The following is a 71,984-nucleotide window of genomic DNA, read 5'->3' as shown; positions in this document are numbered from 1 at the left end:
AACCGCTCATTTATTTAACTTGATTACAACCGGTGTCTTTAACCAACTTTACTTAATCATTTTCGGAAAGCCACATAGAAACTGGCAGGACATGTACTCACATGTAGAAAGGAATGAGAAAGCAATGGCCGGTCTAACCTCTTGGATTTTAATCAGTTTGCTTATTTTTGGAAGTAGTGCTGTTTCTGGAATGTGAAAGTTGTATAAAAAATGGTCTTGAATAAGGCTGAAGTACATTGTGAGGTTTCTTCATTTCCACTAGCAGCTAATGTCATCAATCACAGCTCACACTATGGAATAAAGGTTAGCTTTTAAGCCATAATTAGAAGTACAGTAACTTGGAAGTGGACGGAAGACATTGGCAGGGTCACGATAACTCACTAAACACACACTAAGATCAGTGGCCCTGCTCTCTCTAAAGCTGTGCTTTGTTGGTCATATTTCCACAGGAAAAAAAAAAAACAGAAGAAGAACACTTTAAAAGTCAGCAGAGGCAGAGAGAGAGAATGAGGAAAAGCCCTGAAGGCAAATGGCAGGGAACATCGGTGCCGTTAGACGGAGCTACTTAAGCTGTCATGCAAGAGTACATGAACGCACCAGTGAACGCACACAGTCAGCATCACTGAGCACACATACAGAGACATCGATGGTTGTGATGATGAGGTCGAAACCCACGCTATGTCTCATGTTGACATTCGCTAAATTACACTTAAAATATTATTACAGTAGTATCATAGAAGTGTGATGACTTTTGTTAATGCTCAACTTTGTAGTTGTTCACATCAAATAAGTGTGAAATGTTCACTAACATTATAAGGGATATTTGGGCAACAGAAGTGCTGCAATTAATTGTTAAACAGTAAAAAATAAAATAAAAACACACACATATACATATATATAAATAAAGCGCATTTGAGCTTAGAGCTGTAACAATTAATTGATTAGTTGATTGACAGATAATTAATCAGCAACTATTTTGATTCAATTGATTCATTGTTATTGATAATGAATTGTCTTTTTTTTGATTAAGTCTTTTTTTCTAGCAGAATTGCCAAAAAATCAGTGGTTCCAACTTCTCAATTGTGTGTATTTATTCTGTTTTTATGTCATGTAAACTGAATATTTGTGGGTTTTGGACTGTTGGTCAAACAAAACAGGATAGCCTATTTGTAGATGTAACTTTAGGATTTTGGAACCTGTGATGGACATTTTTCACTATTTTCTGACACTATTTTTGAGCAAAGGATTTAGCGATGAATCGAGAAAATAATCACAGACTAATCAATAATTAAAATACATTTTTAGTAGTATGTCTTGTTGGACTTATTGTAAACCATCTTTGTGGAACCTGTTATATTGATGAAATGGTTGGGAACCTTCATTTATATATTCTGTTTTTCTTTTAATCATCAGCTTTACTTTTATTTTTTTATTTTTCCTGTTTTATAGCTATTTCTTCATAGGATTGATTATTTGAGTGCCTACATACATTTTCTTCATTTATCACGGTACAGGTTGGACAAATGTTTTGTTTTTACAGCTGTTTTTTTTTTCTTTTCTTAATTTCTTGTAACAATAAGGAAGAAAACACCAGGAGCTTATGATTCACTCCAGTATCACGTGACTGTTGGAAAAGCAACTGACCTCAAATACGTGCAATCTGCTGTGTAGTTAGAAGTCAACTGACAAGTCAAACCAAGTGGTGTAAACTCTCCAGAGATATTTGGTTTGTCAGAGCTGATTAGACCCAGGGAGGCATGAGCAGACACTCTGGGATAACACGTGGTGGCGTTGAGTTGAGTTGAGCCATTGGCCTCAGCCTGTTTACTGGGCGATGTGTTAGGACAGGGAGAATGAAGCGGAGAACTCATACGGATGGAGATGATGATGGTTGATTTCTCTCACACAAGTCTCTCTCTTTCTCTTCTCTCATCGTATTTAATGACACTTTCTATTTGATTTCTCAACCAAATCTTATTATCTGGTAATTGTGTTTGCTTGTGCAGGCATGCATGAATCTCTCCAGTTTAAGTGTTTGTGTCCACTTGCACATTTGTTTTAATGAGTGTATGTTAGAGACACACGTTTGCATGTTTACATACAGCAAAAAAGACAGAGTATGTGTATTTCTCTGTGTGTGCGTGTGTGTGTGTGTGTGTGTGTGTGTGTGTGTGTTGCAGAAAAACACTACGAAGCTTTTTGTCACAGTTCATCACACTGCAAGATCACACAACACGATGTGACAGTGCACAGTGCAGCTCAGCAAGTGGCGCTGGGATTTTAATTGATGTTAAAACCACCAAGTACTCAGAGCGCTGATGGGTACTGTGTATTGAGGAGAGAAATGGTATCAGTACTACAGGATCATTCTCAAACAAAGCAAGCTAAAAAAAAAAATTTCATATAAAAATTTAACAAACCTGAAAATGCCATATTGTCCTCTGAAGTGTCACAATATGTTCATTATACTGAAAGAGAGAGGAGAGAGAGGATCTATCTCAGTGCGACGCTGACAGGGGAAATGTAATTATTTTGGGATAATTTCATTTTCATTAGTTGTGAAGATTTTAATGTCTTTCCAAGTCATTTGATCAGGATATTACACCAGATACAAGTGACATGCTTATGATAAGGACGCCACTAAGGAATTCTCAGATTTTAGTGAATAATGTATTCATTATTCAGATACAACAGCTGAGGTAGCAACATCTATCAAGCTAAGAATTACTTTGGACTGTTTAGAGCACAAATCGGCCAACTGTGTTGACAATATAATGAAAGAAGTCTACTGTATGTTCATCAGGAATGGGCAAATTACCCAATCGCCACCACAACTGTTTCAATTGTAGAAAATATTTTTCTTCTGCATATGGATGTAGATCTGCATCAAATTACATGTGGAACTAACCAATAATGGGAGAAATGTACCAGATTTTCGGTCATGTATGTGTATTTAATAACAAAATCACAAAAATATTGAAATGTTAAGAAATCTTTTAGAAATCCTTGAGGTCTGCACCAACTTTTTTCACTTCCAGTAATTAGCCCATGTCCTAACTTTCTACCAAAATTAATTGAAATGAGTTTTTGAGATAGCCTCCTCATAAAACAATAGGATTGAAAACATATCCTCCTTCATGAAGGTTATATGTAGGCTAAGCATGTTTTGATCTTTGGGCCTCAACTACATTTGGATTGGACTTTAGCAAAAACGAACAATATTATTCTGAAGGTTGCAGTAATTATACACTGGTAAAATGTTTATGTTGAAATATACATGTATATTGAGGATTTAGGCCACATATTGATGCACTTAACTGCTATGCATTCAGCTCATTCAGTTCAAGTAAATGTTATCCCAAAGGCAAGCGGCAACATTAAACTTGTGTCCCTACACTTCACCCTTTTCAGTCTTGTTCCCTTTATCCTCCAAACTAGTTAAACCCAAATCCTCTGCATATGACCCTCCATAATCTTGTATTAGGCCAAAGTGATCCTCTGTTAGCTCAGTGCATTGAGCTTATTACATGATGATGAATCTCTCACACTGAGTTAAGTCATTTGGATAGGAAATACAGAGGTGCACTGGGGGAAATTAGCATAGCTTTAGCTTAGCCTACCATAGCTTAGCCTGGCGGGGCCATTGAAAAAGGCACCTTTAGGCTGACAACAAAGCTAATATTAGCTTAGCATTAGCGTTAGCAAACAGGGGGCTTAATCAGGCTGCTGGGCTGTCAGAACGTATAACCACATGCTTCCAAGGGTCCCTTTGGAGTTATAATCCTGGGTCTCGGCAGGCGATGACCTCATGGGCTGGACTGGTGCCTGTGGGAGGATTGGGCAAACTGTGTGTGTCTAGCAGGCCACTCACTGAGATTTGTGAGTGTGTGTGTGTGTGTTCTTTATAGGTGATTGTTTTATTAAGGCATACGACACAGAGAGACTCTACTGACACTGGCGAGTTGAACTTTGCAAACATGCACCAGAATAGAATTCCAGCTGTTTTGTTTGGGCATTTTTGTGCTGTATCTCATGGAGGTGCAGTGTGTGTAGGCCCCAGGATATGAGAGCAATGATATTTCAATTGTCTCCATGCCACATTGCATTAACAGTGTGTGTTGTTTTTCCTCATGGCTACAAGATAATTGAAAAGGTTAACCTGTCAGTTTTATCTTATGTTATTTGTCTTTCCATAGACTAAAATAAGGGTTAAGGACATCTGTGACTGGCAAGATGGCACGCTCACTCGCATCTATGACCAAAAGGCCATCTTGTACACTCAGAAATTATGACAGTGCTGCTATAAAGTCAGACTAGAATGTTATCATGAGCAGGGTTATGGCAGCTTGTTCTAAAAATAATTGCATGCATGCATTTATAATTGCACTTGAACTGTATCAGCGAGGAAATATAAATCTTTTCCCTTGACCCATCATTATCACAGGTTCCTAGAACCAAGCTGAGAGGCCTCTTGCCTTGGCAGACCACCCCTTCACCAGAGTCTAGATCCGAGAGAGGGGGGGCTCTGGGGTTAAAATAACTCCACATCTTCACACAGAAAGCTTTGGAAATTGGAAGTCAGTTGACTGAGTTAAATGCACACACACGTGTGCACACACAAATACACACACGCACAGACGGTGAGCCCAGGGACTCTGGAGGCAGATTGCTTTGCTGTCAGTGTAGGGGACTGTCAATAGATCCAGCCAGCCATGGGCATCATCAGCCAGAGACCCAGGACTCACTGGCTCCACTGAGCTCCTGAGCAGAGGCAACCTATCAGCGTGATGCAGAAGACCTCGGGGTCTGCAGCTAAGACTCTTTATGAAACACACTGTTCTGAGCTCCACTGATGGCCTCCGGGCTGGTATGCAAGGACAGTGAAGCCAGGAGTCATGAAGACAAGAGAAAGGCCTGTGGATTTGGAAGTTTAACATAGAGAGTCGATAGGTTAATACATCATAGCCATTTTTAGTTTGATCTCAAAATGACCTGCAGACATCCATAAAAGTTAAATGTAGTACATTTACTGATGATTCAACAAATATTTAAACAGCAACTGGCATCAGGCAGAATAGAGAGGATCCTACCAGGCAACTTTAAATCTTAATAACCAGTTAGGTTTATTGTTAGAATAGAAAGCCTCGCACAAGAATAAAGTAGAAAACCTAACCTATCCAGGGTTTTAGAGTCCTGTAATGATAGTAATTGTGTAAAACATATTGCAGTTTTGAAATTAAATATTCATTAAGGCTGGAAAGAAACAATGTTGAAATATATACAGTATATAAAAAAATGATCATTTGCTGTGAAGGCAGAACATGCGTATTAAACCATTAACCAAAATGTAAGTAAATTATACTAAATAAGAAAAGTTATGAATAGCTTTTTTTTTTTTTTTACTATATTTCATTTTCTATGAAGCAGTAAAATGGGTTATAACTGTGTTACATGGTAAGATAGATTTTTCTCATTTCATTGCATTCTTTGCAGTGTGATATTTATTTTCACTGTATTACATTATAAAATTTAGCTAAAAAGTTAGTTTTGGCAGCCTCACAAAATGTCTCTTTATGTAACTTTATGTTAAATTGATAGACTACCATTTCTGTGCCCTAAAAGCTTTATAGATGCAATGACTCTGGACACAGGCACCCAGGCTTACGGACTGTGCCACGTTGGCTTCCAATATGTTATCGTGATATGTGTGTGTGTGTGTGTGTGTGTGTGTGTGTGTGTGTGTGTGTGTGTGTGTGTGTGTGTGTGTGTCGGTGTGTGTGTGTGTGTGTCGGTGTGTGTGTGTGTGTGTCGGTGTGTGTGCGCTCTTGCCCTGTGGATGTGTGTCCATCCTCTCTCCATGAGAACCAACCCTCTGGCCTTCCAGCTGAGTTCACAGATCCAAAGTCGAGTTAATCTGGTTTTACCTTTAGCCCCAAAAACAACATGGGAGTAATCCAGGAACAGTTGTAATCAACCATGAAACCACCGATGACTGCATACTAGCCGGGGTCAGGGAGCACAACAGGAAGAGACCTCGGGAAAACACTGGGACATTGAACTAATGGTCAAAAATAATGTGGATGTGGTGTGGATATATTTGCTTTGTCATGTTGATACACAATGTGGATCTCCACTGCAGATTTCTATTCTATCTCAGAGTTGGTGACAATTTTGATCTGTCTTTTGCTGGATTTTTGTGGTCTGTTTCTCTTTAAACCATTTAATCAGAACCATAAATTTGTTAAAATTGCTGAATGAATACATCATCTGATACTGTATGCAGTGTTATGTTCTACAACTGAAAACGACCCCGCTATTCTGTGCTTTTCTACTCTGTTCTCTACGCTTTCCTGTGTCATTTTTACAAATTACAAGTGAGCTGGCGGTTTTCGGCAACAGGTCTAGGAATCTCTCTGGTCGATTTTATCTGTGTGAAGTGAAACAGTTTGGACCACTGTCAGTGAATCTCTGACTCAACAAACTCTGTACAATTATATAAGGAGGCTCGGGACACTGAGAGACAGATAGAGAGAAGAGGGCAGGAGAGAGAGGGGAGAGGGTACAAACAGATGAATAAATGAGTTAAGTGGAGAGAAGGGAATTTGTGCTTTCATCGTCCCCCCCCACCACCACCCCCCTCCTGTTGGACAGTCGAGTGTATGCTGTAAGTGCTCTCCCCTTTCTCCTTTCGCTTCACTGCGTCTCCGCTCATCTCCCGATAGAAATTGCTCCATGGCATTAAATATGTAAAATTAGCATTTTAAGTAGAACACATTTCTGTGTCGCGCCCCGCTCTCCCCCTCTGCCTGCCGCCCAGCCCTGAGCGCATAAGCCACACAAACTCATGCATGCATATGATATGCATTTGGTCATCTCCATGGTAACATTGGTGGGGGAGGGAAGGGGGCTCGAAGATAGAAAGATGAAAAGGTGTAGTCATTGAAAGTAGATCAGATTGTATTTATTTTTTATTTAGTGAGTTTATTCAGGGAGTAAGTCACACCAGCATGCTGTTAATGTGAAGAGCTGAGGGCCAAGACATGCACACACACGTGCACACACACACACACACACACACACACGGGAACACACACTTTTCTGATCTCCATTGCTGGCCAACAGATTCACGTGTACCTGGACTCCACTGGCTGTTCTCTACGTAAACATTTTATCATTATCTTGGAGAGAAAAGTATCCGGTGAGAGATATTTTGAGACAGCCAATGAAGTTATGTTGGTGTTTTTTTTTTATCCATTTTGCAGCATTGTGGTCTATTCAGTTCAGATGCACACATAGTGACAGCAATACAAGTGGTCACACATACACACTCTTACACACTCACAGGATGATCCATTAACTTTTGCCCTCACAAGTCAGAGTCAAAAGGGCTATAAAGTGAAAAGGCAAACAGCATCTGTGGAGACGACTGGCCTTTGGTACCCTGACACCCTGAGTCCACCTCTAATACCACAACACCTAGTCCAACATGCAGACACACAAAGATATTGACGTTGTTCCTACTATATGTGCATTTAGAAACAGAGAAAAGCTACAAATTCTCACAGTTGGGAAACTGGAACCAGAGAATATTTGACATTTTTGCTTGATAAACGATTAATTCCTTTTAAATCAGTTGGTGATTAATATCTGTCAATGTACTAATCAATTAATTAACAACAAATTTCAACAGCACTGGTTTGATATAAAAAGAAAATAATGTATGCGATTTTGTTCATAGAATACAGTGTAAACAATAAATGTCAGTATAAACATTTCATTTATACTCGACCGTGGTGGCTAGAATAATAATTTGATGAAGAAGGATGATTTGGCACATTACCTTCCACACTGAAATTAGTATCCATAAAAAAATTATGCTGTGAAATGTGCTGTGAGAATATGTTTACCTCCATGCATGCATCACACCATGCATTCACAGGATTTTATGAGTCTGCTGAGCTGAGCGTGATGTAGCAAAATGGCAATGAGAGAGAGAACCTCAAAGAGAGAACAAAGCAGCATGTAATTTCAGACTTTAACTTGGAATAGTTAGTTTTCTATATGGAAAATACAATTACATTTAGTTTAAAGACTTTCAACAACTTCCATGCTCAATCTGAAAGCTATCTAATTTCTGGCAGCACAATAAAACAAAACCCTCCAGAGGGAATACAGGGAGTAGAGCAGCATAACTGATGTTCAGTGTTCTCGCATGAATAGCAGTAAGAAGGTAGTCCCTCTTTCAGCGTGTCTTACATCCTTTCCTTATTGTAGCACAAACACGTGCATTATTTACCACTTTAGCATTGTTACATTATATTGTCAGTTCGACGAGAGAACAAGTGTGACCTCCTGGTCCATTATGATAGTTTTCCTTCACACCAAATGTTTTAGTTTTAGGTGTGTTGTTATCCTCTTATGACAACCTGTGACCTGTAACAGTAATGCATAGTGTCATGATGCAGGCCTGTGCCCCCTAGAGAGCAACAACCACGGATGACTAGATGCGGTGGCCCTTGGCAAGTTGGTTGACCCTTTGGCTGAGTGGTTAGCGCAGTCATCCATGATCTGGGAGACCAGGGTTCTAGACCTGGTGTGGCAACCCTCCTTCACTACATTTGGTGTCAGAAGTGGGATGGTAGACTGTGAGGCCATTGGAAGCGCGTGCACCCAGAGGTGTGAGGGAGCAGGTAGGCTGAAGCGCAGGGACAGGCTTCTCGAAGGAGGGGGCAATGTCATGGTGCAGGCCTGTGCCCTCTAGAGAGCAATGGATGACTAGATGTGCTGTCCCTTGGTGGCTGATCGGTTAGTGCAGTTGTCCATGGTCTGGCGGACCAGGGTTCGAGACCCAGTGTGGGAACCCTCCTTCGCTACACATTGCTTTAATGGATTAATGTATTATTCACATATTTCCTGTACACAATTTGTGACGTGTATTCATCAGTGGTGTGTGACCTTTGTTTGTTGTTCTTTAAATAACAGATGTCCATATATCAAATTTGATAGAATTATAACAATAACACAATAGATGTCATGCTGACAGACAGAGAGACAGATGGGCAAAAACATACAGCACATACACATACAGCAGAGTTAAACATGTGCAAAGATAACAAGGTCTGAACAACTTGTTCAAAATTTCCAGTAAAACTTTGTAATTATTAATGTTTCATTAGTGTAAAAACTCAGCCAGCCAGCCAGTGTCACATGTGGAACATTTATTTGGATGCAGTATTTATGTGTCCGATACTGCACTCATCACGCCTCATATGTGGCTTTACTAATGCCTGAGCAGGCACAGCCTAGGATGTTTAAGGATCCCGGTTCATGATGCAAGGCATCATATATTTATTCAAATCATGGATCAAATTTTTACTAGGCCATGAGCCAATGGACAGCACATTCCATGCCAGGATTTTATACATTTTTTAAAGTTTTAATTGTTTTGACAGAGTTTGGGGGCTGTGAAGCTGTGATTGAGTTTGAAAGACCAACATCACTGAAGCTACTGAATTTCTTCTATATAGCATATAAAATAGAAAGCCTCTTAAAGTAAGTTATTAGTTTAAAGAGTCTTTGTTCCTGTTCTTTCTTTCTTTCTTTCTTTCTTTCTTTCTTTCTTTCTTTCTTTCTTTCTTTCTTTCTTTCTTTCTTTCTTTCTTTCTTTCTTTCTTTCTTAAGTTGTCCAAAAACATTTCAGGGAATTCAATGTTAATGTCTGAACAAGTCCTCTTATCTAACCATTCCAAAAATGACTCATGAATGTTTTCTGATCTACCATCCTTATGGTTATGTTTAGGCAAGTAAAACTAGTTTTATCTGAAAAAAGCTGTGGTCATGGTTAGAGTTAGTTTGACATTTTGGGCAACCTCACGTTGACAAAAAGCCTCAAGGAAGGTAGAAAGTGCTCCCTGCCCCTGACGCAGGCCAGCACATAACTTTGTGAGCTGTAGAGGTGCTGGTGTAAGTGTTGGTTTTGTTACCTCTGGACAGGGCCTGGAAAGCTGTTCTCCCCTGTCTCCAGTCTTTATGCAAAGCTAAGCTTACCAGCTGCTAACTATAGCCTTAAGGTTAACTTTCAGCAAGAAGGGAATAAGGTTATTTTCAAAAATGTCAAACTATTCCTTTAAAAGAAGCCAATGCTGATGGAGCACCGGTCTCTGGTGTCCAATTGAGATGCTTTGTGTTGCCATCCATCAACCCGACCTCCTATTCCAAGACTTTTACCTTTTATGGTGGTATAACACCAATCACACTACTTCTAAATATGCTAGTAAATGGGAACATACATTGAGTTGTTGTGTCGTGTTTCAAGCAAATGACCATGCAGTCATTTTATGGAGAGGATGTGTGACTACATTTATGTCCACTTTTTCACTTGAGATGAAGTTTTCAACAAATTAGAAAATTTAATAGAATATTTTTTTATGGTAAGGATAGGCAGCTGCAGTTTGATGGCACAGAGCTCATCAGAATCACACAGTGGCCGACTCCATGTCTATAGCAGGTTGTAGGTCAACCACTGCGGTCACCTGAGTCACAGTGTTGTTAATTTCATAGTTTCTGCTCACTTGATATCTGGGGTGGCTTCATTGTGAAAGCGTTTTGCATTTTTGCAACAGCTGATATCCAGTTCAGTTTGTTTGCTGGATGACAAACCAACACATCTACAGAAAAAACCCAGCAAAAGAGGGTCATAAAGCACAGAGAGCTCACTTCTATGATCATTTTAGGCCCATTGCAGTGTGTGTTGGATTGCATTATTTGGAAATTATTTCTAACATTCTGTCTTCTTCATGTGTTTAAGTGTGGCAAAGCTTCAGCCAAACTATCATTGAAATAAACAGAGGAGACAACTTCCTGCTGCTTAGTGTGTAAAAGCCTGAAAGGAAAAAGCAATACAAGAGTGAGTGGTTGGTGTGAAGTAATTTTATGTGCATGCTCCTTTGTGTGCAGCAGCACAGACAGAAACCCATGTGTTTCTATTTTATCCTCTGTGTGTGTGTGTGTGTGTGTGTGTGTGTGTGTGTTTGTGTGATGGCCTCCAGCTTGGTTCTCCGTCTCTCCCGGTCTGTATGGGAACCAGCCGTGGAGGACGAGATCATTACAGTCTGATTCATTAGAGTGATCATTTAACTTCAGATCTGCCCTCTGTCTAGCTCAACGCCCATTCCCAAGACCTCGGTTGTCTCACTCTCACACACACATCGACACAGACACACACACACACACATACACACAACAATCCTCCCAATTCCAGCTCATACTTTACGACTCCAGTGATTCTGTGTGTTTGTGTTCCCTTTTCTGCATTTCCTCTTTTTAATGCTGTTCCCGTTCCTCTCGAAATCCTACAGTATCGAAAGAAGCCAACTCTCATTCCAGCAGCAAAAAAACCCCTCAAAATAAACTTTGGCAGGCCTTTCCGTCCTGAGCACCCACATAATCAATCATAACCGGGGCGTACAAATTCATCAGCTTGGATCCATTTTGCTGTAGTTAGAGATCAAAAGGTTGCGAGTTGACTATAGGAAGTCCAGGTACTAACCCAGACTAATTTATCTAACATGGGAGAGATTTAGCCCCCTGAGGAGATGGGGACATGGTTTTTCTCCATCACGTCGAATATCCTCGATGGGGCTCGAGGGCACTTAGTCCTGCCGCAGCATATCCTGTATGCCGTTTAACATTCCATTGATCAGATTAATTGCAGTTGATTGTGTCCTGTTTGAGGAAGCCTGTAAAAGTACAGATTTAACTGAAACAATTAATAGGAGATAACACGCTTTTTGGGCCTTTGGTTATGATCTTTAGTTATGAGGTGATTCAAAGCATGCAGTAGGAGTTATCGCTGTTCTGTAGAGTTGTGGAAGTTTAATTAGGACTATTTTACAGATTGCTGACAGATTAATGTGTAATGTCTTCATTTTGGTTTCTTTGGGAAACATGGCTGTTGCCATCTATTCACTCTCTTGTCATGTGAGAATTCAACTCTTTGACTGGGAATTAATGTCAAAACTTTGCTTTTATTGGTGCCAAACCTTGGCCAAGAAACCACAGTCTCACCCTCTTTCTCGATATATTTTTCCCGCTAGTTCACCAAATTCCTTTTAGCCTTTTATTGAGTTTGTCAGTTTGTGGGTCTCTCAACTTTCTCTCTCTTTCTCTCTCTCACACACACACACTGTTTCTCTGCAATTATGAATAATTGTGACCGTTGAAATTTGTGTGAGCCTGGAATCCCCTGGTTCTCCTCACTGCTTGAGGGGGCAGTCACCTCTGCTGCATTGGTTTCAAGTGTGTGTATGTTCACACACACACACACACACACACACACATAAACACACATACACATACTTCACACATTCAATGAAAGGGCAACATTCAGGAAGTGGCAGCGCTTTGAAGACAGCAATTCATGTTTCCGAGCGTGGAGCACTTATTGGAGGTCAGACTGAGGGTCTATTAGGCCTCTCATATTCATTACGGAGGGCGAGAGGCGAGAGATCCAGGGAACAACAGTACCCCCTAGTTACCATGACCCTGGACCCAGGATGTTTTTCTGTTGGTTTTTGGTTGTTAACTCCTCGGGCCTTGAAAGAGGATTCGGTGATTACAGGCTACAGTTTTGGGTTATGTTGGGTAAGTTCCTCTGTGCTCACGGAGAGGCCAAATAGGGATTGGGAGGAGCGATTACTCAAAAATATTCATCACTGCGGTGTGTTTTCAAATTGTGATCCCTGTATGAAACCAATAATAGATGGAGGTTTGGTGTATTAGAAACTAAAAGAGAGCCAGAGGCAACAGCCGAGAACATTTGAAAGACGGTGAAAAACACGGTGATGACTATTATCCAGACATCGAGGGAAAGGCAATTTCAATTCATTGCCTGAGGATTAATGCCAGGGAGTATTTCCTCAGTGTGCTTTGTGTGATTGTGAATGTCTTTCGGGCTGCTCAAATGTACCATTACTATGCAGTAAAATCTTTTACAGATATATTTTACTCCTTTGTCTCTGTTACATGCTTGGGGAACATGCCAAAACACGCAACGCTCCATCTCACAGTCATAGAAACTTAGGAATACATACAGCAGATCTCTCTCACACACACACACACACACACACACACACACACACACACACATACACACACACACACACACACACACACTTCTCCCGAGCCCCTTCGGGGACGATATTCTACACCACGGGCCAAAGTACATATCCTTATTGATGCAGTATTGCACTCCAAACCCTTGTCATGCACACTACCTGGAGTGTGTGCGTGTGTGTGTTAAGCAGACACGTCAGTTTAGACTAAGGTGATCGGCCCGCTCCGACCCAGCTCCGGCCCCGCGGGGGTATCCCAGTGTCCCGCTGTCCCAGTGTGGGAAAGCAGAGTGTTGGATGGGGTATCCCGTAGCGCCTGCCTGGCTCCTGGGCAGCAGACAGCTAAATCAGTCACAGATTGGATTATGAACACTGAGTTATGAATACATCTTTCTTAGATTGCACACACAGGAAAACACAACCAGTTGTGAACGTGCCAAGGCTATTTATTATGACTCCTATTACAACATAGACATAACATGCACACCAGCAGCTAGATTTAGATCCAATGAGCACTCATTTGTTTAGATGGTTTACCTGTATTTGTCGATTTTATTTGTCCTTTCTCTGGACTGTTTTTGTCTTTTTCCTCCATTCTTTGGTAATTATCCAGTTTCTCTTTCTGTCTCCCTCTCTATCCATCTTTCTCCCTCCCCCTCTTTTTTTTTCTATCTTTCTTCTCTTTCTTTTCCTCCTTTTTTTCCCTCAGCCCTCAGGTCATAGACTCAGTTTCAAAGTGTTGATCCTCATCTGAAATCTATTGCAATCAGCGCAGCGCTGGACATGAAATACAGGCCTCGGAGATCCGATACGTGTGTGTGTGCATGCCTGTTTGTGTTCAGATGGCTTTTTGTTACAGTTTCAGTCCAAAATAATCAATGAGACACCTGGTACAGCGGTTGTGAAACATGTAAGATGATGCAATTTTCATATTTGTGCCCTCTCTGTGTTTGTGTTTATTGAAGATGCTACACTGTCCTTTCATGTGTCATTTGCTACAAGAAAAGCTACCCTATTATAGGAAGTAACATGCAACCAACACAGTAACAAACAGTAGCCACCATTCTATGACTTTATTTTGGAAGATTTAATTTTTTTCACCCAAATCTTATAATTACATTTTGACAGATAAGTGTAGGAGGTAGCCCAGGAGAAACACACACTTGTCTAGAGAGTAAAAACTCATCCATGTACACTTAGTTCCCAGTTTATTAAATACACCTATAGCTAGAACCACTGCAGTCCAATAAAAACGCTGCAGTAAACCCTACCCTTTTTGATATACATGGGGAAAACTAAATATTGTAAACACCTCTCAGTATAAAGCAATCTATTAAACAGCACCACAAACTACAGCCGACCAAAAGACGATAAAGTTGAATCAACACCTCAAAGCAAAAAACTTAAATGGAACATTATAATCTTCATGAAGGTAGGATTTATTGCTGGGCTGTTTTATTAGACAGCATTAGTTTTAGCTACATAATAAACAAACAATGGAGTGCATATCTGCACAAGCTTAGACAATCTATTGTAATTATTTGACAGTTTGAGAGCTAGGCATGTAATCTTTGATGTAAATAACTTGCAAGTTTTCACATTTAAAATTTATTAAAGTTATTCGCTAGTGCGTTTTTCAAGTTCGATCTATACATAGACCTGCTTAAAACGGTGCGTGCAACCGGCCTTCTTAAAGACTTTCACACCGATGATGAACATTGGGACATAATTAAGGATTTCCTCTCTGCACACTGAATACCAAACATTAGGCTGCTTTTGGGGGGAGAATTTGATGCTCGGTGGATTATGGGACTTCCTGCTATATGTAATTGCTTTGAAACAGGGAGACAATCAGTTGATGTCCTATGAACTGAACAATAAAAATGTTTATATGAACTTATTCTAGAAATGGTCTTTTTTTATCTTCTCTCTGCCCTCCCTTTTTCAGTTATATGGTTTCTTATGTTTGTAATGTTTTTTTGTGTTAAACTGAGGAAGATAAGGATAAAAACTCTGAATAGCAAAAAAGAAATGCAATTTAGTCGTCTGGTGGATTGTACCACCACAGACAAATAGTGGTAAAAAAAAATCAAAAACTTAACCAGAACTTTTTTTAAAATATTGTTGGAATGTCACTCAAAAACCAAAACTGCAGAGGTCTTAGAGTTGAAATAACAGAGCCATTGTTGGGTGGATTATTTCTCAGCGGGGCTATTTTGACTGTCATCAACCTCTGTAAGTAGTTGTTCTCTCATTATTTAGATTAGAGTAATTTATATATATTGTGTGTATGTGTCTGGGTGTGCGTGTATGTGGCTTTTGCAGATAGGTATGGCTTTATTTGTGTGTGGGGCTCTGATCCCCCATGCAGGGTTTTGAGTATCCGTCCTGATCACCAAGAGCTGATAAGATGAGTGTAGTTGTTGTCTTTCATCACCCTGGATGAAACATTCCTTTCTAATAGTTTGGATCAGCCTCGTGGGCTGTTAACACAGGTCAGACGCAGATACACTGGCCTCAAAAGCCCAAATAATATTGTTTTTGTGTGTGGAGCCAATCTGCACAAACTAAAAAGAAACCCCCAAAAAAAGGATTGCTTAAAGAGTTTATGTGCAATAGTATTTATTTTCTGTAATTCCAGATTTGCAACAATATTCCCGTTTGCTGAAATTTGTGGGTGCAAAATAGCACTTTTATTGTCCAACATGTTTTTTTATTTTGTTCTATTAATCATTGCTCCCCTTCAAAAAAATAATGTAATAAAAACCACAAAGTTGAACCAAAGACAAGACGGTTTAATTTGCCAACAGCTTCTCTGATAGTTTAGCTATCTCGTGTTTCAAAAAGGCACAAGCGGAACTTCTTTTGTAGTCTTTGTCCGTGGCCCCTTCGGCCCGTGTGCCGGCCAAGTTAAGAAAAGACCAAACCAGTTCTCTGCATTGTTAACAACATTTAATCAAAGCTCAATCAAAATAGCTACCTTTCTTCCCGTGCCTGGCCGGAGGTAAAGTATGTCTGTTGGAGGGAGTCTTGTCTCTGTCTGCTGACAGACGACCAAAGAGAGGGCTCTGTATGTTCTTATCTTCATCTAACCCTCCTGTCAAACCAACCTGCACATGAAAGAGAGACAAGAACACACCCCCTAAACTAAACCGTGCAGTGCTTCATAGTCTCCAGGAACTAAATAATCCCAAAGAAGAGGACAACCACCCTTTTAATTTGACTTTTCAGATGTTTTACTGCAGTTATGGAAGAGGATACTTTGCTTTTTTAGTTCAGAAGATCTACATAGAGAGGCTACAGTTTTTGACAAGTGGTTTTAGATTTTTCCTTTTTATTTCCAGCTAATTCACTTGAGCATAAACAATAAATGCACTGGTTTCAGCGCAGATAGTGTTACCCATATGGGAATGGTCAGACTTACAGCTCGAGTTCCCAGCCCATATGCTGACCACTCCAAGTATCAATCACTGCATCTAAATGACTTAAAAGAACCATATTGATTACCAATACGGCATCATAAATCAAGACTCAGACGCACTCTTTCTCTCACTGTTACTCGTGTACACACTGCCCCACGCACACATGGACCTTGTGAAATCATAACAATAAATCTGGTGAGACAGAGAGATACAGATGAAGTCACTCTCAGCCCGTCTGTAACCTGATAGACGATTAGAGAAGAAGACAATTAAAGTGGAAGTGTGTGGCGAGAAAAAAAGCCGAAAGACAGAAAGAAAGATGCTGAAATAATCTTTACTTCAGTATGTTGTAATTAAAACAAAAACATTTCCCGCAAACAATCTAACATTTACTGTATGTTTTCATTTTCATTCTGCGTACAAAGTGATGGGTTTGTCTCTTCCCTGCACTCCCACTCTGTAATGGGACACAAGCTCCTCTGCTGCTTGGCCAGAGGGCATACATGGAAACTCTGCAGCAATAAGAGCATTTCAGACGGGAAATGTGTTTTATTCACTTATTTATTTATCCCCACAACACCCTTGCAATATTGATTGAATACAGCAGCATTTTTTTAAAAGCATTTTAGAGATCCAAGGAGGAGGAAACACCTCTTTGATTGCTTCAGGTGAAATCCAGATATTATTTAGGATGCCGTTACGTTTAGTTTCCTTCTCCTTTTTCCCTCTCGTGGCGTGTGTACTATTTCTGTTGGTTTACCTCTTTGCGTGTGTTTTTAGCTTCAATTTCTTTCTTTTCTCTCTTTCTTTCGCCCTCTGGTTTGCTGTGTAAGTACAGCAAGCATACTTCTGAAACAACAAACACGACAAGCTCCGTGCAATAAAAGTATCCCATCTAATATTTATCAACATAACTCTACCTAGACTCTGTGAATTGAGTTGTGTTCAGCCATTCAATTTAGTGTGAAGATGGAGACAGGGGAGAGTGCTGTGTTCAGATGATATTTTTAGGGTGGTCAAACTTGTTCACTGTGAACACTGCAAAATAGAAAAAAAGCACCCAAAGATTTGTTTGGTCTTTGTTTCATGTCAATGTATGAAACAAGTGAAGAGAGATATATATTAAAAAAGAACAAGGCAGGGGTCATTCTATATATTTTTTTTTTACTGTCAACACATTCCAAAAAAATACTAAAAGCAGCGATATGTTAGTCAGTCTCTTAATACTTGCTACTTACCCAGCTTCTCTGTGTCAGTCAGCCCCGAGCCCATAGGTTTCCACTGAAGATGTAAATCTTTGAAAACTGGTCACATATATATTGTTTAGTTTCTTTTAAAAAAAGGGCTCAGTAATTACCTAAACAGCTGGGCACTGTTTTATTTTTTGTTTTTTTGGGGGGGTTTTTTGTTGTTTTTTTTTTTTAGCAAACTTTGTTTGTTGGGGACTATTTTCACCTGTGGATTGATACACATTTGGTATAATAGCAAGACGCTGTAGATTGACCCCAAATAACAAATAATATAGTGTCCCTGATCATTGTAATGATGGGTCACCCAGTGCAACAGTGTGGCTCATTGATGAGTTTTAGCTATGCTTACCATGTGGTTTTATGGATGGCAATGACGTCTGTTGGATGTTTGGTCCACCCACAGACTATTTGATGGATTGCGATCAAATTTTGACCCGGCAGATTTATATCCCCCTCAGGGATAATTGTAATAGCTCTGGCTATCCCTAAACATTTCATCCATCTCCATTATGAGGTCAAATTTATCATTTGTCCAATTCTTACATTTATAACCAAATATCTGTAAAACTAAATACATGCCTGTCAGCCTCATCTGTACTCTCTGTTTAGTGTTAATTAGCAAATTTTAGCATGCTAGCATGCTAAACTCAAATGGTAAACACAGTAAACATACATCTAAACCCAGCCCGTCCTCTCAAGAAAAACAACAGTATAGGTCGTAAATTCAGTAGCCAAAAATTACCTATAGTTACATTTGAGTGACAGATGCCATCTAGCGGCCACAATAATTATGACCCAGAGAAGTCTTTGTCAATATAAGGTGATAAATTTCCATATTCGGAGGTGGAGGGTTGCGTGGATGCTAGATAGATAGATGGCAAGAAGTGGACTTAGCTGCAGGAGACCACTGTTAGCTTCTCGCTTCCAACCACGAATGTCACTTTTCAAGCCGTCGGAACTGACGAAAACTGTAACTATGATTGTCTTGCTGTTTACTGTTGCCATGATGACGAAGGTTGCCTAACTTAAAGGAAGTAGTAACTTTTAACCCACACCACGTTCCACGTTCAATTTAACCCAAACCATGATCTTTCTCTAACCCTAATCAAGTGGTTTTTGTGCCTAAACCTAACCAGACCTTAACCACAGCGTTGTCATATTATAAAATATCATTATTTAAAAAAAAAAAAAAAAGATTTTTAATGGTTTTAGAAAGCTGCCAATAGAGGCGGCATATTAGAAAACACTCCTATGAGTTGTTCTAGAGTACATTGTACAGTCAACCTATTTGGTCGTTTAAACAGAGGATGTGTTTTCTAAACATCAGCATGTTGGCATTGTCATTGTGAGTGTGTTAGCATAGTGACTTTAGCACTTAGCTCAAAGCAGCGGTGCCTAAGTACAACCTATATGAGCTGCTAGCATGGCTATAGTCTCTCAGTCTTGTTAGTATTTGAATAATAATATAGGTAAATGCACATTGTTGGTTTTGGTCTTTTCATGCAAATATGTTGACAATAAGCAAAATATAGCATATCACTACCCTCATGTTTTAACTCAAACCCACATCCATGTTTGAAATTAACTTTAAATGAAGCTACATTTTATTTGACCAACGTTCTTTCTTCCTGTCCATCTCTCCTGTGTCTATGTTCATCTTTCCCTCTGTTATGATATGATTTCCTCAGTCTAAATTGCACCTTTGTCTGACAAGTCTATCCTGTTGGCAATTACTGCGTTTAATAAGAAATAGTTCCTCACTCACTCCTCGCCCTGTCAGTGGGGATGAGAGGATTTGGCGGCACATTTCTTCGGGCAAGCAGGCCGAGTCTCATTAAATTTGCATTAAGTTAAAAGACATACACGCTCACACACACACACAGACACACATAGCAGCACACGGGCACATTTACAGGGCTCACAATACACACTATGTGTTTGTGTCTGCATTCAAATATTCTCACAAACACTATCCAACAGCTGTAATCTCTCTTGGCATTTGTATAGAGCGCAGCCAACTGTCTTCACCTTAATGTGCCTTGTGAGAGTGAAGAGTATTTCCCAGTTACAGACTGATGAGCGTATTAAACTTTATCGTCTTCTCTTATTAACACAGCTTTTTTTTTCCTGTCCTTGTTTGTCGTTTGGTTTCCCTCCATCTGTTCTCTTTTACGTCATCCATCAACCCCCTCACTCTTCTGTCTCTCTCCCTTTGGTTGTGCAGTCCAGTTCACTGCTCTCTCGCTTGGAAACGTGATAGTCAGTCTTTTGGCTCTCAGTGCTTGGTGAGCCTGCATGCTACAGTAGTTAGGCCCGTCTCTGCAGCGTTAGGTACAATATTCATTGCTCATGATAGCGTAAAATACGTTTTGATAAATGATAATGAAGTATTTGATGTCAGTTATTATCATTATCTGGCCTGTTCATGTATTTATTCAAAGCATAGCGTCATGTTTGCGATCGCTGATCCTCTCTGGGAGGAAACTGGAGGTGTTGTGATAATATTTCAGGATCCCGCAATTATGTTTTCCATTTTGCAGTTTTCTTTCCTTCTGTTTGTCTCCGTGCCAAGAACAGGTGAAAATTACACCCTGAAGATGTGACCTTGGATTGGAAAATGGATTTGTATGCTTTGCTTAAGTATGGAGTGATAAATGATTAACCTGACTTTTCTAAAGGAAACATCATGAATAGCTGAGAGATGTTAGGCTGTATATAATACAGAAGTCGACAGAGCCGTGGGAGAGTGTGAGAGTGTGAGAAAGGGGCTCGGAGACCTTTTCCTCTGTTGTGAAAACAAAGACGCACATCAGACTGCATGGTTAGAGATGTCACTGCCAGAGAGAGAGATTGAAAGAAACAGAAACCAGGGCTTGGCTACCATTAACCAAGTGTAGCCTACAATTTATCCCACTGGAAAAATGTATAGTTGGTGGTTTTAAGATTTATTTGGAACAAAGGTGCAAATTAACAGCAAGAGAAATAAAAATGTGCACTAATTGTTTTGTCTGTGTAATGTTTATGTAGTAGCAGTAAAACTGTGATAGTTTTAGAACTATTTTGTGAAAGTAAAGGTCGTATTTAAAGGGGTACTCATGCAATTTAGCACTGCACGTCCATAAATTTTGGGAACTCATAAGATACAGATTAAATAAAGAATGGTCAAAATCAGTGCAACAGGGGCAGATATATTCCTGATCTGAGTTTCTGATCTCTAGTATGGGTCATGCCCCACAAAACACCGGATCCTACATTTCCCATAATGCACCTTGATGATGTCTTTCATTAGATGCCGCCTTTGGAAAACTCTGCCCGGAGCCATAGAAGACAATTTATTATTTTCACAGGCTGAGTAGTAGTCATTGTGACAGTTGAACTTAACTCAGTGTGTAAAATTGGTGAATTACCCTTTTAAATTCAATTTAGCTTATTAAAATTCTGCTCTGATGCCTCCACAGTTCAGGCCAATATGTGCACTTTTAATTAGCACAGTGGCTGTATTGATTCAGGCTTTGCTGTTTATAATGTTGGTTGATGTAATCCTAAACATTATTTTGGGGCAGTAATGTAAAGTATGCACACATGCCTGCAAACACACATAAAGGCGCACACAGATTACAGAGAGAGATAGTATGAAGACCTGCAGTCTATTCTGTGCTCCAATTTGAGTGTCTGATCTGAGCAGAGCAGACAGGCGAGAGCAGCTTGCCCTAGAGTCATGTAAAATGCAAAGGAATATACTACTCTATTAAAACCTCCTGATGGCAGAGAGGCTACACACACACACACACACACACACACACACACACACACTCACGTACACATTTGTATGTTTAGACACACATGAGTGGAATGCACTTACACTCATTGTTCAATCTGCTGCATCATAACATCCAGACACCAGCACTCTGTAATTCCTCCTCATGAATGTAATACAGTCACATTAACCGCCTTTGAATGTAGCAGTAGAAAGGCTCTGTGCTTTATTGTGACCGAGTCTGTTAATCACGTCTGGGGAATTATTTTTCCGTTTTTTTTTTATTTATTTCAAATTACCATGATGGGAAATCTGTTTCCTTGAGCGACAAAGAATCGACCCAGATTCAGAGGTGTGGTTTGTTAACCATCATCCCGGCACCTCCTCGTCTCACCTTGTCGTCTGGTATCTCTTCCACAACACTTCTAAGTGCACTCCTAAGTGTACTTAACTCCGGCAACTCCACATGTTCTCGTTTCATTATTAAACCCTCCCAACAGACTATCAACTTTTTATTCGGCCTGCCGCCAGAAGTTGCTTCTTTCAAATATTCTCCAGCACTCATCTAAGGCCCCTAACAACAAACAACACTTTAAAACACTTAGATTTGAAACCGCCCCTCAAACGCGGGACAAAATATTTACTTCAAGACAGGAATATTTTTCTGTCTGACAAACAAGCAGGCTTTATGCTTCTTAAGTAGCGAAAGTGCCGGGAGTCGTGCAGCTCTGAAAAGGGAGATCTCAGATGACGTGTTCCTTTATCATCGCCAAAAGAGCCGGGAGACGCTTTTATGAGACATGCACATTATTATTGATAGACAATCTCAGTGCTTCAGGGCAAAAGTAGTTAATGTTGACTTAGGTCTCGTGTTCATCTCTATTCTGTCGGCTTAATTGGTGTGCAACGTAGTGATGAACATTGCATTTCAGTTGTCCTGGTAAACCAGAGGTTAACCAGGGTCACTGCCATGCTTTCTAGTGGTTTTAATGTTGAATCAAAGTCTGAATTAACTCTGCAAACACCTTTATAAATATGATGCTTTTACCTGGTTACATGCCCCATACTTATACATAGCATCACAAATACTCTTTCAGACAGGCAACAACACACAACTCATGTATGTATACAAACACACTGACACAGAACATCTTGAGGCTGATCCCAGGTAGGGAAAACAGTGAGTGTCAAAGCTCTCCTGAGGCCTCTGTGTGACTATTTTTGGAATCGGCGCTCATCGCGGCTCATCTCCTCTGACTCTCTTACCGCTTACAGTTTGCTCCCTCTCTTTCTCTCATGCTTCCCTAAAACGCTTGTTCACCCCAAGCCACTTGTTTATCAGTCTAATGTTTGTTCTTGTCAGGAACAATATGTTTTCTCTCTGCAGCAGTCTCCTCAGTTATTCTTCATCTGGCCGCTGGGCTGTTCTTAGTCAGCCTGTGTCCCCAGACACCTCTCCACTGTCCAATGGAGGGCTTTAACTATTTATGGCTGTGATGTGTAGGCTTCATACAAGCAAATTAGGAGATGGGGGTGTACAGGGCAATTGAGGGGAAACAAAGTGTTAAGGCATTTTGTAAATGCTGACTGGAATGAAGATGTTTTGTGACATTACACAGGGATTATGAAGAGGTCATGAGTGCAGATGCTGCTCTTTAAGACAAGAATATATTTATGATAGTTAAGTTATCTTTGTGACACCAGAAACAGAAAATAAAAGTCATCTAAAGGTATTTGCTGAAAGCACCCTACCAGAGGCATTACAAATGGAAGTTGCTTGGAAGCTTCCGGACCAAAAGGAATTTCCCTTTTTCATTTCCATCCACTTGGGATGCGATCTCACACCATTAGCCCCCCCCCCTCACACACACACACCTCACACCACCCCTGGACCATAAATATTTCAACCTCTCAATCTATATTCATTATAAACACATGCCCAATGCAATATGTGGTTGTGAGGACACAGGGCTTTTATTTATTCATCTTATTTATTTATATTTCTTTCCTGAGGGCGAGACGTTGGTTTCTATCCATCTGTGCTGATTGCCGGCTATTACAGAGCACTTAGAGCCTCCCCTGAACTGGCCAGAGGGGAGCACAATCCTCGAGAGATCTGCTTGCTTCAGGGCTAAGAGGTTGTGATTGTGGCGACACACACAAGGTGATTGTTGTGTGTGGGGAAGTAACAGAGAGTTATCAGGAGTGTGATCACAAACACAGAATATGTGGAATGAAAGACAAAAAAACTCAAAAGTCATGTTGTTGCACTTCAGTTGTGTTGTATTTTCTTACAGTAATTTTCATTTGGTTCTCTTTAGAGGACTATTCCAGTCACATTCAATAAATAATTTTTTATGCACTTTAAATGCAGTCTCTGTACTTATAAATATACTCTCTCTGCTCCTCTTATGAAGCTGTGTGAGCTTGAATTAAGTTTTCCCCGGTGATGTTTAAGTTATTTTATGTAGTCAAAGTTAGCTACCCTTTCCTTCACCTCGTCACATGCTGTTCTGCCTCAGAGCAACATGTCCTGAATCCCAGATGAAAAACTTTCTAATCCTCTAACCGCACAGTGTTTACCCTTGATGGAAGAGTGCTCACTTGCGACAACTTCCGTTTTCAAAAAAAACATTGCAGACCTGCAGACTTTGCCGTCTTGAATGTGCTGGGTTGTTAATAAGATTGCTAAGATTCAACCTCATATCCTTGTCTTCACAGGACTCCTATTTCGCTAACACAAATGTAGCAAAATCCAAGGTCTTAGCAGATGCTCAGCCTGCATTAAAAAAAATTGCAAGATTCTGGATTGGTGCATATTGCTACAGGTGCTGGTGAGAAGATGAAGTGAGAAAACAGTGAATTTGGAGGCGTATGAGACACCAAAACACTGCACAGTGGTTTGTGTTATTGAGACAAGATTTTTACAATGCTGGCAATTTATCAGTGAAGCAATGATTTTATTCTGCATAGTCACAATCCCGAGGTAAACAGTAGAATTACACCATTCACATTACAATGTATTTTACCAGGAATGTATGTTTGCATGTATTTGATTGGCCAACACATTGTTGTCGGCAAAAGTTGAGCCAGATTCAAGACTCCCAACATTAACCCCAACATTAACATTCACTGTGGTTTTGGAATGTTGTTAGCATATTTTAGTCATAAATGGCAACATGAGAAAGAATACTGCTTTCAGCCATATATCCATGCCTTACATGGTAGCAGGAATGATCAATGCATCAGTGCCTTCAACATGCTATTGTAGCAATCTAGCAGTCCAGAGCCTCTTGTTAGCAGGCAAACTTGGAGGTGGCTGTAATATTGTGCAAACACAATGCCACAACTATTGCAATTATTTTGTAATTGCGAAGAATCAGTTAAAACTATGAACATCCCCATATTTGCTCTGCTACATACCACAAGTATCTATCCATGTTTTTTAACCAGCCGTTCTCCTCTGCCTGTCGTCGGCAATGTTTGTTTCTTTCATTTATCTTTGAGCTCTCCACACCAGCTAGCCGGCTGGTCAGCAACACCAGTAGCCAGAACGTCAGAGACTGATCCGCCAGGCTTCACGGTTGGAAACCCACTGTAACACAACAATGATGCTGGCTGAATGTGTTGGCTCGTTCTTCTGGAAGAGCTGTCCATCTAACTGAGAACACAGTGCAGCTCAGGCAATGGATGTGCAGTCGCTTGTTCAGCCTTAAACAACAAAACACGTCGTTTGTAACTGCCCTACAGAACGACACGTATACAGCAAGCGTTTTCTGATCCGAAGCTCCTGTCTTCCCAACTTCCGTAACAGGACTCTATTAAATTCATTTTCCCTTAATTGAATCACATGTGCAACAGGAAAGGAACAAAAACTTGCAGGATGAGGTGTTTGGGGACTGGGTTTCACTGCAACTTATTATTCAGCAGCATCCAGTGAAGCTGTAAATGACAGCAGGCCAGTGTCTATCTGGTCTCCTGGGTGTTACCGTGTGTCATGTCACTATAGAGGCATGCAGGTCAGCTCCGCTACACGCACAGTATACGCTCTGCTCCGCTTAGATCTGGATGACCGAATCCTGTGGTACAAGACCATCAAGGTGTGCGTGGGAAGGTTGGGTGAGCTTTTGTGCTTGAAGGTGTATGTGTATCCCATCTTTGTGTGTGTTCATTGTCACAGAAACAATCTGTCCAGTGGTTTGTGTTTGTCTAAAGAACAAGACGGAGAAGTGCTATAAGACTGGCATAGTTGGGAAATCTTTTTTCATGCTGGGAACAACTTCAGTCACTAGTACTGATAAGAACTTTACATGTGAATAAAGATTTAAAAAAGCAAAACAAAAAAAATATTAGGTTTGGTTATACAGTTAGTGTGCATGTGTGTGGCATTCTGATATGTCAACAACAACATTACATTCACTGCTGTTGACCCAACAAATATATGATATTTATCAGCAAATGACACTTTTAAAAGGATGTGATGTCACTAAGCTACAGTTAGGTGTCTTGGGACCAACCACCAGCACAATCACAGTAACCCCAGATCTTTTAATTAAATTCCAGTGATAAAACAGAGACTTGGCTGTCATGATAACATGAGTAAAATGAGAACTAAAGCATTCAAATGAATGCAAACAGACTGCACATTATGCTTATTTGTGGATGACATCAGAAATAAATGCTAGTAGTTTTAAGGATGCAGGAAGGGGGTGCTGGAAGGAAAAAAAAAGTTAGGACAACTGTATCTGTTGTTAATGGACCTATATCGACTATCAGCATGAAACCACATTGAGTATTCCATGTCTGCACATAGTGGAGCTCATTCTCTGGTGTTATGGATAAGTGTTGAGCCCCCCCGAACACTTCCCCCCAGACTTAGAGCATCCCTCCCCTGCCTCCTGTCCTTCTCCTTCCTTCTCCTCTTTCCTCTGCCTTTATCTCTCCATCTTACCTATTGATTGGCCAATAATGTGTTTTCAGTGGTAGATTAATGGCACATTATCCTGACAAGGGTGTCTGAGGGGACAGGACGTGAGGGAGGGCGTGAGAGACAATGCTCTTTAATTGATACATGGTTCATGTGTATGTGTGTCTGAGACGGAGACAGAGAAATGTCAGGAAAAATATGGTGATTGAACAACTTTAATGCAACTAGATTTTCAGTTTTTATATTTAATCTATAATAGCTTAATACATTTATTATATTCTACCAATGCTTTCCCCTAAAACAAGATAAGAAAAACATATGTCAAGGTTTTATTCCCATCACGTGAGCTTATCTGGAAGCACAGTACGGTATACATGGTATGAGTGAGCACCAGTGGATATTATTTTTGGTCATAGAATTTTCTTATCGCACAGAGAGATGTGTAATCCTTCTACTGGAATTAAAAGTGAATTAAGATCAAAAAAGTTGTGAGTCAATTGGCAATATGTATTATTTCGCTATGATATATTAATGGGGTTATGAGGTCACTTTTCATTCGACAGTTCTGCCATGATGAGATGAATTAATCAAACAGGAAAGTGTCATTACTGGATGTAAAACATGTGAACACATGCAGTATATTTTTAGACTTGTGAGCAGTGCAGTGCTAGGGATAAAACTCAAAACTTTATTAAACAAACCAAAAAAAAACAACAAAAGTAAAAACTCAGTAACATACAACAACATACAAACAAAAAAATACACCAAGGGGCTAAAATGTGAAAATAAAATCTATAAATCCTCCACTCTTGGTCTGAAATATCTCAACAGTTATTGGATGGATTGCCATGAAATGTTGTACAGACATTCATGGTCCCCAGAAGATGAATCAGTGACTTTGACTGATCCCCTGACTTAAACTTAAAGTCACCATGAAGTTACCTATTGCATTGGATTGCTGTGAAATTCGGTGCAGACTTTCATGTCCAATACTTTGATCAATGACCAGAAGCCTGCAAAACTAATGACATTCCCATCAGCCTGAGCTGGACTTTGTGTTTAGCTCTAATTAGCAAATGCTAGCAGGCTAACACGAAAAATAAAGATGGTGAACATGGTAAACATTACACCTGTGAAATAGTAGCATGTTAGCATTGTCATTGTGGGCATGCCGTGCTGATGTTAGCATTTAGCTCAATGCACCGCTTTACCTGCAACATCTCAGAGCAGCTAGCATGGCTATAGACTTTTAGTCTTCAATAATAATATTTCAATCTGCTATTTATCATATTCTATCATAACATGCTAATGAGTTTAGTTTGCAGCATTATGTCCACCTGGTAAATTGTCACATAAGGACAAATATTCAAACTTGACCTATGAATACACAGCTGTGATTCCTAATTTATCCATTGGCAGGTTGTACTATAGGAAGTGTACAATCACACACACAAGCTTTGGTGCTGTTCATCTTGCATTGTGTAAATCTATAAAGTAATTCATTTAAATTTATTCATTTTTACTCTTTCACTTAGCTTGCTTTGCAATTAGTTTTTTGGCCATGGTCCAGTTTGGACTCCTCCCTCTCATCCCTGCACTCTCTCACCCCTTATCTCTGTATCACTTGCTTTTATCTGATTTCATTCCCTCTGCCATCTTTCAATTTCCTCAAGCAATTAGCATCATGGAGAAGGAGGGAGGCGACTAAATTAGCAGATCAATAGGCCATCAAACAGTCTTTAAGTGTGACACATTCACAGACCTCCTGTCTCAGGTTTCCTCCTCTAACTAATAGCCTTGTTGTTTACTTTACAATATGCTGTGTCATGTAGTTTTGGTCTAAGGTTGCCTCCCCAGTGCTTCGGGATACCCAAGGGAATCCATATACAGGCTTTTCAGTGCTGTTTGTTGCTGGGGAGTGCACCCACAAACACTGCTTACACATTTTGTCTTTTAATATCTTTTTTTTTTATCAGAATGAACAACATTGTTGAGGTATATTTGAACTGTCAAATGTCACTTTCCTAAAGTGTTATTTCAATGTATAGACAAATGTATCTGACAAATACATACATGATTGGCCTGTAAACCAAAAACAGAACATTTAAATGGAATCCTCCATGTGAGACCTTATGGTGACAGTCTTTTCTGTGCTTTCATGTCGCAGAAAAATGTTCGGGGACAGTCTCTCCCATCGTCTTGGGCGATGACCTTTGTCAGATGACTGGGAGAGGTCAACAGAGGTTAAAGTAACGGGCGAGCTGAGAGAGGGGCCCCCATCTAGTCATGCAGAAAGGAGCTGCCAGAGACTTTAACACAGGCGTAATGCACACACACACACACACACACACACACACACACACACATAGTCAGTCACTCTCTGATATGCTCTCCAACCATTAGGAACAGCACTTCCTCGCTCCTGACCGGCCAGACCTCGGCTATAGAGAGGCGCAGACCCATGCAGAAATACAAACGTGATCGTCTTTTTTCCAACACAAACACACACTCATCAAATGGTTCTGACTGAACTCCCCTCCCTTTTACTCTCCCTCTCCCTGCTACACACTCTCCTCCTCCGTCCCTCTCATTCAGTCATAATCACACACAGTCGGGCTTCAGTGCACAGACTGCTGTGATGAGCTATGACAAGGCAAGAGGCGGGAGGCAAGCAAAGTAAGAATGGGAGAGGAGGATGGAGTGATAAATGAAAGAACAGTAGAAGAAAATTAGCACTTATTACAAAAATCTTTGAGGTGAATTAGTGCTTTGATGTCACATTTACTCAGCATAGTATTTTTTTTAATATATTACATCCTCTGCAGTCCAAAGATCCAGCCTGGGTGCCTTTTAAGATAGTATGATCTTCAGTTTATATCTCTAGTAATATGCCATTCAGCTACAACTCACATCTTGACAGTCTGCCGTCATGTCTGAGCGGATAGCCGCCAGGGATTGTGGGTACTGAGCAGTGGTTTGACTCTCTGAAACACGAGACAGCCTGCATAACAGGCCTCCTTTTCAGTGAATAGACGTACACACACAGTCGATGCTCTAAACCACACACATATGTAAATGCCTTAAAGATTTCTTTATTATTGGGTGCAGTGGATTGATCAAATGATGGAGTGATTCCTACTTGGTGTCTTTAGATCTGTTAGAGAATCATTTTAATATAAGGTCAAAGGGAAGGATGTTGAAAAGAATGATTAATTATAATTATGATGGAAAAATCCTGTTTACAATGGTGGAAGGATATACAGTTTTTAACAGTTTTGATTTTGTATTCAGTATAGTTTAGGTCTATGGTATGAAAAATGTAGAGGGTAAGTGTTGTGGCAAAGTGCACCAGGGGTCAAAAGGCAGCAGTGATGGGGTCAACTGACCTTCAACTTAGTTAATGCAGAAAGTAGATTTTCATCAGTGGAAAAAAATAACATGACTATTATTAGTATTCTTTGACGTTACGTTGGATAAAATTAGACTAAATATTGCTTCAAACTGCTCTTTAGGTTTGCAGACTGACAGATCCTTTTCATCTCAGTGTTATTAAAGTTTGTTTGTGACACGAGGACAGTGAGTGTGTGTGTGTGTGTGTGTGTGTGTGTGTGCGTGCGTGTGTGTGTTTGGTCTTGGGAAAATCATAAAGTTCCAAACATCACAACTTTACACTGTGAAGCTTTTCAGACTGTCACAATGATTTCAGGTACTTTTAAAGGTCAGTATTATATATTGTTAAATAAGAACAAAAAACTTTAATAAGTTCAGTAAAGGATGGGACTTGAAAACAACACGTCTGGTGCAGAAGGTTGTATTTTACCACCTCAGTATTTTCTTCAAAATGTTTCAGAAAGAGGAACACACTGAGTCTCTTCTTATTTTGCCCATCTGGTATACAATAATGTATAGTTGATAACACAACAGATACATATTTGAATTTGTGACATTGACATACATCATTTTGTACTTTTTTTTTTTCCTAGATTAGAAATTATTACAGTTACATAATATCCATCTGTCTTTGCTGTTTACTGACTGTTCTCTTTTATTTGTGGACTTTTAACTGAGACATGCTATCACAGTAACAGAAAGCTTAAAGCTCTGTTTCCTTTTTATAGGAATTAGTGTTGTGCATTAATTCATTTAGAGTCTGCGGTGTGTTTCCAAAGGCCAGACCCAAATCGTTCGGTAATACGGCTGATTTGAAGCTTCCCCATAAGGAATGAACCTTGGCCTGACTTCACAAGAGTAGGAGCACAGCTTTCCATTGTGTACACTTTAAATTATGCTGATGCTGCTGGTATATTGGTCTGTGGCTGTGGCACAACAGCAGAGTGACCACCGTCGAGGAGACGCTTTCTCACAGAAACTTAGAGGAGATGAGCCTCACCTCCTGTCTGCATCTACCACTTCCTGCATGGATCAGTATTTTTTTGCAAGATGTGTAGTTATATTTTTTAATATGACAGATAGAGGGGAAGTTTATCTGTCAACTATTTCCTGCAGGCTAGAAATGCATAGGTCATAACGAACTACATACCTGTATATAATATGTGGGTTGACCCTTCAGTATAAACAGTAATGGTTCAGTATTTTTCCAAAATGTTTTAGTTTTTCTAGGAGGAACATATCATACTATCATCTGGTATACCGTAATATGTAGTTTATATCCTGAATATGCTGTTTTCATCACCAGTTGCAGATAAATTTTAATATTAACGTCCACCATTACATTTTTTCCCAGACTTACTGACATAATTAAAGTTTAAGTGGTCTTGCTACTTCTGATTATAATATCCAGCTGTCAGAAATAGAGTTTATAAGCCATGTTGAATTTATGCATATTATGTGCAAACTGCTTTGCTTCTAATTTAGTATTCAGTATCACCGTTAACACTTGTGGAGGCCTGAGTTTTTGCAGAAAAAATAATAAAACAATAGAAAGTGTGGGCCTATAACTATTTAAGGCCTGTTGGATTAGCAAACATGGCCGTCATCTAAGACTGCATCTAGTGGTCTTTACAGAGACCAAAGATTTGGGTTTTTGCTTTGATTTCACATTTTGCTAGTTCTTGCCGAATCTTAATCGTTCAGCTACAAAGGTACTGTAAAAACTTACTAAACTGACTGAACATACCATGTATCACAACTATCTGCAACTTCACATGATAATAAACCTTCCATGTCTGAAACACAAAAAGTTCACCTCAAAATACTGAATCAATTCTGTAAAATATTTCTTGAATGAAGATGTTTTAATTACAGTTTCAGTAAATGGTGTAATGAGCCTATAGGCAAACGTGGAATAAAGTAAGCATAGTAGGATACTCAGAAAAAAATAGACATGCGTGAAACATAAAATAAAATGTTAATTACATTCATTTAAATACATAGATAATTTCAGTAATTCAAAAAATTCATTATGATACAGGAAATGCATGCAAATAGCTAAAGTATAGCCTAGTAATTTCTTTGGTGGCTTAGGCTGCTGGAAATGCGGTTGTCGATGATGATGATGATAATAATAATAATAATAATGAATTATGTAAACAATAAAATGTTGGGGTTGATGCTGTTGTAGGCCTCCCTCAGGCTATCATTAGCTTAGCCTGCTATTTCTATAAACGGCTATGTGTAACTATAGCAGGTTTAGTGTTAGGCCTATAAAACCCATAAATTTGACTGAAAAATAAATAATACCGAATCGGCTTATTTTTATGTGATATGTAACTACTCCTCTGTCATTGTAGGCTACTTGCAGTCTTCATAACCAGTTTAGGACGCAGGTCCGGCCCCACCATCTAAACACCTTAAATGCTTGAAACTTGGCAACAGACCACCAAAAAGTGTCTCTTTCACGTGGAGAATTAGTGAAACCATCATACGTCCCCGTCATACAGGCTGAAGTACTTGCTGGCGTTTGAGAAGCAGAGGTAAGGCGTGCTACTCCCCGGGTATACCACGGGCAGAGGCATGGGCAGCAGGCATCTCCCCAGCAGGTTGCTCTCTTTGTACAAGGCCGGGAGCTGCCCCACCACCACGGGCTTTCCAGTCTCGGGGAAATCGGTAACGGGTCCGTCGATTTCAGTCGAGATTTGCCGTTTCAATTTATTCCTGCGGTTCTGAAACCATATTTTCACCTGGGTCTCCGTGAGCTGGAGAGAACTGGCGAGGCAGGCGCGCTCTGCGCTGCTCAGATAGCGTTTCATGTCGAAGGTAGACTCCAACTGGAAAATCTGTCTCTTGGAAAAAATAGTGCGCGTTTTCTTTTTAGTGATCATTTTGTTTTTCTTGGCGGGGCTGCCTCCTTTGTGGGGGTCTGTGGCCGTGGTGGTGGAACTGCTGTCGTCGCAGCTGCTGTCCCCGCTCTCGAAGCGCACCTCCGTCGCCTTCATCGGGTCTCCGCGGCTGATGATCACCGAGTCCGTTGCTCCGTGGCAGTCTGTGCTACATTCTGCAACACAATTACACTTCGTTTAACCTAAGCCTCGGGCGGTGCTGCCAAATTGACCCAAAGTGTAAGATAATGCCAGAGTCGTGCGTAATGGTGATGACACAAGGGCTATATATCCATATATATAACTATATAGAAACTAGGTACAAATTTTGCAAGACGCTCTTACCACTTTCTTTGAGCCTGCTGTCCGGATCCTGTCTCTGCTGGGCTCCGTGCTCCTCGAGGTGGCTCTGGAAACCGTCTTTACGCATCGCCGTGGCCGAGTCATCCTGCAGTCCCGCGGGGTGACAACTGTCACAGGTCCTCCCGCTGGTTTTCAGGTTGAGGATGTTATCAATAGTGAATTTCAGAGAGGCGGCGGGTCGACATGGTGCGTCCACTTTGTTCATATTCTCCAATGCGTAAGTCCCCCTTTTGTTTACTTCCGCGACTCTGTTCGGCGTTAAGTCTAAACCGGGACGTTAATCTCACCACTAACGTCTCGATGCTCCACGCACCATAGCAGCAGCCACTGAGCAGACACTGCTGGCCTGGCGATGCTCTGCTTGCACCGCTACTGCACACACCGGATGGAGCGCGCTCTGTCCTCGGTGATTGGCCCAGAGGAGCGTGTGCTACAGGCCAATAAGAGCGAGGGGATGGAAGGAGAAGGGAGGGCAGGAGAGTGTTGTTGTACCCTCCCCTCTAACTCCGCCACTCATCCTCATACATCTGCTGCAAGGAGACACGGAGTCCGGGACCCTCCAGGGGTCCCTCAGGAAAATAAGGACTCGTTTAATTTCAGTTATTTCACACCATATACAGTATTTGCGCCGTGAGAACATTTACCCTTGATGGTGGTTTGGGTCGTAGCCTGCACTCTCTCTCTCTGAAGCACCGGCCAAGCAGCTGCATGATGCGAATAATAATTTGAGGGCCCCGAATTTGAAAAAGTTTGTCATTTGATTTGTAAAGTAAGCCGGATTATTATTATTATTATTATTATTACTATTATTATTATTATTATTGGTATTGCATTGTGTGTGTAATAAATCTATGTAATAATGCACAATAGTTCTCAAAAGCATATATTCCCATTTAGAATATTTTTCCTCAGTGAGCTTGATGCTTTTTTAATGAAACATATGCTGCCAACAAAAGGATATGTTTATTTATGTTGACACCATGTTGCACTCACACAATGCACTCTCTTATGGGATTATTTAATCTATTTAATAATCTATAATAAATCACCTGTATTATTTATTTATTTATTTATTTATTTATTTTAATTTTTTTGTCATTTAAAGACTCTGCAAAATGCGAAAATTCATTGCTCCAGTTTTGACTCTTATGTTGTGGTTTTATGAATTAAATGTTTGTCCTCAGTGTTTTTATTTCTATGCATATAGACTCTTACGCGTGTTTACTCTTTTTTTTTTTTTTTTTTTTTTTTTACCGTTTATTTTGTAATCCACACCGGGTTGTATGAAACTGAATTTTCCGTCAAGTAATAAAAAGTTTAAATTCACTAACGTTTTTTACTGCCTTATACAGTCGATTCTTATCAAAGTGGAAGGACACAACTTGTCAGGCGTTTATTAAAAAGCGATAAGCAATACAGTTTAGTAAAAGTATGCCCTGTATTACTCTGTTGCCTGACCAGTGCATTTCTGTTTAGCTTTATTTTATATAAATTTGATATATTTGTAAATTTGGTATATGTTCACTTTGGACGTCAATAGGAAAAAAGAGTGAATATTTCTAACAGAGGCCTGCATGTAGCAAAAACTTCAAGTAGTGTATAAAGTTGAATTGTGTAATTTCCAGAAAGAGAGACTTGTCCTGCTGTAATCTTTATTTGTGTTATAAAACATAAGGATTCACTTCACCCTCCTCTGCAGGTTTATGACTGACAGAGATTAAGAGACATAGAGGTCACTGAGTGTTTATAAACAGCAGAAAAAAACAGACAAGACGGTGCTTGATTTTTTTTTATTTATCTATTAAGTGAAAAAAAGTGACAAAGTTGGAAAAATGTGTGGCTTTAAATATAAAAGTTTGCAAAAATATGTGTGTATTCAAACAGTACATGAACAGCTTCGGCCTCCATGCTTCACTGTTTATTATAGTCTATACTGTTACAAGAGAAGAGACTCTTGCAGAGGCTTATAAACAGAAATATAGAGAAGAGTCATTATTTAGTGTTTTTATTACGGTCTCTGCGGCTCTTATCTTTGGATGCAGTCAGCAGTTTTCTTGCGGCATTGTGGGTTATTGCACAGTATCAATAGGGTGAATTTATATTAACAAACAGAACAGTTTGATATGTCAGTCTTTACACCAAGCCGGTCATCTGTGATCTCAACATGCTCATGGAGTGAGCAAACGAGGACAGAGGGTAGTTGATGGAGTTGGAGAAGCCCGCGACGGGTGCAGAGACTTGATGTCCGTTCAAGTTGAAACCCAGCGTTGCAGTGGGTGCGGGTCCCTCGTGATACAAGATGGGGACTCTGACAATCCGCTGGGTTGAGTTTGGGATATGTGCAGCCTCCAGGTCCGCCGCCAGCTGTCTCTTCCATTTATTCCTCCGGTTCTGGAACCAGATTTTGACCTGCGTCTCCGTCAGGTGGAGGGACGTTGCCAGCCCCGCTCTCTCTGAGCTGCTCAGGTACCGCTTCACGTCGAAGGTGGACTCTAGCTGAAACACCTGACTGCGGCTAAACACAGTTCGGGTCTTTTTCTTCCGGGTGGAGCTCGGGTCAGAGGAAGCGTCTTGCTCTGACCGCGCGTCCAAACCGTTCTGCGCGTCCTCGTTGTCATCCACCAGGTTGCTGTCGCCCGTTTTCCTGTCGGTTTCGTCGCTGCCCTCCGTTATCGACTCAGACACCGCAGGGGAACCTCTGTCACTGGTCGATATAGAGCAGCAGTGGTCCTCTGAGTTTGTGTTATCCCTTGGACCTGAAAGGAGACAAAATAGAAACATGACAGACTTTAAAAGCACACTGGAAGAGTGTAATTTCTCAGTCCAGTTTTCTGATACACTGTTGTCCTTTAAACAAATGAAAACTTCTATTTGTCTTATTCTGTTGAAGCACGGTGGGATAAATCAGTCTAAAGAAAAAAATGAAAATAGGACATCAAACGAAAATAAAATAAGTTGGAAAAAATCAAACTTAACGTCTGGCATGTTTCACTTAATTTTAAGAAATATGACATTTTAGATTAATCTGGATTTAAGCACTTTAAAATATAACTTTCAGTTCTTTCAATTCTTTTCCAAAAAGTTGGAATGCACATGGGCAAAGTTAGGACGTTTTGTTTGCATGGCATAATACTTTATGATCCCTGTTAGGAAGTTGTCTGTGCTGAATATGACAAGGATAGGATTGGGATATATATAATACTACAGATAGCCTTCCAAAGTAAATCCATCAAATTCTTTGCAGTTTATAACCTACTAATATCGTCCAACAAGTTAATGCCGAATTACTATGTGGACATTGGCGTTGACCATGAGCTTCACTGACTTGTGGACACATTGATGGTGCTCTTGGGATTTTTAAATCAAAGTATTGGACTGCATAACCAGAGGGAGGGGCAGTTTGTTTTGATTTGAGGGCGCGTATGAGTGCCCAAATGGCACTGAATGTGCGTAAAAGCGTCATGATGTTGACGTGCAGCGTTATTGTCGCTTCTGTTTGAGGTTGTATACTGGGCATTTGTGCGTAATCCGTGTGCGTAATCTTCATATTGGGATACGGGTCGCTTGTTGACAAGCACGATGGAATATCGTCCCTGTACAATAGAGGATGAGTTGCACTTATGGTGATCAGACATGAAAACCATCAAGTCTTGCGTGTGTTTTACAGACCCAGTGTATGAACCTGCAAAGAACTTTCACACGCATAACCAAGGGAAGAAAAAGAGTGTTGGTTTTATTTAACGAAGCGAGAAGAAACATGCGACTTGCCAGCCTTTAATATTACCTCCCTGTGTTACCAATAAAATCATGCAAAATGTACACAAATAAATCAAACCTTCACGGCGTCAATAATGTCACCAAGCAATCAGCGATATATAATTGTAAATAAAAGCTGAGATGTGATCTAGAACCAGCGACTATAAGAAACAAACACATTGTTCTTCTTTAGCCATCCTTTAGCTAAATAATTCTGATCCTCATGACTGTCACTGTTATTATTTATATTGATTAAATATAAGACAGAAATGTGGGTAAACGGTATGTGCAGTCCATTACACCCCTGCTAATAGTACACTTACAACAAACTGTCCATGCGTATCGTAAATAATGTCGCATAGGCTAAGATGCCCACAGCTCAGTTTAGCTTAATGTATTTTCTTTGAGCATAAAATCTACTCGCTACTCACTGTGTGGTGTTTCCAAAGCTCTGGAGTTCAAGGCAGTGGTCCCCCCGCGGTACCACTGCAACGGCGAGTCTCTGTATGGGGACCGGGCTGTGGAGCTGGAGCCATCAGGAACCGGAGCGCTGTTGTCGGCGTGATGTGAGTTCAGGACTCGGCCGTTAGAGACGGTCTCCACACCAGCATCCCCTCGACTGCTGTCCGACGCAGAATCCTGCCTATTCCGCCCCGTGCCCAGCAGATTCTCGATGAAAAACGACGACGCCCTCGATGAAGTGGGAGTCTGGTTGTCCGTCAGCTTCTCCTGCATGTTTTCCCGAGCTCACGGTGTTTTTTACGCAAAAACCAAGCGAATCCTCTCTTGATCGAGCGTTTAGGCGACCGAAAGTCCCAGCAGTCATTTCAAGCGCCGCTGCCTTTGCGCTGTGATCGGATGAGGAGTCATGGCAGAGACGGGACGGGGATCTCCTCGGTGCCAGCGGGAGGAGAGGGAGACGGAAGCAGTAGTACAGTGAAACGTCAAGTCAAACGCGTAACGAGCCGAGGGCATCCAGCGATTGGACGAGCACAATAGCAAATGGGGTTTTCCAAGGAAAGGAGAATTATTGTCTCTCTGCGTCAGCCGCTGCTGTGTGTGTGTGTGTGTGTGTGTTCACGTGCAGGCCCGTCCCCTCGAGGCCATGCAGGCAGGAGAAAACCTCTGTTCGTGGTACAGCGCTCTTTATTTGGGTCAATTAGAGTGCAAATCAAAATAAAGATCCGCCAGGGCAGCAGCCATGCCCGGGGTCGAGCCCCCCCGGTCCACTCTGATATAGGAAGCGCTCACAGTCAGCTATTAGCTGGCAGGGAACGACAGTATGGAGCCTGTCATTTTTAAGGGTGTGTGTGTGTGTGTGTGTGTGTGTGTGTGTCTGTGTGTGTGTGTGTGTGTGTGTGTGTGTGTGTGTGTGTGTTTATACCATTAGGCACGGAGCAAAAACCAAGGTTACTTGTGTTTCAATCATTTTAGAGTCATTATTTAAAGCTTTGATAACCTTTGGCAGCATCTGGAAGACGCTGACTTTTCTATTTCCAGTATTATACAGAACAAAATTGAAAAATAAGATGAGTGGTGGTTCACAACGGCATGATGTTATCGACCTCAGGAGTCAGGAACGCACGTGCTTACTGAACCGTGCAAAATGGCACGTGAAACGCCGCGTCTTGAAAGATGCGGCTGCTGTCAAAGGTTATCAAAACTTTGTGTAATGGCGCAACATAATAATAGGACTGTTTATCTGTAGCTGCCTGGTTTAATTAGGACCAACTAAACATTTTCTCCTTTATCTCAAGATTTAGAATTGATCGGCAGAATTATGAAGGCCCATTTGTCGATATAGTGTTGTTATAGCAGCCTGCCTATATCGCTGTTTCAGCGAAGGATTACCTAAGCCTAATTATTTTATTAAGTTTCTATTTTAAAGAAATAAGTAGTCGGGATTGTTCTCAAAAATGAATATTAGTGTAAAACAGCAATGGGAACGTTTGATTTGTAATCTTCAATTATTAAAGTTAACATTTCCATTTGAATTTAACACCAGCCCTCGGTTTCTCAAAAAAATTACCCACAAAACAGTAAATAACACCCTTAAAAATCGCCATTTGATGTAGACATAAACACCCAAACCGAGTACCCTAAAATAAACTAATAAACTTAAATAAAATTATATAATCCCCAAACTGTCGCTCCTGCTTCATTGATGGACCAAGAGGGAATCTTTCATGCAAGTAGCCAATGTTTACAGCTTCGGTAGGGCTACTTATAGCTTGCTGTGAACATTAAAAAGTTCATTTATTAAGAGTAATATGTTTCCAGTGAATACAGCCTTCATCGCGCAGATCAAGATAAACTTACCACTATTAGATCATCTGAAAGATTTAAATGAGTGCTGACGGGCGTCTTTACCCTTTTCGTTGAAATGGCAAGACATTTGAGCTTTTTATTTCCCTCAATGGAGTCAGCGGTGCTGACCTTTAACTTCAGCCTCTCTCTCTCTCTCCCTCTCTCTCCCTCTCTCTCTCCCTAAGGCTAGACTTACCCTTTGACAGAAGATCAGCGGTAATGTGCTCTTCAGTCTAACACTCAGCGCAGACAACAGTAACATGAGCCGTGTGTTGAAGAGCTGAGTCTTGCACCTGTCTTCTAATATCTCGCTCAATAAAGAGACTTAATATGGCGTTGGCTGATGCGCCTTTAATTCTGATTTGTGTCTCCCCACGAGGCTAAAAAGCCCGCTTGTCTCCCTCAAGCCAACAACACTAGCGAAATTGATATTTCATTATTTGAAATTAACAATGTAGCCCAAGCTTCGTTCACTGAATTATTATCGAGATTTTTATTATTCCACATGCATGAGATGAGGAGGGAAAGCCAATAACCATTGAATATCTTATCTAAACAAACTCAGTAAATGTGGAAGAAAGAGGTAAACACAGTTGATCAAACCCTACAAGATCAATAAAGTCATTGTATAATGTTTAATGCTAATTATGACATATAGCCAAAGAGCAAAGTCTATTAAATCTAGTAAATAATTCACAAATTTATCTCAGATACCACAATTGCAGTGGAGTGTTAACAATTACAAAAAAAAACCCAAAAAACTTTATATATATAGATTCATTAACAAAAACTGCTACTCTTGTCCCTCATGGATTGTTCACTGAAGAAGTTGGTTGAAGTTAATAAAAATTCAGCTACACAATCTGACAGCCTTTCACTGTTTTGAAAATATTTTTTGCGTCGCTGCAGTTAATAGTTTCCAGATTAATCTTAATAAATCTCACTCTTTCTCTCTGCAATGTAGGCGTACTAAAAAAAACTTCATTGCCACATGATAGGCTAATTATCTAAATGACTAAAACTTCCAGAAGTGACCATTGATCACATGATGATGTGTGTTTGCCGGTGCTAGCTGTTCCAGAAGAGTGGACCGAGAGCAGAGTTAGTGATATTAAATCATGATCAGGTAAACATCAGTGGCCCTTATTCATGTCTTTTCCTTCGCAATCAACAGCATTCTTGTGAATTTCTCATTCATCACTCATCATCACCGTTATCTCTCTACAGTCTCATCGTCCTAACCCCGTCTCTGCATATAAACCTGAGCATGTATTCCGTGTAGCTATTTGATTGAGTTTCTGTTTTAGGTGTGTTTGCGTGTGTCAAAACCCCACATTAGATCAGGTTTCTCTGTGTACACCAGGCCGTCTGAACGATGTGGCACCCCGGCCAGCGCCCCCTGCTCTGGGGGCCGACAGCCCAGACCCAGAGGCCCCTCTCACTTTTCTCTCTCCCTCCTCTTTCCTCTCTCTCTCTCTCTTCCTCCTCTGATCTTTATCCAGCCTGGCGTGCCCTTTGCTTTATATGGCCTGCTGGCCCGCTACCCAGCTCCGCAGCCACGACCCCCTCCATGCCACCGCAGCTCTGACATCAGCTCACTACCGAAATACAGTTTCACCACACAAAATCATATCATCAGCATGAGCTCCGGGAGACAGCTGCATCAAATTGACCGTGTTTCTCCAGTTGGCGGTGGCGAGTGTTTTCCAGCCGTCGGTGCTGCCAGGCCTGTAACACAGCGTTACAGTTTGTATTATCATCCAAGAGAAAAACACAAGTCCACTATGGGATGGCAGTGAGGCTAAATTGCATGGTGTAGGAAAGCAAATTGACTGTGCATTATATATTTTGGAAATCTCACACAAGACCAAAATCAAACAGTTTCCAGTACTCTCGTTGGCAACCGTAACTAATTCCATTTTCTTCTGTTCAGAGATGATATTTTTATTTAAAAAACTAACAAGAATGAAATGGATTTGTATTTTAAGTCTACTTTTCTGCTTACAGTATTTTATTTGAATTGGTATTAACCAGCCACAGTCTCCTGTTTTTTATTTTGAAATTACCCAGGTCTAATCACAATTTTATAACGGCCATTACTCCTTCAAGTGTGATTTTAACGGCCCTGGAGTCCACTGCTCTCTGAAGAGGTTTACAGTCAATGAAAGTGGAGACAGTTTGACCTACTTCAGTGAGACAGGCAGGCAGAGACAGGAAGGCATGTATCTCCTCTAGGGTATTTCACAGCTCCCTTTTACATTAAGAGGTCTTCATAGTGACTCAGTGAAGTATAGTGACCTCAGCTGACTTGCATTTTTAGGCAATGCAAGCACACCCACATGTATGAATACAAATACACAGAGTATGTGCAAATTCACGTTTGTTTGTCAATTTCCACAGTGACAAACAAGTAATGGGCAATTTAGTTATTATTTAATAACACTAGCAAAACTGAACTGCTGAGACTTGTAACATTCACACTGAGATTAGAGACCTATCACATCAGCAGACACTTGTCTTTGGTTTGTAGGGGGCCCTCTGATGGTTAACAGAGTGCAGTGCACCTAAGGTTCAAATATCACACAAATTTCAAGCAGTTAGTCGTCATCAGAGCAGTATATGCAGAAACTACTTTGCACCATGCTGGTTAGAAAGCAGCCAAAACGGCCTTCCTGCAGTAATTCCATAAGCTGTCATTACCCTCTGCTAATACTCTGCTGGCAAGCCAAGTACCTGCTGAAGTTGAGCAAAGAATGAAGGTGCAATTGTTGATGGTTTCACAAGTTCACAAGTGTATTAAAAGATGAATATATTCTCTTTCTTTGTGAACCCACAAAAATGTGGTTTGTCCACTTTGAAATCATTTAATTTTTTTTCAGCCTGTTTAATAGTAGAGTGAAGAAACCTTTTCTTCTCTTCTCCTACTTAGGCTCTTGCCAAATCTTGCAGCATTTTATTCTTCGGCACTCTAACAAAATCTCACTGCATACTTACTCTCCTTAACTGGCAAGCCAGCTTAGCCGGACTGTGCTAGCTCTGGCATTAATAATTCACTGTACATAATAAGTTGATGCTGCAGAGTTTGTTCTCATTGATAGTATTAGCCGAGGTGAGCATTCTCGGCCAGACTTTGTGACGCCAGCAGACCGGCATAAAGTGGGCTTTAATTGCCCATAATCTCTGCCGTTCTCTTTCCTCTCAGTGCAAGTCAACAGCATATAGCCTACAAATGCCAGACCTGAGCAAGGCATTTTTAACTCCATATTAACCGGAGTCTCACAGTAAAGAATGCTTGGAAGAGATTTTCAAGAGATTGGGGATTTTTACACCCACTGTTACCGTGCTGGGATTTCAAATGAACACTTTTATATTTATATCCAAAAGCAAAACAAGAGCTTTACACCCTAGGGGCACGTTGTTGTCCTTCTTATTAACGTTGCCACACCTGAAAACGCACTTTTACCAAAAACACAACAAAGAAACAAAGAAAAACATCGGATTCTCCTTTTTAAGAAATGCTAGCACTTTCCTTCCACATCTGTTTATCTCTTTCATTATTAAGAATGCATCCAGAGCCTGCTGTAACCTAGTTTCTTGATCATTCTGCCTGATGAATTTGTGTCAGTGGGCCACTCATTTGAAGAATAGAGTTTGTTTTATATATGGTAGAGTAAACATTGAGTCATTAGCAGGCTTGATGCAGGATAATGTCATTTCAAAGTCCCTAAATTCAGAGGTCAGACCTTTTCATCTCGAGTTAAATGGTCAAGTTCAGGGATTTTGACCACAGGCCTCTTTTATTTCCACACAGTCTGTATTTCATTGACAGGCAATAGCATGAGTACATCACATCAAATTATAACCGAGTGGGTTTTATGGGAAGGAAACTTTAATTACAACTAGCTGGACTGTTGCACCCAACTGTGAATCTACAGACTTGCTGCAAAATGCTGATTTCTACGGTAAAGATATTAGAGAGATATTTTTTTTGTTATGAAAACAATTTCTTCTTCTTTGCACTGTGTGTCAAAACTGATTTAACATTTGAAAATTCTGCTACACACCATCACATATAGACTACTGCCAATTTATGTTTTAACAAAATATTTAAAAAATCAGACCTGTCCATGGAAAAAAAAGTGTAAAATATAGTAATCTAAATATCAATCATTTTATTTATTATTTAGTTGTTCATTAATCTGTCTACTTAGTATGTTAGTCATGACAAAAATTCGAGGATAATACCTGACAATAATGAAACATTTTAAGTTCCACTCGGCCTAATTAAAACATAAATCTTCTATACTCGTTATTGCAACTCATACTTTCAGTTATTTAAAACGCTGTGAGAAATTCTTTGCTGGCAGCATGAGCCAGTGGTCAGAAGCTCAAGGTCAGACAGCTCTGATCTCTCAAAAAATCTGACTGTGTGAAGGGTTAAATTAAAACAAGTCAAAGTATTCCCTTTCATCTTCCTTGTTCTTTAAAATGAATCCACTTAATGGACAACAGCACAGATATCTATCTAAACACAAATAGGATTTCTGTTCGACAAAGACCCTATCCCTGCAACTCTCAGCTTATTATTTAGGAATATACTGAGTTTATTAACACAAGTACGTCTATGAAAAGTGGTTAAATTAATCAGGTAACTTTATCCCTGATTAAAACTCTTCCTTTCGGGACTACCCGAGACCACCTCTGCCAATTTCTCCACTTATAAGGCCTTAGGATTTCTCTAACGGGAATGTCCGTTTGTTTAACCTCTTTACGGTACGTTAACCCCTGTCAGGACGTACTCGTCAGCCCAGTACAAAGGGGCTGAAAAGCGGGGACCTTTCCCCCTCGTCCGACCCTGTGCTCAAATCCAAGTCTGCGTTCCTGCTCAAAGTGCTTAGAAAGTCTTCATACGGTCCCTCGAAAGAATAGAATGCGGGGCGAAATAAGGAGAGTAAAACATCACCATGGTCATAAAGTCACTTTTAAAAATGGTCACTATAAAATTCAAACACCACAAACAGTTTTAAAGTTAAATGATGCTTCCACATAGAAAATGCGAATACAATGAATTCCCCTCGGAGCCCCTGGGACCTGTAGTCTCTCTGTGTGTTTTGTCTCTTGTAGAGGGACATGTTAATGCCCTCTAAGCGAGGTGTAATATTTCTTTATAATTTCTTGCCATAGTTGGAAACACGTGGCTGGGGGACTTGCTGACCTGCTGTAATAAGCTTATGGCAAATACATGCATCCATGTGCGCTGGGGCCAAGACCCGCGCAGCGTTCAATACTGAACCAGAACCAGGCTTTGAAATAAGGAATTTGCTCGTACTGTACATGGGAAGGAGAGCTCTAGTTCAACTAGACACTTAACACTGCATTTAACAATGACATCCGATAGATGGATCCAGTTCCCGGCCGGGGGTAGACAAAATAACGAAAACACTTCATGAGAAGAAATTTTAATTTTGAACTACAGCGCCTGCTGTTCAGCTCCTTTTTCTATTTTTAGTCTTTTAGAAGTTTGGTGCACATGACCTGGCCTACTTTTTTAATTGCCCGCTTTGAAAACTCCCAACTCATGACTGTCAGAACTCTTTTAGAGCTCAATAATATCAAAAAGTCTAACTTGTATTGTTATAAGTTACAGTCATTTCCATGAAGCGTTTACTGTCGGTTACAGTTAAATATCGAGATTTGGTCCTGGTTTGAACGAACAAAGTTTACCAGGCTATCACGTTGCGGTTTTAAACTAATCTACGGAAAAGAACAAACGGCTGGTGTTGCATTGTTTCTCCCACTCAAGCTTTAATGGCCTTAGCCAATAGTCACTCATTAGAAATCAGATTAGCAGCATATTAGGGTTAAATCTCATTTAATTTTGCGTCATAATAAAAAATCAAAACATCAAGGCAAACCATGTGAGTTTTGTTTTTTATTCCCTGCAGTCCCAGAGTTTGTTTGAAAGCCTGTTTATTCAACCTCGCGCCCTCAATGTGCTGGCAGGAATTCAGCTGGTGAAAAGGCCACGAACCAATAGACAGTTTCTCCTCTCTCTGTGTGTTCACTCAGCTCATGCTCAGATGAGCGCCTATCACATTAAACGATCGCGTGAGAAAGAAGAGGAGGGCACGAGAAACGCACAGAGAGGGTACGGGGTCGAGGTCGCGCGCTATAGTCCCTCTCCGCGCGCTCGCTCCTTTAATTAGCCGCCCGAGCTGAGTAAATTAGGATGGCCGTCAGCACCACCCAGTTCAAATGACTTCATTTTCCTAAGAGAGTCCTAGTCCGCTGCATATTTTGGGGATATGATGTAGCTCTCTGACACCTGGTCACTCCATATACAGGTAAATTAATAGACCAGCCAAACGTGTATTTGCCGCACGCTCCGTCACTGAATTCGGTTTCTATCAGCAGATTCTGACGAATTATACACTGTTACAAGAAGTTTAGTTTCTGTGACACCGAGGTTGGTTATCACGGGGTTTATTCTGCTCTTTCAGGACTAACAGAACCACACTGTCAGTATTTGGTGGATTTATCTGCGTTTTACCAACATTCAGAGTTGAGATTTTTTTAAACAAATAATGGATAAAATGTAGTAATTTTCGTCACAGATTTTCCCTATTTTGTCCTTCCAAAATAAAACATTAATTAGATGTTATTGTCGCCAATTATATGGCTCTCGGATTTATTTTCTTCCTCTAGCATATTTCCTATTACTCATGTTGAAATGTCTTTCCATACAAAAATGAGAAAAAAACACCATTAAATCACTAAATGACTAAAATAACTAACTAAAATAAACACAATATGATTGATAATTAGTTGCTTTAGTCCCACTGTATATTTTTTGTTGTTGTTCAATGAAATTATACAAAAATGTATTATACAAAATGTAACGCAGTGTATTGTTGATGAAGCAAATGTCTGTTGAATTGTTATTTTAATCACATTGTGTTTTGGAAACAAAAGGAATACACAGCGATGCTGTGCATAGTGACTAAATGTATTAATGCTCCCTTCTGTTGTTGTGCACAAGAAGGATAGATTCAGTCATTAATTTGTGTGTTTACTTCAATTTAACCTTTGCTGCTGTCACTGTCCAGCGGTGAGCCCAAATAAACAGAGAGGTAATCACAAAAGTAGCTTTTTACCGCTCAGCTCAAAGACTGTATGTTATGTTAAGTAATCATAAGAACATGACTCAGGTTTTGATGTCGACTTACAGCGTGAACACAATGTGAACATTTCCTCCAGCAGTGTAACTATCATCATCTCAGTATGCAACATATTTTAGTTGCATTTACGTGGCTTGTGTCTTGAAATGCAACAATATTATCACATTTTGATTATTTATATATATTTGCGTAGTAAAAATCAGTGAAGCACAAAGATAGTAAAACTAACACACTAACTAGTTGATCTAATGATGTAGAAGGTGTAACCTGCACAGTACACTTAATGTAATGCTGAGGTGGAGGAGCTTACCTCTTGTATTTAACGATTCACATATAAATAGAAAAAGTGAAACTGTACTAACTATATTCCTATGACAATAATAACTATACCTTTATAAATGAAAAGTAACTTTTTAACTGACATCAAAAAAGCGAATTACTGCAAATTTAAGCAATAATGAGTGAAAAGTAAATTCCAGGTTTGCACTGCTTCATTATTTAGAGAACAATGTCTTCTAGTTGACTTGTTCTGCTTTATGTAAAACGTGCATGCTGAGACTATACTCAAAAACAAATATTATTATATAATTTTGTATTAATTGTATTTCAATATAAACTTTGTGTCTTATGCAAATATTTGGTGGAGGTATATCTCCTACAGGAGCAATAAATAACTGAACAAAATTTACTGGAAAGGGGGGGAAAGTATTTCCTTTCATCTTCCTTGTTCTTTAGAAACATCTTGTGTGGCAGCAGCTAATAGAAGAGCAACATTATGACAAATTTATTGCTCATTGCATTTATTTTTGTAACTATTATAGAATAATTATGGAATAATCCAGACAACACAAACATGCACACAGAGTCAGAGAAAAGACATATTTCAGAGACTCAGATATTTAAAAACGGGGAAAGGCAATAGATGAAGAAGACGACAGAAGTGGAGTAAAAAAGTAAAGGGGGGAGGAGAGTCGAGATAACAGTGTAGTGAGGGCAGTGGTGCTACCCTAACCTGAAGCTACATAAGAGTAAAGAGCCTGTGTGTGTGCGCATGCATGTTTGTGTATATATAAGTGTGTGTGTGTGGATTGGGATCTGAGTGCACGTGTATGTGTGTGTGTGTGTGTGTGTGTGTGTGTGTGTGTGTTAGTAAGACGCCAGGCTGCACTCTGTTTTCTACAGTCTTGTCACGCAATGTTCCTTGAAGCCCCGCCCTTCTTCCACTACCACACTTCCTGAGTGTGTGTGGAGTCCTCCTGACCTACCATCCAACATACACACACACACACACACACACACACACACACACACACACACACACACACACACACACACGCAATCTGAGAAACGGCCTATATTCAGTAGCTCTCAGGCTAAAGCGATTATGGTATAGTCTCCATAGTCTCCACTCTTAGTTTGCAGTCAGGGGTTGGGCGTGTTTGGGCCCTTTTAATGTGGTGTCAATGAATTAGTGAATACAGGGATCACCTTAATCTGACCCTCCCCCTCCTGGGCTAAATCGCTCATGTGGTAACACAATACCATTGATGCAAGATGCAATGTTCCTAATCTCTATCACAAGCTAATGGGGGTATTTGCAGTATGGATCATCAGTGAAATAAGAAATGACACGACGCTGTCTGAAATGAGGGACTGCATCAGTCTGATCGAGTGTTGGCAGTGAAAAGGCGTCTCTTCTTTCTTTCTGATACAGTGTTTGGAGCTGTTCTGATTACACTGGTTTCAGTTATGTTGGTGACTTGACTCCATATATGACATTTTTACACAAAATTGATGAAGAAATTTACTGGTCAATTTGTAGATTGTCTATATTTTATGTCACATCACTCAAAACATCTCTGAACATTTCAGCTAAAAGCATGATGCCTCTTAGGGAAGCTAAGTAATTATGAAAGTTTAGTTTGTTACATAAACCTATCAAAATTTCAAATAATGTAAATATTGTTATAACTTGAACTGAAACATTTTGTAATTTCACACAGTAAATAATCATATCCTATATAATCACACAACCATATAAATTCACCAGATACCTAGTATTTCCTAAAATCTTAATATGCTTGCATTAATATTTCAAACTAATAATTTTGATTTGTAAATATTTTGCTGATACACTTTTCTCAGCAGCCTCATTTATAACTTTCTGACTGTGTTTTTCCTTTTTCACTGAAAGAAATTACAGTTTTAAAAAGAGAGAAAAATATTACAAAAGGGTGTTTTTTTGTTTTTAGTTGTCTTTGTACATTTTGTAATCTGAAAAAATATATTATCTTTTTGCCGATAATTCTGTATTCAAAGAAGTAATATATTAGTAATTCAATTTGCGAAGGTTAAAAGGAAAATCAGATGAATTCATTGGATCAAAAAAAACAACAACAAAAGTTTAAAGTTTAGAAAAGTTTGAGTAAACCGATATCTTCCACACTGTGTAATTTACCCCAAAATACTTATTTTACCAAGATGTTATACATTTGTAACACAATATACTATATGTTCATAATTAACATATCTTGTGTTAAAATTGCACAAATTTAATTTGAAATGTTGAGATTAAGTTTCTTCCATACTGCATGTGTTCTAATAGTTTTAATATTTCATCAGACAGGTTTAGTTTTCATGTGCTTTTAGCCCAGATAATCTGTTTCAAAATGTATTTAAAGCCAACTTCGGAATAGCAGTTTTGATTTCTTTCACCTCTGACCTGCATTTTCTTGAGTGTTTCCTGTATATTTCCAACGCTGTAGCTTTCCCAGACCTAAAGTTTTCTCAAAAGTCAACCTGAATCATAAGCGAAGAATCTCACACTTCCACGAGATCATACATTTCCCAGAGAAACATGCGGAGAAGATTCTGCGTGTGCATGTGCGTGCATGCGTGTGTGTGAGAGAGAGGCATGATTAGATACATGGAGGCCTACTGCAGAGTTCTGCCCTGAGTATTCTGGCTGATGATTGGATGAAACTACACAGTTTCCTCTCTCTCCACAGGTCCCTGGCCTTTGTCAAGACCCATACTGTCAGAAAACATTTGCACTTAGTCAAGCACGCGCACACACATACACACACACACATACATTCAGGCATGCACACAAAGATAGGCATCACCAGGTGGCGCCAAAGTATATGTTTTCATTAGTTCCCTCTGCAGCCTTGCACAATGATCCTCTAGGCTTTCTGCTAACACTATTGTCACTCATCCTATTCTTGTATGATTAGGTCATACAGCAGCATTTCCCTTGAGTGAATCGCTGAACTGAAACCATGAAGAACTATTGAAGTAACTGAGTGTCCAAACATAAACCCTTTTAACGTTAATCTCACCTCTGAGCACTGATTTGCTTTCTATGTTGGATAATGATTGAGTTAATTAATATGTATCCTGATTTAATGCGATTCTAATTTAAACGTTCAGAATCTGACTTTAATATGAATACCAACCATGAGATGGCACTAGAGTCAAACTAATGCAGCCTTGAACGACCACCACCCCCCCCCCCACCCTGAGTTATTTGTCCCTAGTTGGCATGGCAACAGGTATGCTTTTCTTCTCCTCCTGAAGGGTTATACTTTCCAACGTCCTTCGCTCTACGTTGATACCTTTTTGGCAAGGCTAATGGTTTGAGCACCACTCAAAGAAAATCACTCCCTGTTCTCTCTTGAATTGAGCAGAGGTGCAGCAGTGCACTGAATTGAGTTGTGGCGACAGATTCAGATGTAACATGCTTTTTGTTGAAATATCAAGACTTGTTAGATTTCACTGACATAGTGTTGGTATTGTTGAGTGAAATGAAGCATTTTATTTTTATTGAGACACAAAATTACCAATTTTTCCACATCATATCTTACATGATTGCTTTCAGTTTCACCAAACATCTGCTTTGATTTATGTCGGTGTGGTGTTGAGATGTGATTTCAATCTTCCCTCAAATATTTAATGATTGATAAGAATTTAAGCCACTGTCATTTGTCAAATGCCTTTTTTATTAAGCCTGACACTTGTTCAGCCTCTCCACTTCATGAATAAAATGTGAGGTTCAAATTATTCCACTACAGCTACACTAGTACAGCTGAATTTCATTCAAGCATCTAATAGAGATTGTTTTAAACCTGTGAACCAGGCAAATTGTACGGTATATGCTATGGTTAGATAAGCAGCAGTGTTTGAGGGCTGGATATTAAAATGTAACACATGGATGTGAACAAAAATTTAAGAAACAGCAGTATACAGAGAAAAAACTTAGCAATACAATATTAGCTAGAATGCTGAAGGTAACATAATGGAAGGAAAATACTGACTCTCTACAGAAACACTAATGACTCAATGAAGAGCAGCTGGGAAGGCAAGGTGTCCAGAGCTGATGAGTTGATTGGGAACAGGTGTGCAGAGCAGTCAGCTGGTGAGGTTGTTGGTGGACAGGTGAGGCATGACTGGCTCTGAAAAGCAAACACACAGGGAGAGGCAGAAGAGGAGGAAAGGGGGGATGGTGCTGATTTTGGGCCGACAGAAAGCACTGATTCAAGCTGTTATTGTTTGTCAGAATGTGAATCAGTGGACTCATTTATCTGAGAGATCACGCTGAGTTACTGACAACTCTGCCCCCCTCCCTTTAATAACTACTGCTGTGGTGCTCTCGAGCAAGTGCAATGGTGATGTTCGGTGATCAAAGGAATAAGACTGTTGTCGTGGTTGGCTCTGTCATCAGGGTGTTCTGGGTGCACAGTAGCCCACCATGACACGATGTGTCATTTCTAATTGGTACAAACAGCAATCTAGCAGCAACGACAGTCTGTCATGTTCCCTCACACCACACACCCATTTACCTTTGTGTTGGCATACTGCCAAACCCATCTCTCTTAACCAGTCTCAGGCTGTTTGTCTTAAAATATCGAAAAAAATTTCTGCTGAAAATTTCTGTTGAAGACCTTTTTAACAAACATGAAAAAAAAGATTTTAGGACTTGAAAAAGGCTTTTTAGATTAGTTAGATGAAGATTTTTACCCAAGTACTTGTCTATTGTTGGATGAAGGCTCTTCAAAGAGCAGACGTCTAATAGATTTTTTAACTCAGATCCAAGCTCGATATTTTTCTGTCTTCATTAGTGTTTTGTAAATGACTCCCCCGCCCCCCCACACACACCCCCCTTTCTTTTTTTTGTTTAACATCCACCAAGTGAAATGTAAAATCCACATCAGTTCTAACCATCTTGTTGCAGATGGGGGTCTAAACTCCCAAGGGTTCACAGAAGTCTTAAAGAGGATATATTATGCACACTTCCAGGTCTACGATTTTATTCTGGGGCTCTACTGGAATATCTTTGCATGATTTACAGTTCAAAAAACTCCTTATTTATCTTATGCTGGCTGTTTATGCAGCCCCTCAGTTCAGCCTTTGTCCCCCCCTCCTGATGAGCCGACTCTGTTCTGATTGGTTATCTACTGGAAGCTGCCCCTCACTAGACTTCCGCTAGCTCCTGAGACTATATAAACAAATAATAGTAATAGGATTTCACGTCTTTCTCTTGTTCTTTACTTTGTAACTTTGCAAACATAGCATTGGAGTGGGCTGAAGCCCTGGCTTTTGATTTTTAGGTGGCATTTTTACATGCATTCACCTCATATTTTAGAACTTTGACCATGTTTAACATAGATATCCAACATCACAATAGTATGTATCAATAAAAGGAAATCACAAAAAGCACCAAAGTTATGTCCCCTTTAAAGAGACAGTATACTTTGGACCAAGTGCTTGTCAGATCATGGGACAGCTCCTGAGACCTCCTCCCCAATTCAAGAGACTGGGTCTTTCAAACTCACTTTTTTTATTCTTCACACAAGTAAGTCCGTCTCAATTTGTTTGCACATCATGTGCAACATCAGAGACTGAAAGTGCACACCGTTTTCCTCATTTGTACAATTTATTGCATCGCGCCCTTCTTTATGATGACAGGTTTTTCACTCTGCCTTCGAGTGTGGTCATTAAAACAAGGTTTGATCCCTTTTGCCTTTAGAGGTGTTTAGACGACACTATGTATGAACTGGTGGGTTTGAAGAATACTGAACCCTTTAATCCAGCCCTCTTCATTTCTCGTCTCTTCTTTGATATTCATACAACCCCAGCAATCCTTTCCTCCAAGAACAATGTGTTACATTATTAATTAAAAATGTAATGCACAGGGGGAATTGCACAAATGTTTCTTCTGTCCTCACAAGTATGAATACTATTTTGTATTCAGTGTTCTCATACTACATCCTCAATGATGTCCAATCTGCTGTGGTGAGACAATGCACCACTTCACAGATGCATGTCTATGAGGAACATTTAAGAAAATGTCTGTTAATGTGTCTGGGTGCTTATGTCTTTTTGCAAGAGATGCAGAAAGGCGGGAATGTAATTTCTTACCATTTCCTGGCATCCATCCTTCACTAAGTTTTCTGTTCCCCTCAGGGTTGCGAATGATTAAGAGCCTGAGATATTTCAGTCATATTACAATGATTTAGAAACGGGCCAAATGTCAAATGGAACAGCATTAGATGGACTGCCTCAGACTGAGTCAGCAGATAGGCTTTTTGTCAAACTCCTTCTGCTTGACTTAGAAGTTTAAACAGCTTATAGGGGTGGACACACATATATGGATTCTTGGGCAAGGTCATATTCACAGTCTGGATGTGTGGGGAGTGCACAAACACCCACAGGCACTCCTCTGTTTTCTTGCCCTACCCTCTAAACTCTCTTCCTCTTCATTTCTCTCTTCACTTCTACCACATAACCCTGAGTTAGTGGTGTGAAGATGAACAGTGAGTGGAAGTCCATGGAGAGACGTCTAACAACATGAGAGATGTGGGTCAATATTCATTTAAACAGCTCAGATGCCGAGGAACTCTGTGATTGAAATTTTGTGCTCCCTTAGATGCATGAGAGATTGATTTAGATTTGGCACCTGGGATTTTGTCTTACTTATTACAGCTGTGATAGTTATCTACCTGGTTTGGTGTTTGTTCTAGTTTGGTACACTTAGAGTGTGGATAAAATAATTCTGAGATGTGGTGTGGCAGACAGTATAAATGTATTTTGCTATTCACAGAAAGGGATTTGATGAGAGGAAGAGAGAAATGTGATTTGATTAGCTACTGTATGTGATTTTATGTTGCTCATGATGACTCAACTCGTCATTCTTGAGGTCATAGTTTGTGGTGGAATGGAGAGAAGAACTGTGTCTGGGCAGTGAGGGTGTGAATAATTTCACAGCATCATTTTTATTACTACAGTGAGGTTCAGTGCTGTCAGTGCTTGAGTACAAGACTGGAATCCTTCCTTTTTCACCTCCTTTTTCACCTCCTATTCACCCATATCTCATAAATCTTCACTGTAAGGTTCAGTTCATACATGTATTACACAACAGATTATGAATCCAAACAGTTTATCCTAATGAGAGCTGCTCGCCCAGCATATATATAGAAAAAGTTCCACTTACCTATCTCTTACTGCTTGATTTAAAAAGCAAGTGTGTCTTTCAACTGCCAAACACAAGAATGGCACTATCTTTGCTCGTCTCTTTGTGGCTTTTAAATATATTGAATCTTATGCTTCAAATTATTGAAATAGAAACTGGGACATCCAATCAACAGGCAGATTGGTGCAGAGTCAGCAGTAATATGGGAATTGTACCAGGCAGTCATGGTGAAAAGTGGGAGCTGAGCCTTAGGGCAAAGGTCCTGACTTGTCAGTTAATCTTCTTTCCAGGCCCCAACTGTGGTCATGAGCTTTGGGTAGTGACAAAAAGAATGAGATCAAGGATACAATCGGTCGAAATTACATTTCCCTTGTGGGGTGGCAGGGCTCATGTTGGGGCGACGGCGGCTATAGAGATACCATGTGGTGACCACAAGAACTGTGATTGATCAGCATGTCTGCTTGTGTTCTTACATAAAACTTACTGATGCCGGTGGACATTGTTGAGAATGAAGACAACATGAAGCAATTTAAAATCCTTCCATTTTCAGCAAGACACATCTAGCAAAGCCTTCTCTCCAGAGAAATTAAGCAATATAGATATGCCGACTGCACAGATCAGTCAGTACGTATTCAGTAATGAAATACGGCGGGCCTTCCACCCGTTGCTCAAATCACAGAGTGAATGCAAGAATGTAAACACAGTGACTTTGGGGAATATAATATAAGCAGGATGCAGTCTGATCATGTACATGCATCAAACTAGTGTTGTAGTGGTATTATCAGAGGGAGTAATCCAGCACGAAACTATAATAAATCAAAACCTACACTGTAGAAATAGGGGGATCTGTGCAAACATCTGGAAGAAAATCTACTACAAGTCAAAGGGAGCCAATTGAGGTGGTCTGGGTATCTGATTGAAATGCCTCCTGGACACCTCCCTTTAAGTTCCTCTGATACAACCAGCTGGGACCAGAACTCGGGGAACACGCTGGGGGGATTACATATCCCATCAGCAAGTCAATTTATTTATAGAGCACATTTAAAAACAACAAAAGTTCTTTACAGAGACTGAGAAATACAATCAAATAACACAGACATAGTTATGAGGATCAAGGGGAAAATTAATAAAATGTAGAATTAAATAAAGAAAAATGGAATTAAATCCTAAAAACACAACAACATTCCAAAGAGAACAAATAAATACAAAGGAAAAGATCAATAAATAAAATCAGAGTGTGACCATTCATGTCTATATGATGACTATTAAAAGGCTGAAGAAATGGGTCTTAAGACAGGGGCAACAGGGAAGGAAGTCTGGGCTACTGTGTGTACTTACTAAGATACTTAGCTAGTGCCACTCAGAAAAGAGGCGGAAAATGGACAGATGAATGGATAATCTGTGGATGTCTAGGGTATTAAGGAATTTTTCTTTTTAGTTTCAAAGCTGTTTTTTCTTCAGTGGATGATTATATTAGCCTTAAGGTGCTTTTGGGAAACTGGGCCCAGCACTGTTCCTGTGGGACTGGCACAGCACTGCCAGTGGCCCATATGCAAAAGCGTATCTCATGTTTTTGCAGCAAGAAGGTAATGAAGGTCATTTTAACACTTTCAGATAAATACTGAGTGGTAATATGAAAGAACATGTATAACCAAATGGCCTGATTAGCCCAAGATGTGGCTGAAATGTTCCTATAGTTTTTCTGTCGATGGTTTAGGAAATGTCAATAACTGAACAGAATTTAAGAGTGTTGTGTGCCCTTAATCCCTCATCAGAAAGAGTGTAGTTTAGGTCTCTCAGAATGAGTCAAGAAAAAGTACTTTATTTACCTTTCAATGAACTCAGGTGATATCGCTCATTGTGAAGAGTTTTCTTTCTCTGCCTCTTTTTTTATTGTCATGAGACAAAAGCTTTTCTATTCACAAAGAAAATCAAAACAGGAGAGGAGAGGTATACAGTAAAACATTTCTCCTTGAGACCAGATTGAGTCAGAGCTACATCTGTAAAATGTCAATGGGAAAGGTTTGTGCCAGGATGGATACTTTAATCTAACACTCGTCTACATTTGCTTTTCTTCTTGCAGAGGCTAATTGGATTGATCATAAAGTCGTCACTAAGAGAGGATTTTTATGAATAATGATACTTGAGATGGGATTAAAGCTTTGACCTTTAATGCAGTCATATAGAAGCTGTATTACACTCCAGATATTTATGTTTAGTCTTAGACATATTATCTAATAGTTGGCCATATTTTGCAACATTTAGGGCATATTAAATCAATTCTTGTTTATATAGACAATAATGGTGACATTTATGATATTTATTGATATAAAACAAGCTATTCCTTTTTTAAAATGTCACTATTGTGTATCCCTGATGGACTTCTGGAACGTTTTACCCCTTATTTTTAAAAAAAATTGTGTCTTTTGAAAATTGGTGTTATGTCAGTTTGTGCATGCATGCACACACATTGCCTGTTTTATTATGCCATCATCTTCCTGTCTCGAACCAGCAGACCTGATATCCTCAAGCTGTGTGATCACCAGAGTTCTCCTCTTTAGGAACAGAAATAGTTTGCCAGGCACTCTGCCAGCTTCTTCTGGCCTTTTGAAATTTTTCACCACCAGTGTTTCTCATTCCAACTGTGCTGACAGTAACTTTCTTTTAACTTGTCCATAGTGACTGGAAAAAAGGGAAACATCCTGCCAACGCATTGAAAGCTCACTAATTAACATGGTGCACCTCATTCTTTTTAACCTGTATATAAACAAAGATGTAGAAACAACTGTTTCTATGGGGAGTTATGCTTTCTGACAGAACTTTATCAGCTAATCTGGCTAAACTATTGGCTTGTTCACAACCTGTCTGATCATCTGACTGCTTGTGTCTGTCACTCCATCTATTTTTAGTGACGTTTCAAGATTATAGTAATTACTTTGATGAGAACAGAGTTATCATAATTGAAATAACTAATGGCTGTAGTTTTTAAATCAAGTTCTAATAAACACTAGATTTCCTTTAAATGTCCAAGAAACCCAGAATTGTGAATTTCCAGTGGAGTGTTGTTGAGTTATCAAGGTCGAGTTGAATATTCAGGTTTGTAGTGTTGACCGATCCCAGCAATCAGTGCCGACAGCTCCAGTAAGTCCTGAGGAGGAAACGTGTTGAGTGGATTAGTGTGTTGATACTCCATCAGTGTTCAGCACAAACAACCTTTTCATTTGTTTTTTTTGTTGGGTTGAACTTGGTGAATCTGCTCCATTATATTTTCACTTCTGGTCATCTTGGTCAAACTTACAGTTGCAACATTCCTTTGTTACCTTTGTGTTGTGTGGCATGTTTGCGTGTTGCCACATCAACCTATAAGCCAGTTGGCTTTGTTGTTTTGGTGGTTGTACTGATTTTGTTTGTTTAATAATAACGCCCATACCCCCCTGGTATGTGGACTTACACAAGAAAAATCTAAGCAATCAGTGGTGATTTTCTGTCGTTATTTGATATTTCTGTAACTACAAATGTTTTGCACATTGCATCACATGTATTTCTACATGTAGTTATAGAAGAAACTTGATTCTAAATCAAGTTTCCTCTAACTTAAATGTAGAGACATAAGACTGATATTGATTTTCTCATCTCACTCCCTGAAAGAAAGCAAATGAGTGCATTTCAAAAATGTTGAACTATTCCTTTAAGGTAAATGTTCAAGTACCATGATAAATGAATCAGAGACACACAAACCCACAAAATCTGTTTGAGTGACATAGAACATGCCACAACAGTTAATTAGATGTTTTTTTTTGCTTTTTATGTTTACGTAATGGAGAAACTGGGCCACAGCAACACTTTATTCACTTAATTACCAAAACACATCACCCTCTTTCTTGCAGTCGTGATACTGGAGTTCACCCTGTAAGCTGCACACTTCCACGCTAGCTGTTCATCTGCAGCAGTGTAGCGGCACAGTGTGGCCACCTGGGAGCTTAGACAGAACTGCAGGTGAGATGAGAAAAGTCTCTAAATTTAGTCGCTTGTTTGACTGAGTCTCACAGTTTGGTCTGTGGGAAGTAAGAAAAACACAAATGCTCCCAAATGCATATAAAGAAAAAAGTCACAAAACATGTACACTAACATATAGAGTCAACATTACATACAGTGATACAACCTTGTATCCTCAAGATTGAGCAAACACACACACACACAGTTTTTCCACAGTGAAGCAGCAGATTGACTGCATCTTTGTCTTGCAGAGTTTTCACCGTTGTGTGTCAGCTCTTACCCCTGGCTTCCTGTAAATCTCTGTCGGAACACAACGGCTGTTTTGTGGGGCCGTGGAGATTAAACAACCAACAGCTATCGTGGTTAATTAGGTTGCTAGGGCTTTTCTGTCACCGGGGCTGGACTGATAAATGAAGTGAGCAAAGATGCCTCTGTCCCTCCAGCATTGCTCTGAAGGGGATTATCATTGACACTCTCATTTCAATTCAGCTCACAGGACAATGGACTGACAGAGACGTGAGACAAGCACACACGCTCACAAACACACACACACACACACACACACAGGTAGACAAGGTAGAAAATATCTCCAACATCTTTTTCTTTATTTAATCTCAAATGAGGAACTAAGAATCCCTTTGCAGGATCACATCTCAAATGTTCTCCATGCATGGACATTTTTCTTTATCTCCCCAGTGATTGGTGTAGATCAACCATGATTAATAAAGACTGCATGTGCATTGTAACAGCTGTCTACATGATCTTATGCTGCATTGCGCACAAACTCTTTTTCTTGCACCTCTTTTCTTTTTTCCTTTACTTTCACACATACACACTCAAACAATCAAATCATGTCTAGACTGGCTGACACCCAAAATCACAGCTCACTGTAAGACATCTTGTTGTTCACTGCCAAACCAAGACGTGTTTGGTTTTTTTTTTTTCCTTTTTAGCAACAGACACCAAGGCCTTCTAAAGTTAAAAGTTAAATGTTTTTGTAGTTTGTGTCCCTGTAGTAACCTATTTACCCTCCAAAATTTGTTGTACAGCATAAATCTTGGCACAATACACTGACTGACTGACAAGCTTTTATCCCTGGCGCGGTAGTAGTGTTGTCCAGTGTGTGTATAGCAAGTAATAATGACTGGAACTGACACAAGTCAATATTCATCTCTATCACTGTCAACAAACTCCTCTCCATCTTCCTTTTCAGTCAACCTGGAGCTTCAATCTTTGATTCATACAGGTGCTCCTCCGTCCTCCATCTGCTCTCTCTCTGTGACACACGCACACACACACACACACACACACTCCTAAAAAAGTGTTATGTTTTCTGTCTGCATGTTTTGATCGCTACCTTAAGTGGAATACAATCTTTTGAACTGGTGGACTCTGGATTAACTAAAGTAAAGTACTGCCTATCTTCTCTACTGAGATTTATGGATTTTGGATTAATCAACATAAAGTGCTTCCTACCTGCTCTACTGGGATCCCTTTTCTCTGGAGGACAGTGGCTGTCTCTTCCTCCAGCCCTGTCCGGCTCCCCTGAATTCTCTATCAGTGCAGAAATCACCCAGAGCTGCACTGGCACTGACGAACTCTAGTGACTGGGGTTTTTCTTCAACTGGAGCTCCTCTCATGTTTGTTGTAATGATCTCCACTGTGTGACTGTAACTGTGGCTGTTACCAATGCTGCCATACTGCCCAAACAACACAACTACTTTAGTTATGATGTCCTACACAGCCACACAGCTACAGAGTTTACACAGCTTCCTAATTACACCTGACAAGGGGTTTTTAACCTGCTGCCAAGAGATTGGGATTTTTAGAAACACACCTTATTACATCCATGGAGGCTCACGTCGTAGTTTCAGTGGGGAATATGGAAGCAAAACAAACTTGGGCGTCATCGTTGGAAACATTGCAAGACTACCCTATACCAGACGAGATGCAAATTATGGAATGGATCACAGTGTACTGCAGAGTTTGCAGAGACTCCCATCCTCAGCTCTGTCTCCTGCCACCATGGAACTATACAATCTCTCACCGATAAATCCCTCCTCATACATAACCACATCTTGGACAAGGGGCTTGATTTCATGTGCCTAATTGAAACCTGGCATAAACCCAGGGACTACTCTGTGCAGTTCTGGCCGTGTTGGTGGTGCTTTAGCAATCATACACCAGGCTGAACTGAAACTGTCTCCCCTGCCAATGCCTGATCTTTCTTCAATTTAATGCCTCGTTCTAAAATGTAAACCCTTTTACTCCATGACGGTGCTTCTCATCTACGGCCCCCCCAAACCAAACTCATCTTTCCTCCCTGAGATACTAAACCTCCTCACCTCACTCTGCTCCATGTCAACCAATATTGTCATTGTTGGTGATATGAATATACATGTTGACAATCCCTACTGTCATTTTTCAGTGGAGTTCCTGAGTCTGATTGAGTGTCTTGGCCTGAAGCAGCATGTTGATGTCCCTACTCAAACCAGGGGGCACACACTTGACCTGGTCATCACTGGCTCCGCCACAGAAGTTCTTGCCAGCTTCCTCCTTCCTATCAAAGGTGTTGAAGAAGGTGATTGCTTCTGAGCTTCAGGACCACCTTAAACACAACAACTTATTTGAAAAATCTTAGCACACAGCACTGAAACAGCTCTACTCAGGGCTGTGAATGACCTGCTGATGGCAGCTGATGCAGGGTCCCCTTCTCTCCTGATTCTCATGACCTGAGCGCTGCATTTGACACTGTGGATCACACTGTCCTCTTAGAGTGCCTCCATGCTACCATTGGACTGTCAGACTCTGCATTTAAGTGGTTTCAGTCCTTTTTGATAGGACTGAGTTTTTCTCACTGGGAGAAAGCAGGTCTAGATTGCTCCCTGTTACCTGTGGTGGACAAGGATCGGTTCTCAGCCCCATCCTGTTTACCCTCTACATGCTCGCTCTTGGACATGTCATCAGCTGGCATGGAATGCCTTTTGATTGCTATGCTGATGATTCCCAGCTGTGCATCAAAACTGCCCCAAGACCTTCTGCAGCCTTGTCACACTTCAGCCCCTATCTTGAGGAGATAAAGGCCTGGATGAGTACAAATTTCTTCCAGGTAAACAGCAGCAAACTGAAGCTCTTCTTATTGGCACTCCACACCAGATTCAGCTATACCTCATCTTACCTTTGACAGCCAGGACATCCCTCTTTCCTCCTCAGTCACTAATCTGGGTAGTAGGTTTGACCCTCAGCGGACTTTTGATGACCATATACGATATCTATGCAAAACCTCTTTCTACCATCTCAGAAACATCTTTAAACTCTGCCACTCTGTAACCCTGTCAGATGCAGAGAAACTTGTCCATGTCTTTATCTCCTCAAGACTGGACTACTGCAATGCACCTCTTCACAGGGATCCCTGGCAGGAGCATCCAGAATCTCCAGTACATTCAGAACAGCACTGCCAGGATCCTGATGAGAGTGTGAAAACACAAACATATAACAACAACTCTGTTTTCCTTGCACTGGCTCCCTGTCTCCTTCAGGATTGATAAATGGGCTGCATTTATTTGGCACCTTTCTAGTCTTCCAACCATTCAAAGCGCTTTACGCTACATGCTTTTCACCCATTCACACACATTCATACACTGATGGCAGGGTCTGCCATGCAGGGTGCCAACCTGCTCATCAGGAGGAGTTTATAATACTCAATCACACACACTGATGGCACAGCCTTCAGGAGCAATTTTGGTTTCAGTATCTTGCCCAAGGACACTTCCACATGCGGACTGGAGGAGCCGGGGATTGAATTGCCGATCTTCCGATTAGTGAATGACTCACTCTGCCACCTGAGCTACAGCCGCCCGAACTACAAGGGATTGACTACAAAGTCCAAAGCTACTCACATACAATTCAATCAAACAGTCATGCGCCTTCCTACCTATAGGAATTGATCATACCACAAACTTCCACCCGCACCTTCAGATCTGCCGGCAGCTTGCTCCTTCAGGCCCCCAGTATTAAGTGTTCTGCTCTGCTGCACCACGCTTGTGGAACAGCCTTCCTAACCATCTGAGGGCAGCACAGACCCTTGTCTCTTTTAAAAAAAAGACCTAAAAACCTTTCTATTCAGGAAGGCTTTTTCATTTTAACTCTTAAGATCTCTTGCTATTTTCTTTATGTTGTGTGTTCTAGGTTATTAATACTGTAGCACATTGAGATTCACCAGGAATGAAAAGTGTGCTACAAATTAAATATATTATTATTATTATTATTATTATTATGTAGGGCCAGAACAGTGCTGTTGAATGATTCATTATATCCTGCTGGCCTATGACACAAACCTCTTATGGTAGCTGAGAGATAGTCACAGTAAAAAAAAAAGAAAAAAGAGCTCATCCTTGCATTTCTTTGCAGAAAAAAATAATATTAATTTGCTAAATGGTGTCTTGACTTTACTATCTTTTTTTCTTTTGGTTGAATAAGTAGACACATTGAAACTGCATGCAGAAAGTGGAAAGTGATAACTTGGTTGAGCCTGTGGAAACATGATACTGGATTTCTAATTTATGCTTGCTGAGATGGAGATGGAGTGTCTGAGAATACTTATGTACCATAAACCATCTGATAGATACGGTAAATGGACTGCACTTATATAGTGCCATTTTAACAATTTAACAGACAAATTAATACATATAAAATATGAAACATAAGATGAAATCACTAAATACTTTGTTTCATATACTTCCTCCTGTTTTTCTTTATTTCTCACCGCTTATAGCATATTGGCAGGTGCCTGTTGCCATGGTTACATCATACATAGACATAGCTATATCCTTGCTGAAGAAGTGTGAGGCAGAGTGGAGAAGTGACTGTCAGACAGGGATGTGTGGCCAGTTGACCCCCCCCCCCCTTTTGCTTAAAAGTTTGAGAGAGACTGAGAGATTGATGCATGTACTCATCGAGGCATCTCCTTTTATTAGCACCTTATTTATTCTCTTAGCATGATGCATGGGTGATTAGTATATATCCCTGAAAAAAATAGTAATGATTATGCTTCCCAGTGCTTTTTAAAGAGCTTAACTGTCACTTTTACGTTCCGAAACTCTAATTATAGGCTTTGACACATAATTTAGTCTAATTTATGAATTCCAAAGCCTGATTCTCCGCCTGTGACTCCCTCTGTGAAACATGTAAAGCACCAGATGGGAAAATAATGAACTTTTCTAGCAGAAAGCAGCTGACAGAGGCTTATGATACCAAGCACTGTTGACTGGGATCTCAATTAAGTGGACCATGACATATTAACAGAAAATCGCAGGTTGCTTTAAGTTTCGGAGGTCTTTTATTAAGAAAAACACTCACTCGCCTCCATGTGTTGTTTTATTGAACCTTCAACAATGAAAAAAAATAAAAATTCCAGCCATTACCTTGGGAGCAGACAGTTATGATAACATCATGGTTTCCATGGTGTTGTTACAGTAATGGAGGTAGACGAGTGCCAAGTTAGTCTGTCATTCTAAATGACCGAGGCTGCTGCAAGATTTAATCTTGTCAACATCTTTGAGTGGTAGAAGGGAAAGGGAGGGAGGGAGGGAAGGAGGGAGGAAAAAAAGAATGGATGAAAAAAAAAACAGGAAGACAGGAATAAAAGTAAAACGAGGGCAGACAGTGACAGAAATAGCAGCAACGGAAACAATGGAGTGATGGAAGGAGCAGAAAAGTGCTGCAAATGGAATAATAGGGTTTAAAGAGGAGGAGGAGGGCATAAACAGCAGAAGGAAATGGGGGAGCAAAGGCACAGGAGATGACAGGAAAGGGTGAAAGAGGGAGAGAATAGACAAAATGGTAGATGGGGATAAAAAGGCAAAAATATCAGAAGGATTCAGTGGTGTTAGAGGAATGAGTACAGTGCTTATTTAGCTCTCTGCAGTGACTGTCTGACCCTTGCTTCTTTTATCCATCCAAGATCAAAGCACCGAAAAAGCTCGCGAAAAACCCAGGGGAAGGGATTACACATAACTATAGAAGTTCTAGTGCTTTCTGAGTGGATGAAGGACTTTTTATTATCTCATTCTGGCCACCGTCATTATGATTATGATTAACATATCCACATATGTTAGTGTAGCCAAAGCAGCTCTTATATATTTTACACATTAAGTTACAGTTAGCCAAACAATGTTAAAAAAAAAAACAATTTAGCAGTTCATTGTTTGGCTCAGAAGTTTTTGAGAGGTTTTCAGAGTAGTTATCCACTGAGACAGTCACCAGAAACAAAGCCATTGTTCCAGTAATTAAAGTAAAGAAAAATATGAAAATGTATAGGATGCCTTGTATGGAGGAAAATACGGTGGTTGTCATAACATTTCACAATATATCCCCAGTACCAGTCTGGTACAATAGATATATTTTTACAGCACCCTTTCAAACGCAGAAGCAATTAAAAGTGCTTTATTCAAGGCAAAGAAATGGTTTAGATCAACATTTAAAGACACAATAAAGAGGGAAATAAAAGTCCATTAAAATAGCACAGCAAAAAAATCCTGCAAAAGTTCAAACCCCAAAGGCCAAATTGGGGTCTTTTAGTGTGAAAAAGACTTCCTTTCTGTGTTTTTGTTGATTTCCTCCAGGGTAAAAGGTTCAGTATGCTTGAAACAAACTAGATTGTATGAGGTGTTGTTCGAACATGTCTAAGCACTGAAGTGTTTATACCCATTCTGAACTGCCACACTTGAAGGTGGGGAGAAAAGCCTGCCGTCATATCCTCCTCCTGGCTGCACCCACTGCCTCCCTCGTCTCTCTACAAGAACTTTTTGTCTTCTGTCTGTCTTTGACGCAATGAATTGTATAAATGGTGATATGGGCGTACACTGTCAGTCAGTCTCTCCCCGAAGGCATTCGTATTGCTGCACTTTGTTTTATGCAGAAAAAGTAACAAAAGTTTTATGAAAAAGGAAGAAGGAACACATCAGTTTCCAACTTTGGAAAGGTGTTGTGGGAGGGGGTTCCAGGCACTGTAGATGATCCGATAAGCACTTTGTTAGGAGAATGAGGCCTTTAAAGTGGGGTACTCTTCAGTCCTGTGAATATTCGCTACGTCTCCCATTCACTTCACCTGACCGCTCATAGCACGTATTTGTTGTTTTGGTGTGATCTCTTGGCAGGCTGCGGAGGACTGGCAAGCTACCTTTAACTTTGACCATGTGGATGTGCATGTTAGGCCAATAGAAACACTACATTATTCTAATGTGTGTCATCCCCCTGCTTATTAGAATATTACATTACCAGAATACAAAACCCACAGCATCACACTCACAAACCTTTCCCTTTCAGAACTGAGTTCAGGGCACCTAAGTTGAATGTGACCAGTGCACTATTCAATTCTCTTTCTTGCTTGCCAAAAGTTAAAAGATCGATACCATTCTCACCTCTGTACAGTAAATATGTAGCTAACAGCCAGGAGCCAACTAGCTTAGCTTAGGATACTCCCTGTAAAAGCACAAATTGTTGATTTTACCCTTCGGTTTTTATACACATGAAACAAACCTTTGGACAGAGCCAGGATAGCTGTTTCTCCCTGTTTTTAGTTGTTATGCTAAGCTAACTGGCTGCTGACTGTAGCTTTATATTTAACAGACATGTGAGTGGTATACATTTTCTCATCTAACTCTTGGCAAGAATGTCACATTATTCCTTTAAGACATGTTGAGCATGTTAGGCTGCCATTACCACTGACCAAGGTACTGGCTTCAGAGGAGATCATCTGTTCTTGCCGCACAGGAGCAGTGGGCAGCACTATACAAATAATTAATTAATTAATCTCCCTATGGGGATAATAAAATGTAACTCATCTTAGCCTTCTGTAGACATCCAAATAAAAACAAATCACCATATGTAAATATCAAATTGACTGAAGACAATAGGAGACCTAACAGGGATAGAGAAGAACGCACATTGAGCAAAGAGAAAGTGACAGAATGAGTTGTGCTTTCCCTTCCTCACTCTCCTCTCTCCCTCTGCCTGGACTCAGTGTTGTGGATCAATACCTGCCAGTCTTCTCCTCTCACTGTACCAAAGGCTGGGTAATGGGCCGTAACAAAGTCTGTGCACACACGTGTGTGTTCTTGCTTGTGTGTGTGTTGGACATTTAAGTATAGTCCAAGCTGTCACTTTTCAGCCTTGTCTCAGCTGCCCAGTAGGTAGGTGCCATTCTTCCTCCTAACAAGAGGAACCTTTCATTAGTGCGAACAAGCTTGAATGATGTCCTTGTATTTTTTTTTTTTTTTTTCAGAACAGCCTTCTGTACTGCACAGTCGAACCTGTGAAAAGATTTGCAGGAATGTGGTTATTCAGATTGAAATGAATTGTCTATAGAGATAGTAGGTCTGCAGAAGCCACAAATTTCACACATTTGTATCGTGTTTTGCCCAATGTTGAGTCTCAGGGTACAAATTTATGCTCCAAAGTATCACTTATCATTTTATGTTTAATTACATCAATCTTGAAAAAGGAGGATCCTGCACAATGGTCTTGCTCAGCATCGCAATTTATTCATCATACTAACGTTTCAGTCCCTCTGGACCTTCGTCAAGAATATTTTTAACCATTCTTCCAACAGTGATCTTAAATAGATAATGCTCCACCCATTCTGTGTGCACAGGTGTGGGACAATTATTCTCCTGTAAGAGTGTCTCTCAATAATTGACAGTGATGTGTCACATTATAGTCCACACATAAGAAAAAGAAAAGAATAACAGGAGCAAGTGAAACACCAGGACACATACTTCTGTCTGTTTACAAGAATGTTTACAGAAATTGCATATCTAATAAATGAAAGCATCCCCCCGCCAGAATGTTCTTCTTAAAGATAGGATAACGTTTTCTAAAAACATTCTAAAATGTTTAGTGACAACATTGTTAGAACATTATGCCCTAACATTCTTAAAACGTTTCCAGCAGCAAGCTTTTTATGTTCCCAGAATGTTATTATTTTAGGGTAGGATAACGTGCTTTAAAGACATTATATACATGTTTTGTGGTAACATTCTTAAAATGTTTTTGATAACATTGTCAGAACATTATGCCATAACATTCTTAAAATGTTTTCAGCAGCAAGTTGTTTTAATGTTCCCAGAATATTATTTTAGAGTAGGTTAACATGCTTTAAAACATTATACAAATGTTTTGTGGTTCTTAAAATATTTTAACATTATTAGAATATTATGACACAACTTTCCTGTAACTCTTCAACTCAAAATTCCTGGACTGACCACTGTGGTCACTAGGATGACTTTGATCATTTACTTAACTATTGATTTGGACTATATTGGACTATTAACACACATAAAAGATTGATAATACATCAATATTCAAAAATATTTCAACAGAATTACTTTTTCATTCATTTATTTATTTTGTTTGTGTGTGTGTATGACAAAACACTAAATCTGTCTCTGCATAAAAAGTCATGACTAGGTTTAAAATCTAATCTCAACAATAAATACACATTAAAACTCCATTGGATGTCGTACAGTCAACTTCTGCACCATTAACTAAACATACATTTTTTGGGGGTAGGAGATAAACCTTGTACTTTTTATCTCACTTCGCTTTCCCCACTCAACATTCTGCTACTACAGAAACCTGGCAGAGCTCCTGAACAAATGCACTTTTATTGTTGGCATTATGATACAAATCAATAAAACGATATAAAGAAAAAAAGATATTAAAAAATGTACTCTGATCTGATGATGCTGTGTGTATGAGTGTGTCATGGAGTGTTTGTGTAGGTGAGAGGTGTTTGTGTTCATGTTGTATATTTGTTGATTTAGTCAGAGTCCAGAGACTCTAACAACAGTGAGGGGCTTCTGCTCCCGTCAGGTGCTGCTGCATTTTCATTACTCTTAAGTATCGATGGACTTTCATTATGCTCAGTCACAGATGGTCCACCTGCATTATGATAAAAGTATTAATTAAAATCAGAAGTCTTTTTTTTTTTTTTTTTAAATAATGATTTGCGCCACTACCACTAAACATAAATAGCGAATGCTGTTGCCTTTCATGTATGCTGCAACCTCACACAAACCTACAATAATGTGCTTGTTAAAACAGCAGGATAGTGTCTGGACTGAGGCAGTGAATAATTCCTCACAAATTCTTCATTACAATACTATACAAATTATTTATTTACTTACAACTAAAGTGAAGAATTAAAGAACAGACAGATAAATGAACCTGACATTTAAAACTGGTAACTCCATATTAGTCCCGGGCAAGGCGGCTTTTATGTCAATTTTTCTGACAAAAGAGTAGTTTCTTTGGTTTTGACAAATGAAAAATCATCTCCAGAGTCACCAAAATGCAATTAATGCCTTGTAACTTCACAGCTACATCAGCTGCATTGACACTGCAAACTCACTCAACTTTCCTCCAATCAAAAAACTACATTTCACTATTGCGCACATTTTTATTTGTTGCTTATCAAAATGCTCAAATATCATTGAATTGGAGCTAGAATTCATACAATACTAGCCCAAACATAAGCCTACTGACAATAAGCCATCCCACTGTGCATCATAACTCACACAAGCCACCTCTACACAAACTCTGCTCACAGCTTATCCTGAATTACATGCTTGTTTTGTTTTGTTTTGTTTTTTTACGCCAGATTTTTTTAACATCTTTTTTTGAAGAAATGCTTAACACTGACCTGAGTCCCTCTGTGGGAAGCATATTTCAGGGTATTTCTTAATTTCCTATAATAATCAACCATTTTAAGAAAAAGTAAAAATGTAGTAGTAGTACTAAGATGGTAGTAGAAATGAGAAGTAGTAAAAGTGCAAGGTGGTTGCTAGAGTGTTTCCAGGCAGCTGTAGAGGTCACTCTGTCTTCTCTTAAAACAAAATCTGTCTTTGTTCTGGGAAATGCTTCAGCATTTGTCTACAAGATTAATCAGAGTCAACGTAAATCCAGTAGGGGCTTTGTTATGGCCAGCCTCTGCTGCAGCCATCAAATCTCAGGGACACAGAGGGAATGATGCAGAGGACTTTTGTCTTTTTAGATGAGAGATCTGAGAAGGTGTCAAGCAGTTTGAATAATTATCTACAAACAGCCATTATTCTCACTGATGGTTTTCTTTGTTTGTGTCAGTCATATAGATCCATCGAAATTACAAAGAATAACAGTGAAAAGGTCTTTGTTGGGTCTCAAAAGATTGCAGTGAGATCAGTAGAAACGTTGAAAAACAAACTTACAGACTATGATTGGATATATAGTGACGTCCTGGATCTTCTTTTTCCCTTTACAACTGTTTAAACTGTAGTTGGCCCAAAGGACATTGGTTTCAATTTCGCGCATCATTTGTCTAACTGAGTCACCAGGAGTTTTACCTCCCAGGAGAGACAGATAATCGACCTGAAAAGAGAAATGATGCAGAAAATTAATTATCTTATCTAGTTTTTTCAAACACCTTGTCCTAGCAGCAAACGTAGTGACCATGTTAACCAAAAAAACAACGCTCCCATTATAATGAATGAGGTTGTCTGAACAGGTTGCAAGCGAAACAAGCAACGTGACATCTTTCTCTAAAGCATCAGTGGATGCTCGGTGTCTATTTTTGATGTGTTGTGTCGCCTGTTCCCTACTACTCACCAATTTTGCAATCAAACCCATGGTTTGTTTTGACTTGACATTTGCAGTGTAGACAGCAGCAGTTGTCGCAGTTCGGTGCTGCCAGGACGTACGGATGCAGTTAGGAACTGAAGAATTAGGCCAGTAGTTTTACACCCAGCCCAGTAACACACAACTCAAAATCCAGTACACTGACACTTATGGATAATGACTAGATATAGTAACAACAAAATGCGCTCAGAACAGCACAGACCCCTGCCAACGAGGCATATCACATTCACAGTTGCATTTCTGTATGTCCTTGTATCTTTTGGGTCGCTGGCATGAAACATTAGTGATTTTAGAAAGTCTGGACAGCAAAAGTTCTCATGAAATGTGATTTTTTTGTAAATCAGATCCAAGCCACATTTTGAAGTGGTTTGAAATGCAATTCTAATTGAATTTCTACAGATGTGTCTCAGTCTGGAAACTCTGGCCGGTCAAATCAGATTTCAAAGTGTCTTTTGCGTCACTAGCAGTGCGACACACAATGACAACGTCAAACCCAGAGTGACGGATGTGGCTGAGAGTGGCTGAGTAGAATCCATGTTGCTACTAGCAGAGCGGAGTGGATGAGAGAACAACAGTCTGTGGACAGACGCTGAAATAAATTATCTGCTGGCACTTTAGGGGGGATGATGGATCTCCATTTGTCATACTTCCACATTGGAAAGCTGCGTCACCAGCGTATGTAGTTACTGACACCTACTTCATTACCACAGCAACCTATGCAGATATGTTGGTGATGTCTGGACACACAAACCCAATCTGATCACTTGCAAATAACAGTGTGGACAGTCTGTCTTAAAGATCTGATTTGAGAAACAAATCTGTTTTGCCTGCTGTCTGAACAAAGCCTTTGTAACAGACAAACAGACAAGACCCACTACACCAAGCCCCAACACCAAGGTGTGAGAAGTTAATCAGCCCCTCTTGGTGTATAACCAGTTGTCCTGCACACTTTTCTGTAAATCTGTTCATAATGTTTATATTTATATTTACTGTATTCACTATGAAGTGGCTATCTTATTCTAAACTCAACCTATAACATAATATAGCAACTTCACATACCACTTTCTTTCTGTGAGCTGTGATCTTTAGCTTTTCAGAAGTCTCTTCATGTTCTGCTGGAGTCTTTAGTGGCCTAGTGAGCTATTCAATCTCTGGGTCATCAGATGTCTTTGGTTAAAATGGACTGAATCTATCCAGAACTGATGGATGGATATGGCCCTCACGTATGCTGGTGCGCACAAATCGTCTAAAATATAACAATACATTTGAGCAATTGTCCTATGGCCCTTTTTGACTACAAGAACTTACCGTGTGTGACATCCAGTCTTTAATAACTGTAATACAGTGAACTAAGGCAGATATACTGGAAGGGCAACTATGTTTAACTAGGAAGTACAGCTTTGCATTGTCTGCATAACAGTGAAAAGAGATGCCATGTCTATAAAAATGTGACTGAGAGGAAGCATTTACAGAGAGAATAGAATTGGCCCCAAAATTGAACTTTGGGGCACTCCACAGGTAACAGGGGAGGAAGAGGAGATGTGGTCATCAAGAATTTCCTGTTAGACAAATTGGTAGGGAACCATTTTAATGCAGTACCCAATACTCCAGCCCAATGCTTCAATCTGTTTACAAGAACATCATAGTTAAAGGTATCAAATGCTGCGCTTAAGTTGAGCAAGACAAGAATGGCCAAGTTGCCAGCCTCTACATTCATTAAAAGATAATTTGTGACTCTGATAAGTGCAGTCTTAGTAATGTGATCCTTCAGTAAACCAGATTGAGATTCCTCAAAAATATGATTATCAGTAAGTAGTATGTAAATACTGCAATCAGAGGAGTGGCTGAACACAAGCACTTTTCAGTAATTTGGGACATAGCCAGAGGATACGGGGTTACTGATAATGTTAAGAAGTTAGGGAGCAACTTCTAAAATAAATTTAGGAGGCAAAAAATTGACAGGCCTGGATGATGGTTTTACATGGGACAGAATGTCTATCAAGTTTTTAAGAGAGATTGGGGAAAAATCACAATGATGAGCGGCTGGGATAAGATACATTAGCGAATGAGCTAGAAATATAGCTGACCAAATGCCTTTAACCTTCACCACAAATATAAAAAAATTTGGCACTCCCAAACTGAAGAGTCCCTGGCAGTAAAGGAAACAGGGTTTAAGAGGCAATCAACGGTATTAAAAAGAATTCTAGGATTATGTTTAACAAGAATTAAGTTGGAGAAGTAAGTTGCCCTCGCATCCTTAATCACTTTATTGTAGTTCATTAATGCCCTCATCTTAAAAATAGTGCACCTCCTGATTTGTCTCCTTCCTCCAATGCTCCATTCTCCTGCATACTTGTTTAAGTACCTGGATATTTTCATTTATCCATTGGGCCGTTTTCTTATCATGCTTAACCTTAACTCTCATAGGCGTCACAATATTTATTGTATTGTTTATTGTAGAGGAGCAGAGATAATTAAAGCTATTGACCAAATT

General features: G+C 39.9%; 2 protein-coding genes across 2 annotated transcripts; both read right to left on the bottom strand.

Moving 5' to 3' along the window:
- Positions 1 to 28,639: 28,639 nt before the first annotated feature.
- On the bottom strand, positions 28,640 to 34,821 carry hmx4 (H6 family homeobox 4). Its single transcript, XM_067584127.1, has 2 exons — positions 33,092 to 34,821; positions 28,640 to 32,922 (listed from the first exon to the last, which is right to left on the bottom strand). The coding sequence occupies exons 1-2, from the start codon at positions 33,312 to 33,314 to the stop codon at positions 32,348 to 32,350; spliced, it is 798 nt and encodes a 265-aa protein (XP_067440228.1). The 5' UTR covers positions 33,315 to 34,821; the 3' UTR covers positions 28,640 to 32,347.
- Positions 34,822 to 34,884: 63 nt separating this feature from the next.
- hmx1 (H6 family homeobox 1) lies at positions 34,885 to 37,993 on the bottom strand. Its single transcript, XM_067584126.1, has 2 exons — positions 37,297 to 37,993; positions 34,885 to 35,865 (listed from the first exon to the last, which is right to left on the bottom strand). Exons 1-2 carry the CDS (start codon positions 37,598 to 37,600, stop codon positions 35,243 to 35,245), a joined length of 927 nt encoding a protein of 308 aa, XP_067440227.1. The 5' UTR covers positions 37,601 to 37,993; the 3' UTR covers positions 34,885 to 35,242.
- Positions 37,994 to 71,984: the final 33,991 nt, after the last annotated feature.

This window comes from Thunnus thynnus, chromosome 3, assembly GCF_963924715.1.
Source record: "Thunnus thynnus chromosome 3, fThuThy2.1, whole genome shotgun sequence".
Taxonomy (NCBI): domain Eukaryota; kingdom Metazoa; phylum Chordata; class Actinopteri; order Scombriformes; family Scombridae; genus Thunnus; species Thunnus thynnus.
This window is presented reverse-complemented; position numbering and strand designations above follow the sequence as displayed.

Coding starts and splice junctions, on each gene's coding strand:
- hmx4 (XM_067584127.1), bottom strand. CDS start 33,314: ATGAACAAAGTGGACGCACCATGTCGACCCGCCGCCTCTCTGAAATTC. Junction 32,923..33,091: donor CAGCAGGCTCAAAGAAAGTG/GTAAGAGCGTCT, acceptor ATTGTGTTGCAG/AATGTAGCACAGACTGCCAC.
- hmx1 (XM_067584126.1), bottom strand. CDS start 37,600: ATGCAGGAGAAGCTGACGGACAACCAGACTCCCACTTCATCGAGGGCG. Junction 35,866..37,296: donor AGCTTTGGAAACACCACACA/GTGAGTAGCGAG, acceptor GTCTCCTTTCAG/GTCCAAGGGATAACACAAAC.